The sequence below is a fragment of the Phragmites australis genome, chromosome 21, assembly GCF_958298935.1.
Source record: "Phragmites australis chromosome 21, lpPhrAust1.1, whole genome shotgun sequence".
Classification (NCBI taxonomy): Eukaryota; Viridiplantae; Streptophyta; class Magnoliopsida; order Poales; family Poaceae; genus Phragmites; species Phragmites australis.
Window position 1 is genome coordinate 18,259,648 of NC_084941.1, and position 72,089 is coordinate 18,331,736.

At 45.4% G+C, this 72,089-nt stretch overlaps 3 protein-coding genes across 5 annotated transcripts in view; 1 reads left to right on the top strand and 2 right to left on the bottom strand.

Annotated features, from left to right (window-relative positions):
• Positions 1-7,714: 7,714 nt before the first annotated feature.
• Positions 7,715-10,636, top strand: LOC133902915 (uncharacterized). Its single transcript, XM_062344239.1, has one exon. The coding sequence runs from the start codon at positions 7,787-7,789 to the stop codon at positions 10,385-10,387; it is 2,601 nt and encodes an 866-aa protein (XP_062200223.1). The 5' UTR covers positions 7,715-7,786; the 3' UTR covers positions 10,388-10,636.
• Positions 10,637-41,557: 30,921 nt separating this feature from the next.
• LOC133903748 (uncharacterized) lies at positions 41,558-53,502 on the bottom strand. Of its 2 annotated transcripts, XM_062345207.1 has the most exons (3): positions 52,161-53,502; positions 43,227-43,328; positions 41,558-41,849 (listed from the first exon to the last, which is right to left on the bottom strand). In XM_062345207.1, the coding sequence occupies exons 1-2, from the start codon at positions 53,248-53,250 to the stop codon at positions 43,255-43,257; spliced, it is 1,164 nt and encodes a 387-aa protein (XP_062201191.1). In that variant the 5' UTR covers positions 53,251-53,502; the 3' UTR covers positions 41,558-41,849; positions 43,227-43,254. The 2 variants fall into 2 exon arrangements, with proteins under 2 accessions (XP_062201191.1, XP_062201192.1); XM_062345208.1 differs by lacking the exon at positions 43,227-43,328.
• A 12,046-nt stretch (positions 53,503-65,548) lies between these two features.
• LOC133903478 (uncharacterized) overlaps positions 65,549-72,089 on the bottom strand; it is a 9,897-nt gene continuing 3,356 nt past the window's right edge. The window contains exon 3 of one of the 2 annotated variants that reach the window (XM_062344876.1): positions 65,549-66,136. In XM_062344876.1, the coding sequence (XP_062200860.1) occupies positions 66,009-66,136 (128 nt within the window). In that variant the 3' untranslated portion in view covers positions 65,549-66,008. The remainder of the gene's footprint in view (positions 66,137-72,089) is intronic. The other variant, XR_009907280.1, reaches the window with a different exon arrangement.

Sequence of the window (72,089 nt, forward strand, 5' to 3'; positions counted from 1 at the left end):
ATGGAACGGAATGAGGTATGGATCTAGATGCAGCATGAGTAGAAGAACCCTAGAGGCAGCAGGAGAGGAGGGGGGAGAGAACTCAACTATGCAGCACCGATACGGATACAGGTATTGGTATCGGATCGATACAGATACATGGATACACCATTTTTCCATAAAACCCAATACGTGGATACATTTTACTATTTTTTATAAAAAAACTGTAATAAGTTCCATATACGGATACAATTATTGCTATCCTCGATTGGATAAAGAAATAGAAAGCAACAAAAAAGAATGTTAGCGTTCTTGTCATTATAGTATCACAATGTTTGCTTAACATGAAACATCATGAAAAATAGTACCGTCACTGCCAAGTTGTTCCAATCAAAGTTACCGGGGAAGATTCAACAGATAAGGTTTTAGGGATTCAACACAGGGTTGAAAAAAAATCAGTTGAAGACTTTGAGCATCTCACTGCATGCATCAAACTTTATAGACAAAATAACTCACCAGTATAGAAGTTGTCCATCTGTCAGTCAAATTAAACAAATTATACACCAGATCTTTATGGTGGTTGCAAGCTACATAGTAAATAAATTCAAATGATTGAACAATTGAATATTAGCACCTTAATATATGAATGAGAGCGGATAGGATGCGCCATAGGCTTAGCATCCTAGATATCAGGGAAAAAATCATTGGGTGATCAAAATAAATCATGCTACTACACTTGATTTCAGTTTGCAACAAACTAACCGTAATGCAGTGGCAGAGTGCAGATGGATAAAACCTTAGAGAATTGGTAGAAATACATTTGGAGACATCAGCAATACATTTACTATGAAAGCAAAGATCCGATGAGAACTCTTGCAAAACTGATTTAATCAGCGGAGTAAGATGAAAGAACAAACTTGCAGCAGCTAGCACATGGTCTAGAGGCATAAGAGGACGGAGGCTAGAGGTGAGGTGGAGACGCCGCAGCAGCCGTGGAGGTGGTGGCGTAGGTGGAGGTGCCGTCCGCGGAGGTGGGGATGACAACGGCAACGATGGTCGTGAGTCAAGCATCACATCATCACAACTTGAAGCAATTTTTGTGATGTTGAAGTTTGATCCAATGTTAAAAGCAATTTGTGATGATGTGACTGCACCAGAGAATAGAAAAATAGTATTGATTGAAGGTTAGTGAGCATTACTTGTGTAGGTATTACAGATTCCCTATGGAATAGCAAACCCGAACAAAAAGTACATGTTAACCAGCTCGGAAAAGCTTTGTGTTGGCCCTGTTATAGAACTGGGCCAATTGTCGCAGTAGGACTGTAACACACAATTTCTAGGCTAAAGCTGGGCTGCATCCATCTAGCCGTTCGGTTTGGCACATCCAAGTTGAACCAAACACTCAAACTCGTTGTTGGAACCAAAGGGAAGAAAACCCAGGGATGGGAACCCCTTCGGGGGGCGGGGGGATTTGATGGCACATGAGAACCCATGTACCCCTTGTTTCCATGGGGAGGAACTTCTGTCCAGGATTTATCCTTTGCTGCCATTTGAAAGGCACATGGATAAAAATCCTAGAAAACAAAAAGGCTCAAAACAATCAGAAAAAAATAAAAAAATAAGAAAAATCTTGTAACATGCGAAACTCATTGCAAGATCCATAAACACCACAATCTCATGAAAAATTTGAGATCCATCAATACAGAGATGATGAAAGACTTGACAAAAAAGTAGCATTCATACAGATAGTTCTCTCCATCCTTACATCCACATTGATAATTCAAAAATAAAACGAGACATGATTCAACTTCACTAGTGCTGCATAATCCCATGGAATAAAAAAATTCAGACAATGTGTGTGCACACAACAGCAAGTACCAAGTACATGCATGTTTGATATATCCAATTTATATCCAAACAAACATGCATATAAGTTCACCAGCAGAAATAGAAACAAAGTATAGATCAATTCTCAACATAACACAAGAGACTGCTTGAACAACCATTAGAGAAAAGTAGCTCAAATCTTTATTTGCTCATGTCTCTCAGTTCGATGCATTGCTTCTAGCAAGCCCACTGCAAGTAATACAAAGAAAGTTGTGAGCTTCCATCAAGGTCCACATGAACATCAAAGTCTTTGGTGAAGTAATAATCACAAGCAAGGTACAATAGATGAACAAACCAAAAACAACATTTACATCTATGCTGAATGTTAACCTTGTTACAATATGTTGCAAGCTGAATATGAATGTCCAGAAGGTGACATGGGATTATTTAAGTCTACTCATTCTTTACTTCCTTGAATATTATCACATGAGCAATGCAATTCTCCAGGCCAAACTTCTTGAGGACAGTTACCACATTAGCTAAGTTGGGAGCTACTAAATACTATCTACAGTCAAACAATAGACCGGCCATGGTAATTTTAGACATTACTAGCTATAATCTGAAATAAATAGGTAGAAACTGAAAGGAAGATAACTAATTTTCCTCTTTAGCCAAATTAATCGCACATTATGGTTTTATTCATAAATATTTGTCTGTTCATCTCAGAATGGAAGAGCTCTAATGAAGGCGCCTTCTCCTCATCCGATAGTTCTTCCATAGCATCCACAATATCAATACACTTTTCAACGAAAAAAATCATCTTCACGCCTTTTCTTTTCATTCAGAGCTTCCACTGTTTTTTTTTTTTGACTGGTTCTCTTTTGTAGCCTAAGTAGTCTCCAAGAGCAGTTGCGACTTGACTTTGCTTGTGCTTCTTCCCACTGTCACCTTCTTCGTTGTCCTGAATTGTTATTGGACAATGCAGATTGAGCTTCATTGGATTCAATATGCGCACATAATGTTCCTTGTCCATTCAAACTTGAAGCAATTTGTACCAACATAAATGATATCATTAGGTTCAGAGGATAGGGGGCACGTGTTATAGTATGCTTTGTTTGGAGGTACTTTCAGCTAGAGGATCCAGTCGCTGAGTTGATGTGAAATTTAAATCTCTTGTAGCAATACTTTCTGTTCCAAAGAAAATAATTGAAACTCAAATTAGATGAATTTGGAAGAACCATAAATTGTTTGATATACAAATAAGAAAGTAAGCTGTGCAAGTGGTACGTTACCTTCATATAGTGATGCCAAGTAGTTAAAGAGACGAAATGACTTTTGGCAGAACTTCCTTACTTTCGGGTGATCCTATTGAATGCAACATAACAATATAATTAGTACCAAAATATATTACAAGACTATTATTTTCTAGAGAGAGTAAATGGCTGACATCAGTAATTTTAGACTAGAAATTTGCTTCAGCAATTATTGTGCCTAGAGAATCATCCCAACCCATACCACTCCATTTCTTTGCATCTCTTATTGGTTTGTAGCTTGTTTAAATTCATTCTCTTTTTCTTGTATTTGTTGCTTTGTGAAATGCGTTATAGGAAACCTCTCATTGAACTTGCAAGTGATACTCCTCCAACCCTCTGATACCCAACCATTCTGCCCCTTGAATTTTGGGTTTTTATTGTGCTCATGTAATATATCAACAAGACCTCTCATATGTAGAGTTCCATGCAGCCCTTACCATTTATTTTGGTGTGGCTACATTTCCCATGGCATATTCAAATGGATTAATTACACAACAAGGCAGCAACATATTTTAAGTAAACAATTCTATCACTTGCTCTAAATATCTCTGGCTCCATCGGAACTCAACTCTGAACCAACTCTCATGATTTCCTAAACCCTTTTAGCACCATAAAGAGTATATATAGATCATATTGTTAATTACCATAATGAGTTAAACATTTATCATACAATAAATAATAGAAAATATTGACCTAAATGACACATATGGGAAGTATTGTATAGATTGAAATAAAATCAGAAGGTACAAACTCATCTATCACCCTATCTATCTGATTGAATATGAAAGTAGTAGGCATAGATTGAACAACAAGTGCAAAATCGGTACTAAACATTTACATGGTGAGCTAGCAAGTGGAATGTAACATTATTCAGAAATCAGGACACTTGACCAGAAAAACACAAGTTCATGCTGAGCTTGAGAACAAACATTTCTTTCCTCTCAACTTTCTGTCTATATTTTTTTTCACATTGACCAATCAAAGAGATTAATATCGTATGAGCTTTATAATTAAGCCGGTATAGGTAGGTTAATTAAGTTCAATTAAGGCGTTTCTAGGTATCTAAGACATATGTAATTCTGCCGAAGTAAACTGAATAACTAACAGCGTTAATATGCATTGGACTAAAACACAATAATTAGAAGTATTTTTCTATTGATGAACATGACTGCACATCTACACTAAAGTACGCATCTACAAACTATGATTTTGTCATGACTAATCATTCAGCTGTAAATTTTTATATCCCCTGATGCTTTATTAAAAATAGGATACCCTATTAGAGTAAATTCCTCATTTGCCACTAAGAATTCATTAATTCCCTTGATGTGTCAATGACATGTGGGTCCTGCGTTGAGTGGCATATAAGGGAATTGATGAATTTTCAGTGGCACAAGAGGAATTGTCCCCTATTAGAGTAAACTAGTGCTTGTTTTAGATACTAATCCCAAATGTTCTGCAAGATTCATTGAATATATTCTGAACAAAAGCTAGCTAGATTATATACATGTGTATACATGAACGCATCATACCACCAAATCAATCGATTTTGTTAACAGAACCGCTGACCAAATCTACCAAACTTTGCACGAAATAACCATATGAAACAACCAGATCTATTAAGAACAAATACCAGTGAACCTCCACCACCACACAATTTGAGGTACAAAGAGAATTTTGGTTCCATACCTTCGGTTACAGAGAGAGAAGTAAGAAGCTCCGAGCCCAAAGTCGACCTTCCCCTAGTCGCAGCCTCCAACGATCTTCCCTTCCCCAAATTGCCTTTCTCAAGTGGCCCCAATGACCTTTTCCCTTCCATGATTTGCCTTCCTCAAGTGGCTCCAGCAATCTTCCTTCCCCAAGTAGCCTTCCTTGAGCTCCTCCTCTTTGAGAAGAACAAGATTTACAAAACCCTAACACCTCACCTCGTGAGATGAGACCCAGGAGGGGGAGGAGGGGAGAAGGATGCATAGTACTTGATAGATTCATCTTATTGCATGAGATGTTGATGTCATCGCTGGGGAGAGGAGGGGTTAATTATTTTTTGTTGTCCAGATGGAACTTACCAATGATACCCACCACAATTGTTATGCTAACATGCCACCTGTGTCCCATAAAAACACTCTCATTTTCTACCATGAGCCCTTTTCAGTACCACCTGGCATTTTTATTTTTTACCCTTGCCGATGTGAAATCTCACAGGAAATATCCACTCTATCCACCCCTCTCTCTCATTTCACCCTCACATCTTCTCTCTTGGCCAACTCCGGGGCAAGGTGCTCTGAACTGATCTATACTGATGTGCCGGTCATGAAAAGGAAGTAAAGAGCGAATGGGTGAAGGCTAGGGAAGTGCCTGACCCTGGGAATAAGGATGCTGCAGTTGCGGCAGGAGCGAGGAGTGCAGACGAGGTGACGGGTGTTGTAGATGCGGTGCTTGAGGCGGTGACGGGGGGCAGTGGTTAGTGTGACGTATAGGACAAATGACAGCATGTCAAGGAATTGGTTGGGAACGAGGCTACGACGATGAGGTGGTGACATCGAGTGCCACACGAAGGCCAAAGGACCGGACAACGGGGAAATTACTGGGGCACAAGAGGCGGCGATGACGACGAGTCAAGGAGGCACACTCATGAGCATCGTCACATCAGTGCTTGCAACAGCGGTGAGCTGCGACGTTGCTCATTACGCCGAGGGACAGAGCATGGGATGATGTCAGGGGCACATAAGCTGGGGTGGTTGGCGGCGGTGATTGTGAGTAGGAGGAGGGTGGGGATGGGATTTAAGGGGTGTGAGCGCGTCACCGTGGCTTGGAATTGGAAGAAGAAGCTGGCACATAACAACACATCAGTGAAGTGGCAGAGAGGCTTGATGGCGCCGGCGAAGAAGGCAGATGCGGAGCTCGATTCAGTCAGAAGGCGATGGGATTCACATGGGAATCAATCAGAGAAGACCCTAGCGACCTTTCTCCGCACTTCTCTTGGTTCAGCCTAACGGATCTGTGCTTAGCGTTGCAAGATTTGGTAGTGGTAGTGTGGATCTCAGTGGCACGGTGCTCGTCCAAGAGAGAAGATGTGAGGACGAAATGAGAGAGAGAGAAGGGATAGTGTGGATGTTTCTCGTGAGATTCCACATTGGCAAGGGGGAAAAAAATACTAGGTGGCAGTGGAAAAGGCTTAAAGTGGCAAACGAGAGTATTTTTGTGGGGCCTAGGTGTCATTTTGGTGAAAGAATTCAAGCATACTCTCCCTCTGTTTCTTCTTCCTTATCTGTTGTCTGTACATAATGGGTTGCCAACCGTGCATTGTGTTCCTTGTTGGTGCTCGATGCCTGCTACGCCTTCGGCTCTACTGCAACCCCATACACACTCACTATTGCCAACGCCCAAGGTTGCATGCTCATGAGCCATGGTGGCACCGCGGGCCATCGGCCATGTATTAAGCTCGATGACGCCCATGGCTCCAGATCTAGTCCAATGGAGCCCAAGTTGTTGGTGGCGACTAACGATGAGCCCTTGACATCCTCTCGGGGACCCAGGGAGGCCTCCAAAAGAGGGGTATGCAGCAGCTTCATCGTGGCACCTAAGCTTGCTGGTGTGGCTACACGAAAGGGCAGAAGTGATGGGTGCATGCGCTTCCAATGTCATCACCCTATCAACCTAGTTTATGGCATGCATTATCTCAGATCCATTCTAGCTTGTTCCCATAGATCTATTTTTTTTCTTTTTCTTAGTATGAATCGAATCTTGTTCGCATGGATTTGCTTGTTGTGTGGAAATCGATTTTGCAAAATGCTACTACACTCATCCATGGAATTCCAGGGCCTCAAATCTAGTTGTAGATTTCTTTGTAGCTCCACTGGGGATTTTGCGAGTAGTATTCTTTTAGCCATGGCTGAGGAGTGGGAGCTCACCACTAGGTGGGGGCATGGCATCGGCGACGGAGAAGAAGAGATATGGGAGAAGAACTAGCTAGGAGAAAAAGGGAATGACCTTGGTGCCTCTGATGAAGTAATGAAAATGTCAAAGGAATAAGAAGTTGTCTCTCTCCGGTGGCAAATTATAAAGGATAATGAAAAGAGTCGTATTTGAAGATGTGCCATTCTTGATAGTGGCAAAAGGTTAAATATCCCCGTGAGCAAAAGAGGTTGAGGCGGCATCACGACTCATGATTCAGCAATGGGGAAGAGTTCTTGACCTGCCTAGGGTGCCTTTTTCTCATGGAAAGGAAAGGTATCGGGCCACAAAATCCCATCATGTGAGACACAAAATCTAATGAGAAAATAGCTAACATACACATACGCAAAAGCCCTTTCGTGAAAAAAATTATATGTAGTGGTGCTGCAGATACCTTTGCAATATCATCTAAATAGTCGTGCATCTACCTCTAATATAGATCTCAAAATAATACATCTTATTTAAATAGAAAATTATACTATATACTTATTACTTAGCATATATAATTAGTGTTATTTTTTTTTTCTTTGGGTAGCAGAACCAACTCTGACGGACTCGTTAGTCGTGACCACCCTTGACTTGACTTGACCCTAACCTGCGGAGCCCACCCAAAGCCCTCCAAATCTCCCCGCCTCCCTCCCCTCCCGCCCCCACGCGCCGGCGGCGGCACGGCAGGCAAACCAACGACCACCACGGTTGGCCGCACCCTTGAAATGTATGCCTCCGCCGTCCGCCGCCTCCACTGCCGCGGTGAGCACGATCCCAAGCCCCCCGCATTCCTCCCCCTTCCCCTCCTCCCACGAGACCCAACCCCCCCGCCGCCGCTCCCCTCTTCCCCGCCGCACCCCATCCCGCCGCTCTCCTTCCGCCACCTCTCCCCCTGCCCACGCTGGTGCGCCTGGGTGGCCACCGCACTCCGGGACCTCGCCTTCGCGCCCGTCCTCGCCTCGGCCGCCATCTCCGATGCCGTCGCCGCCTCCACCGCCACCGTCGCCCCCGACCGCCCCGCCCTCTCCGCGCTGCTCTCGCTCTGGGACCCGGCTACGCACGCCTTCCGCCTCCCCGCGGGCCCCGCCACCTTCACCCTCGAGGACGCGCTCGTCCTCGCCGGTCTGCCCCCCTCTGGCGCGCCGCTGGATCGGCCCCTCACCCCCGACGAGGAGGACCTCCGCATCCGCCTCGTCATCGAGAAGGAGAAGATCATGGAACTCCACCCCTGCGCCCGCGCCGCGCGCCGCGTGTCGGCGGAGGTGTGGCTCGAGTGGTTCGACGGCAGCGGCATCCGCCCCGGCGAGGACGACGAGCTGCGGCGGCTTGGGTTCTTCGCCTACTGGCTGGCGTTCTTTGTTACGCCATGGCTGCGAGCGAGGAGCGTCGAGCTGCCGGAGCGCGTGTTCGCACTTGCCGCGAGGCTTAGTCTTGGCGAGCGCATTGCCCTTGGCCCAGCCATGGTGGCAAATCTTTATGCGGATATGGACAAGATTGTTACCTTTGCAGTGGCTGATAGAGTAAGTGGCCGCATAGACGTGCGGGCGCCGCTCTGGCTGCTGCAGGTGTGGATGTGGGAGCGCTACAAGCGGCTGCGCCCGCCGCAGCTGAAGGCGCCACAGTTCCCCATATCAAGTGTCCGGGTATTGCATTGGAGCCAAAGGAAGAGGACGAGCACACCTGAGGAGGCTCTACAGGTTTTGCTGGATGAAGCATGCTTCGATTGGAGGCCCTACCTGTACAACTCCCTGAACTGGATGGAACCCAAGTGGTTCAACGTGGATTCCATTTTGGTGAGCTGTAGAGGTGAAGATAAGCCGGAGTGGTTGGTTGACTACATTGCAATTATCAGACAAACAGTGTTGACTGGGTGGTACGGTGATAACATGGATAATTCTGTATTGTACAATCCGCACCTTGTTGCGAGGCAGTTTGGTTATGATCAGGCTGTTCCTGTGTCTATCATCCATGAGTTTGAATCCGAGGGTATCGAGTTCTGGATACCTAGTATTGGTAGACATGGGATGGCTAGTGATGATTATGTTGCATGGTGCAGTGGGCGGTTTCACAGGCATCAGGACACCGATCGATATGGTTGCTTGGTGATACCAAACCTTGAAATTAGGGCTACTTCGCTGCAATTGAATGCAAATAAGAAAAGTTCAGTAGAGGCAGCACTTGCTCAGTTTAGAGAAGTCACCGCGCAGGAGGACATCAGTTATATTGGTGAAGAGCAGCTAGCACAAGTGGGTAATGGAATACAGGAGAACAAAGCAAAGGTGATTGTCCTGGGCCTTGGTGCTTGTGATAAGGACTACAATGCTGCTGCGGTGAAATGGAATAAAGAGAAGAAAAAAAGACGAGATAAATTTGCTGAAGATGGAGGTAGTAGGAAGACCAAAAGCAATGTCAGTAATAAGATCAAGAAGAGTTCATTGCAGTTAGAAGCACAGAAATACTCTGTATTCCAAGAAGATCTTAATTCTGACTCTATGAAATGTGATGAATTGGCAGAACGTTGCAGTGATGATGAATGTATCGTTCTTGAACAGCATGATAAGAAATGTGAAACAATAAATCTGGATGATGATGAGGAACAGAGTGCCCTTGATCTTGAATATCATCATAGGCAACTCGTCGTGGAGCTCGAAGAGTTCGTGCGCTCTGGCCTCCTCTCTCAATGGGAGGAAAGCTCCGATGAAGATGAAGGAAGTGGAAGAAAGCAAGAGACCCTTAAGAACAGCAACATTGACCCTTATGCTGAAGCAGCCATGAGGGAGTACCCTCTGTTCTTTGATTTCATTCCCCAGAAACCACACTACAGAGGGTTAGTGAACAACGATGAAGCTCTAGGAGATCTAGCCTACAGTGGACTATGGTTTCTGTTAGTAGGTTTGGCTAAGGAGGTGCTCAAGACAACATGTGATACGGATGCTTCTGACATTGCATATTTGATGAGAAAAGCTCAGCATTTGGAGCAGCTGGGTTTCAATGTGAAGCATCTTATTGCCCGCTTGAAGGAGCCACAGATCCGACATAAGAGGCTTCAAGATTCTAGGGCAAGGCTTGAGGATGCCCAGAAGAAAGAACAGGAAGCTAAGGGCGTTCAATCACTGTCAAGTCATCTGAGTAAACTGAAAAACAACATACGAACGATGGAGAGGCATTTGGATGAAAACAAACAAGCTTTTGTTTCATCTGTGCCTAATAAATTAAATGAAGGAATAGATCTAGTTAGTTTGGAGAAGGAAGTAGAAGCTGCTGAAAAATATTGTCAGGCGATGAAGGATGAAGTAGCTGCAATGAGAATGAACACAGATATTTGACAGTGGGGTTATAGATTACTTCGGAGTTCACTGTCTTAAATTACTCAAATGCTCTCTTCCTGATATAGAACTTGCTTGCTAACTATTTTGTATGAACCAAGCAGGCTTACCAATAGAATGTAGATCTCCTACTTTCCAGAGAAGGGTGCCATGACTAATTTTTTTAATCGTCCTTCAAATGCATATATTCAGTTAGGTTTTGTTATCATCTTGTCGTTTATAACTAAGTTGGGTGATGGGCAGGTAATATTAGTAAAAGGCCCAAAGGGGTTGAACATTGATATAGAATACATGTTTTCTTGCACTCACAAAATATCATCCTATCTGACTAAATGAGGATTCCTATTAGTAAAATTTAATCAAGAATCTAAAATGTAAACTCTTAATGTCATGTAACCAAAACTCTTCGCAGTAGGTGTTCTTCTGTTGTTCAGCGGATTCAGTGGACTGAAGATATAATGTGTAAGGTACATGTTACAGGTCCTGAAGCAAATTGTGCTGCTTATCTGCCTCAAGATATATACAGTTTGGATGATGCTAAATTATCTTATTAAAAGATGAACAATAGTGTGATGTGATTTATCTCTTCCTGGAGATTTTCCTTCAGTCTGTGCGTTATGCTCTCTCAAATTTAGTTTAATGCTGTCCTGTCCAGTAGCTTTCCATTTGGTTCAATTTCCCCCTCCTAGTGCCACCTTATATACATTTGGGTCTGACTCTTGCAAGTTTAGGTGTCAGAGTTGGCGGCTTGATAATATTTAAGCTCTTTTACCCATGTTTTAATCATATGAAGCAACTTTTTGACCTGTTTATCTTCTAGTTGGAAATCTTATGCAAGCATGCTGTTCTTTGTCTTGTGATCGTGTCCATTCATATGCTTGTGAGAGTAGCTGCATTTTCCTATTCACCTTTCAAGTTCCAATCCATAACCTGGTTTGTATATAGCAAACAAATAAAGCAGATTTAGCTAGTTTTGTCTTTTACCTGACAACCGCAAGTTCCATCCACTGTAAACTCGATAAGCATAGCATGTGGCTGCAGAGTTTTACTGAAGTGAAGATGTACTAAAAAGAAAAACCAAGCATACTGCACATATGTACACAGTGCAACCATGTTTTGTGGGTCAGTATTACATTGAATATATCACTTATTCCATATAATTCTATTAATATCCCTAGATGTGCAAAGTTACTACTTGAAAGAGTTCTCTGTGTCGACTAAAAACCGGTATCTCACATCCCGATTGGTAAGCCTCTCAAGAGCCTCATTGATATCATCTCTATCTCTGGGTAGATTTTGTTTGCAGCACAGACGTTTATCCTTTCCTGGGTGTCTTTTGTACCGCCGGTTACGATACCAGATAGGCTCCGTGCACTTGCAAAGATTCAGGTAATCAGGTTATGTGTTCCAATTACTCTAGGTCTATTCTGAAGCTTGAAAACAATTGAGTCGAAGGATTCGTAAGAACGATGTACTTAAGAATATATATATGTCATTAAGGGGACTAACGATTACGAACAAGGTCACGGATCTTAACCCAAGCCCCGATCGATGTCCTTAAAGAGGTTACTAGGTGAAAATTTGGTTATTTTTGGAAATGCGAGTTGAAAACAATTTGAAATAAAACAAGTCCTTATCCTATTTTTGTAACCTTTTCTATTCAGTTAAAAATAGTCTCATATTATTAAGTCACGATTAATTGATTTTCTAGAATAAAAATATTTTGTAATAAAAGAATAGGTAAAAGTGAATTGTTGCCCAATGATGGATTAAATTCTGGCCCAGAAGCCCAAGTACGGCCCATACAAGCAGCATAGCCCTGGCCCAACCCTGGCTTGGCTCAGCCCAACCCGACTGCCACTTGAACCCCCCCCCCCTCCCCCGGGCCCCCGGGTTGGATCAAACCCGACCGAGGCTGCCCACGTGGTCGCATCCAACCGCTTGCCCCTTCTCTCCCCTTCTCCCTCCTCTGCTCGTCCCCGCGCCTCGGCACCTCCACGCAGCTCCTCTTGGTCTTGTTCGCCGCCCTGGCCATCCTCTCTGTCTCCAGCGTGTCGGATCTGCACCGATGGGTTCCCTGTCGTCTCCTCTTCATTCCCCCCATGGTCACGACTCATCTTCGCCCTTGGCACATCCGATCGAGTGAGCTAGGGTTTGGAGCCCTAGGTCAGCTCACCGTTGGCCATGGCAATCCCGCCGCGTCAGCTGAATCTGGGGGACTCCAGAGAAGCTCCTGTACCTCTGGAGATCCTCCTCTACGCCGACTTCTTCCTCCTCCCTTGGATCGGCTGGGTGGTGGTGCTTGGTGTTAGGGTATCATAACTGCCGCCGTCGACGGCCTCCTTCCTCGGCTCTGGTGACACGGCGACGCTCCTAGGAAGCTCTTCCACGTACCTGGCCTCGGCTTCGTCCTCTTCTTCGTCCTCCTCAGCTTGGTGGGGTGGCTCAGATTTGGCCGTGTCACTGCCGCCACAATGGTGATGGTGCTGCTCCTCCTCGGTGTCGCCGTCGCCATGGAGCTTGGCTCCCCTGGTTCGGTCCTAGCTAACCCGGCAGCCTCTTTTGCTAATTCCCATGGCTAATCACGTAATTGATGCCTAAATGATGCATGTGATGCTCTGTGATGCTTGATGATGCTAGATGAGGCCTTTATTATGCCCTAAAACGATACATCTAGCTAGTTCATATTTAACCATGATGAAATCATATAGCTGAGAGCAATTTGATGCCTAAAACCTTGTTATGAAGATCATGCTTCTAATCTGAGCAAGAACCTCACCTAGATGCTAATCTCAGTGTTAAAACATAATGCACCTAGTTCTTGGTCCTAATGGTGATGTTATGCTTATGCTGGATCTAGCTATATGCTCTTGTTTATAGTTGTTTTTAAGCATATGACAAATCTGAAATGGGCATGCATTCCTATTGATTACCCAACTCCTAACCATGCTAGTTGAGCAATTTGCTAGAATTGAACCTACACATGCTAGTTCATTTATTTTTAATTATTGTTAGTTGAGCAATAATGCACAAATTTAGGAACTGAGCAGCTCAGTTGGTTGAGGGTGTGAATGTATGCCTAGACCATCCAAGTTCGAGTCCTCTTGGACACGAATTTGAGTGTCTATTTTTTTTTAAAAAAATAGTTGTGTGCATCCTAGACGTCTTGACGTCTGGTTGGTGCAGAGGCTAGAAGTTGTACTTCCATTATCTAAAAAATATGAAACTACACAGCAGTTTCTTAAATAGAAAGAGAAACTTATACACAACATCCTTAATATGATCCAGTGTAATTAAACAGGCTGATGAAATTACAGTGGAACAAAATTAAGGCTATTTTGATCTCCAATCGTTATATGGATCGTTATTAATATAAAAAGAAGCTTGTTTGAACATCCAATTAAAATATTACTGCCATACCTTTCGTGGACTAAAATGAGAGTGGAATATCCCCACTTTGTGACAGTGCCATCTGCATCAATGCTGTTGAAAGTGTAAACTAGTTTGGGGCAGTGGTTCTCTAGAGAGCTATTGCAGTGCCCATAATCTCTGCATGAGTGGACATACATGCCGACGCCTACATTGTAACATCTGTATATTTCGTGGTTGTGGTTGGAAATATGCGTATTTCGTGACAAAACGCTGGTTGGAAAAGCAGTCTCTGCATGAGCTATTTCAACGCTGGTGGTTGGAAATATGCATATTATTCTACTACCTGATTTTACTAGGAGGCGTATGTTGTTAACGAATAAAACAAATGAGAATGCTATGTAAACTAACCCTACTAGCAGACAGATAAAGGTAAACAATAAACATCATGTAAACCATAGATGAATGCAACAAATTCATTGTATATGTAAACCACCAACAGGTTCATGATGTTATGGTGGTGGCTAGGGAAGTCGTCATATGTTCATGTTCATTGGTAATTGTTAAATGATCACTTGTCTTTAAGATGTTACTTGTTGTCTTGCAATTACTTAGGCATTTGATGGATTAGAATGAGATGTGGATAAGTGTTTTCTTGCTGCACCTAATGGTTGTTATGTCTTGTTTTATTTTGATTAATAGTAGGTGTTAATGTCATTCCTTTGATTAAAATTCCTTATGAAAAATGTTGTAACATTGTGATCTCCCTTGAATTATACATGCATTCTCATTCGCCGGGTATATATATATCCATATGTACGAGTCTTACGAGTACCTTGTACTCACATTGCTATCTCTAAGTTTTTGCAGGTGATGAAGCCATGTTTGGTTACTTTTGTCCCACCAATGGTAGTGCGGGAGATAAGGAGTGATTATCATACTTCAATAATACAGGTTGGTTTCCTTGTGGGTAAATGGTGCCACAAGCTTATGCTTTGCATCACAAACTATTCCATTGTGTTTAAGTTACTTTTGCACTAGAAATGAACCATGTTATGCGTTATGATCATATAGCATTTGTTTCATTAAGTTGGGAGCTCATAGACTTGTTCTATGGCTGAGCTCTCATGTTTAATTCTTAATTAGAGCACTCTATCTTTTGAACTTGTAATATGATCCAAGTCTTGTAATTTAAGTACGGATTATGCACTCTTATGCCCCTATGTTATGATGTGAAATGGTTTAATGGCATGTGCGTGATAATGCTTGATCTTGGGAATTATCGTGCTGTAATATACCGGGGATTGTTGGAATCGCCTCCGTTTTATTTGATTGATGCATGTGAGCTGCCATTTTTTTTTGAGGTTTAACATAACACACCTCTTGGTGAGCGTATGTTAGCTCTCAACCTAAGTGGACAGCTGGCCACTCAATGGAATCGAGTGTGATTTGGGCCGGTCTCAAGGCAAGTATTTATGTATATTGCATTCTATTTTAGATGTTTGTTTGGTGTACGAAATTGAATATGGCTATTATGTATGTATTAGATGGGCTCTAGCTATGTTCTTGTATCAGTAGCACCTAATTGTTTGCACTACCCATTACTATAGAAATCGCCATCAATGTTGGTTTAGAACTGTTATCAGTGCTGTTTTTTAAACTGACACTGCGTAATCGGCAATGATAGTTTGAGAGTATCAATGCCGGTTATGGAACTATCAATGAAAGCATACTATTACTGCTGGTTTGGGTCACAAATCAACACTGATATGACCACTATCACTGCTACACTGATATGATCACTATCATTGCTACACTGATATCACTACTAGTTTGAGTTATAAACCAGCATTGATATTGCTACTATTATTGCCTGTTTGAGCCACGGATCAGTAGTGAAGTTGCCATTATCACTGTCTGTTCGTGGCTAAAACCGGTAGTGATATCTGCACTATCATTACCTGTTTGAGCCACGAAATGATAGTGATATTTTCACATAAAAAATAGCATATATGGTTCACATAAATAAGTAATCATCACATGTCACATATGGTTGACACGTATGATCATTCACATATGGTTTCATCATTTATATATTTATAAATTTAAAATTAGGTATTAATATGTAAATTTACATATCTTACCATCATTTAGGAGAACTATGTATTCGTCATTGCAAAAGTAGGTACTTGTAGGTTGAGCCCTCTATAAAATATTTTTTTGGCTAATCCTATGTTTGGTTGAGAAAATTTCACCGAGACAGAGGGAGAGGAGGGTGGCTCCAATAGTCCTAGGATGAGCACCTTAGAAAATCTAATATACCTTTCACCCGTCGTCCTGGTGAAATCTTCCTTGCTATGATCTCATTAAATTTGGTGGCTAATTCTAGCAGAGGAAATTTCACCAAGGTAGAGGGAGAAGGAAGTGGCATCTAACCTAATGCACATTTCTCTTCCTCTGTCCAGGTGTAATCCTTAACGGTGGTTGTTAAATAACTTTAAAATATAATTAGTGAAACCCTACATCAAATAAAAGTCATGTAAGATACGAAATCATCATTGGCAAACTACATGTAGCCATCAATATCGTCACTTTTCAAGAAAACTAGTCCACTAAAATATAACTTTATGTTTGGAACTAGTTTTTTGTATGATTATATTGTGCTAAGGAATGGCAATAAAAAATATTCATTTGTGCCTCAGTTGTGTATTCAAAATTTGAGTGTGATCTTTTTAGATAATAGAAGTGCAACTACTGATCTCTATTGGTTGAGAGTGTGAATGTGTATGCCTAGACCACCTAAGTTCGAGTTCTCTTGGATGTTTACATCTTGTTGTTGCAGAGGTCAGAAGTTGTACTTTTATTATCTATTTTTTTAATGTCATGTTATGGGTATCAGGGTTTAGATAATTTTGCTGACCTAAATGCTGATATCACAAAACATCACATTCAAACATAATTTGATATGAAATTATCATCGGCAAATTGCATCTATAGCCTATCATCACTTTCGAAAAAAAAAATAGTCCACTAAAATATAGAGCTATATTAGGATTTTTTTTTAAACACTACTCAACCACTCCTAACTAGAAAAAGGCACATATCGGTGACCATTTGCAGCAACACATATCTAAGTTCTTTGACTAGTGGGGATGACTAGGTAATTGTTGGGGATTACCTTAGGGTGATGGTGATGAGGAGGGAGCTGAGGTCTTGGTGTGGAGGAGGTTGGTATCAAGGTGGATGAAGCTCGGCATCCGCTCTGAAATGTGGAGGAGGTCATGCACTACAAAAAAGGCTAATCACTGCCTGTTTCAAACTGCCATCACTACTGATTTTGCTTCCGGCAGTGAACACTCGGTAGTGATAGTCGAACGCTATCACTACCGGGTTCACAACTAGCAGTGAAACCGTTTCTCAAGGAACAAAAAAAAAAGAATCTGAGTCGGTCTCAGCATCGAGTTAGAGCCGCTCGAACAACATTGAGCCTGACCTGCTCGAACCGAAGCCACTCGAGCCTACCGCCCACGAGGAAGGACACATCGCTGCCACCTCATTTGAGGAAGAAGGATGCGCCGCAGCCGCCGCTCCTGAGCAGTGCGTTCCATGGATCCCGCCACCAGATCTGAAGATGGGCGGGGTTTTGCGCCTTCCTCACCGAAGACATCGATGCGACGTGGACGAGCTCATGTGGGGGAGGGGCCGCCGCCGTTGACAAGCTCGCTGAGGTGGTGTTCGCTCAGTGATGTGCGTTTATCGAGCATGACCTATCATGAGTCGTGGAGCACCTAGCCACCGTCAAGGTTGATCCGATGGCGAAGCAGCCGAGCTCGGGCTTGAGGAGACCAGCTGTGCGTGGACGAGCTCGGGTCGCTGTAGATCTGCCTCTTCCCGATCCGCTATCGTGGATGAGCTCGGGGGGGGGGGGGCAGGAGCTCCCCGCTGCTGTGGCTAAGCTTGGGGAGCAGGAACTCGACGTTGCTGCCATTGCCTCTGGCAACACCGCCGACCCCGTCTCTGCCTCATCTCCTCCCTCTTCACCAGGGGATGAGGGAGAGAGAGAGGAAGAGGAGGACGGTGGTGGCTAGCCATTAAAGCGCCCCCACGCCTTGGATCTCGTGATCCAGTTTCAAAGAGAGAGAGAGAGAGGAGGGGATCGAAAGAGATAAAGTGGAGAGAGAGAGAGGAGTCAAACGCGCGTGGATCTAGGACTTAGAAAATATCAGCGGGCTTGTTGTGCGACATGTGGTGGAGCGATCATCAGTACCAGTTCGTGGCTAGAACTAACACTGATACCGCCTATCAGTGCTGGTTTGTGTCACAATCCAGCACTGATGTATCAGTGCCGGTTTGTAACACGAACTGGCACTGATAATCGGTACTAGCGCCGGTTCTTAGCGGCTCCATCATGGTTCGGATGTGGGAGATTTAACAACTTGCAGTGATACATTTGCATTTTTGGTTCTTAAACAACCGACAGTGATGAGCCACCATCTATGGCCGGTTCTTTAGTAGTGATGCGGTGAAGGAGGCAGGGGAGGGCGTGGCACATGGAAGGAGGCGAGGCATTGGTGTGAAGGAGGATGGCGTCGGGATGGATGAGGATGTGGTGTTGGCTCTGAGATGTGGAGGAGGTCGTGTGGTGGAGGCCGAGGTGTCGGTGTGGTGGCTCTAGAGCGGTTAAGTGTTGAAGAATAGTGGATAAGGATAGTTATATAGGGCAATGTATCATTACTGGATCAAGTAACCAACTAATAATAATAGATGTAATCTGACAGTGTATATAGTTTGAATGCGCGGGGCATGGAAAACAAGATGTCGGTAATAGTCTATCACTGCCAGTTCACAACTAGCACTGACATTGATTGTATGAATGTGGTGGACACTGGAACTGAGGCATTAGTGATAGGTCATCACTGCCGGTTGGTAACTACAACTGGCAGTGATACTATCAAAATAAATCGAAAAAAATGTCCTTGAATTGGAAGGCTAGGAAAGTGACTCGTATGTTCCAAACCACTACAAGCCCAACACAATCATTCGGTTCGACAAGTCAGAGCTGAGGTTTATAAGGTGTGCATGTTATTACTCGATATGCAATATGGTACTAAAGGATAGTAAAAGTATAGTAGGTTACGACATGCAGTGATGCAAAAGGGGAGGTGAAATAGAGTGAATATTAGTCCACAATGAAACTGTTCATTTGGCCCAAATGAGGCTAGGCAACACAAGAGTGATGAGTCTATTCAATTGCGATAAGTTCATAGCAACTACTAGTTCTCTAGGCAAGCCACACAATGTTAATAAATACAAATTAAACAATAATACATAAAAGTTCATGATACCAATTTAAAAAACCCTCCTGATGTTTAAGCTGGTTGTCAGATCATGTGCCTGCTCCACCAGGCAGAAGTGGCTCACTCTAGTGAAGACGATATTGTTGTTATCAACATTGTACTTATGACCATGCAGAAATAGAACATTTCCGTGTAACGGGTAGAAAATATACCAATAGTTGTTATGGGGATCAAAGGCAATCCAGGACAACACATCATTGTTCGGTCCTAGAGCGTACTGGAGAACAACAGCAACGATCATCCACAGGCTTCGGATTTGGATGAACCTAATGTCCCCAAATGAAAAGCAAACATTCATGGGGGCTTGTAATGAGACCTAGGTGACGAGCGACAAGCTGGCTGACCTTAACCCTCCAAGGATTAAAATGAGCCATCACAATGACAAAAGAAGAATATCTACAAAAACATAAGACGAAAAGAACACATAACTAAGTAAAGAAGAACGAAACACTAAATGATGATGAAAGGAAAAATGACTACACCGGATGGTTCGATGTTTATATGGCTGAACACACCGGAGCATTGTGTCCAGAGGCATTTGACCTCACCGGATGGTCCGGTGCTCAGAGGAGGATACACACCAAAGCATTTCTACTAGAGAAGGTAGCAGCCGTTGAAGATCGAAGATCAACAAGCCGGAAGGTCCGGTGATGAAGAGAAGTGCACCGGATAATACACAGGACAATGAACAGTGCAAAGACGGAGAAGAAGCAGAAGGCTCCACCGGATAGTCCGGTGATTGATTTGAACACATCGGAGGCAAGCATCGGAGCATTGTTGATAAAGGGGAGAATGAAGTGACCTCACCGGAAGGTCCGGTGCTTTGAAGATTATCTCACCAGAGTAATATTTCCAGAGAGGGTTGCATTGGTTGTGCTGGCTGAGGATAACTCACCGGATGGTTCGGTGATGAAGTGATATGCACCGGAGAATATACCGAAGCAATTTACACAGAGAAGATGTTGTCTCGAATGGCTAAGGTATACTCACCGTCCGGTGATGATGTTGCATTATACATCAGAGTGTCCGGTATTCACAGAAGACTAGAGTGGGGTTCCAACGGCTAGTTTGTGAGAGTGTACTCACCGAATGGTCCGATGTTAGTACTATTGTTATCACTGGATCATCCGGTGTTAACAACTTTTCTGAGTCGTTGGGTTAACGGCTAGTCCGCGAGGTTGAGGCTATAAATACCCCTCCACTCAGTCATTTGTGGTTGCTGGAGTCCTGAGAAGTTCATGTACACCTGAGAAAACACCCAAACCACCAAAGTACTTAAAGTGATCATCCAAGACGATTAAGCATAAGATTAATGAGTGATTAGTGCTTATAGAGAGTGTGTTGCTAGGTGATTGCTACCTAGAGAGTGGATCAAGGAGTGATCCAAGCTTGTACCTCTTAGTCCGTCGGCACCTTGGAGTCTTGCTGACTCGCCGACATACTTGTTGACCCTCCGACTTAGTGTGGAGCGGCGGCAAGGCGATTGTGCGGGGACACGGGGACCCTTGTCGTGGTGGCTCAAGCTCCGAAGTGATCATGACGGCAAGGAACCGGAAGAGAGGTTAATGGTGAGATATTGCCTTGATAGCTGATCTGGGTGGAAGCCTTATCTTTGTGACTTGGTGGCTCAAAGGTCGTGACGGGGTGCCGATCGGGAGCATATCCTTTTTGGAGCTCCAATATGGACTAGTGGTGGCATTTATGCCCTTGATATCATAGGATAAAATCTTTGTACCGAGTTTGCTCTCTCTACCTTATTTACGTTTCCACATTTACATTCTTGCAATTTACATTTCTAGATAGATTGCAAGCTGTTTTGATCGGTAGAGTAGATACACTAGATAAACATAGATCACATTTAGATAGTGATATAGGTTTATCTTGTGTAGTTTTTTGAGCCAAATAGATTCTAAGTGTTCTAATTCACTCTCCTCCTCTTAGGACGTCATCGACCCCCTTCAAAGCTGAAATTTTTTCACGTTGGCAAGTCATTCTCCTTGTTGCTAGAGACATAAAATTCACATACAAATGTATACAAGTTGGTCTTGAATTCTCTTATCTCTAAATCATCAACTTAGAGAGTTTCTTTATCAGGTAACTATCTTTTTTGGTTCAAAGTGTTCTTCCTTCAAATTGCAATCTTTTTTTGGCTATGACTCGTGGAATAAATTTTAATAGAACCTAGTGTTCGTATAAATCCATGAGAGCCATGCTTTCTTTGATGATCTTTTGGTGTAATATGTCTTTCCTAAGTTTTTGTTTCCGCTCTTAGTTTTGAGGTACGCTAGGTGACTAAGATAGGAGAATAACATCAAAGAAATTTGTGAGACGGCTATTCACCCTTCTCTAATCGCTATTCTCAGTCCTACAATTTTGTATGAGGGTGCAACCCATGATTGATTTCTTGTCTTCTTAGAGGGTGGGTGCAAATTGCTCGTGTATCCATTTCAAGAATCGCAAAATTGAATCCTGACTAACTAGTCATACTGACTCTCAGATCATTGTCAGTGTCAACAATACATCCCCTGAAAGAAACTTCGATCCAAATAACCTCTCGAAAGCACAACTGTGTGAAATAGATGACATAAAATAGCACCACAATGTAGCATTAAGGAATGTGCTTGAACAAGGAAATACCAAATAGTAATGTGCTTGAAGTACCAAATAGTGATGTGCTGCATGACATAGCACTGTACAATGAAGTATCAAAAGAAATCAGCCAGCTTATAACAAACAAAACATACAAATGGTCGGCACAATGCACCACCATATGAATAAAGTCAACCGGCCCAAAGAAAACGTAAGACCGGGTTCTCATTAATAATTTGGTTCATAGGTGTCAGTCTTGTGGTCTGTTTGGGACAGAGGAATGGAAAACGGTGGAATTGAGAAAAACCACAGGAAAAATATAGGAATGCAGTGTCAAAATATAGAAATGGAAAAATACAGGAAATGGATGAGAATGAGCTTTAGGAACGCAGGAATCCATAATATAGACATTAGAAAACAAGGGAGCGATTAAAATAACATAAGAGCTTGTTGACGGTTTAATTAAGAGACCTGCACACCGTCAAGATCCTATCCTACGATAGTTCCCATCGATCTACTGACGTCTTTCTCCACACGCACACCGTTCCTCTCTCATGAAACTGTGAAAAATTTATCGTAAAAAAAATGATAAACCTAATAATCCTGTTTATCGGCGGGGGCCGGTAAATTTACTTATCAGTTAAAATTTTTGATAGTTTTTGAAATTGACACATTTTAATTCCCGAATCCTACACACGAGCAATAAAATATCGATCTGCAGGCTGCAGCTCGCCAAACCATCCCTCCAACCCTAATTTATTTATGTGTTATTTTTTATTCAAATGATTTAGATACAATCTATATGATTTTCTAAAAAAATTGAGCCCTTTTTTTGAATTTTATCCGAAAATTTTTATCTACCACCGATAGATTTATGATAAATCCGATAACCGTATTTATCCCTAAATTTCGATAATTTTTATTACCGATAAATTTTTCTTGCTCTCATCCCGATCGAGTTGATGGTGCAGCCGGGGTCGCGGGTTGACGAGCGCGGCCGGAGCAAGCGACGAGCGCTCGACGACATCCGCGGCGCGCACCCGGAGGTGTTCTCCTTCTCGGACCATGCTCCCTGGCCTTTGCTCGAATGTGCTGCAAGCTGGATTTGCTCAAAAGATTTGTGGGGAGCTTGCTGTTCTTTCTTTCTCCGTAATTGTTGTTAGAATAGAATAGGTGTTTGTCTCCATCTCTTGTCACTTTTTCTTTCCTCTTTCTGTTTTAAAGTTGAAATCTTGATTTGGGAATGGATTCTGCAACAAAATTGTAAGTGGAATACTTGTTCGTCCGCAAAACTGCAGCACTGCAATGTTGAGGAACAACGCCGGGTAAGCATGATTAGCACGTGAGCTTTGGAGCGAGCGTCGTGGGAAAGTTTTCCCTGATCTCGGAGCTCATTTTTCCTGTCCTCCCAAAGTACAGGCTTTCCTCCGAAGTTTTTGTCCTGTTCCTTTGTTAAAAACGATGAGAGAGACAATCCAAAAGAATGTGATTCCTACACTTTTCCTCCGTTTTTCCTTCAATCCAAACGTGCCCCTCATCACCAATATGTGGATTTCTGTGATGTCTCAAACCTTTTTCAACGTAGTTAACAGTGAAAAAGAGTAATCGTGCAAAGGGATGACGGTTTAGTGAGGAGACAAAGTAATTTGCAATTTCGAGGAGGTAATTATGTGAGATAACCATGCAAGTTCGAGGAGGTAATTATGTGAGATAACCGTGATTCGAGGACGTAATTATTCCACTAGTTTCCTACACAAAGCAAAAGCCTGTGCACATGTGTGTAGTCCCATCTCATTCATCCAGATAATAAAGGTGATACTCTTCTTACTGTAAATGTAGGTCGTTTTAGTCTCCTCAACTATTCTCTAAATATAAGTTATTCTTAAATTTCTATGTACTTTTTTCTCTTTTGTTTTATTCATGTCCTTATTTAATAAATGCTATCACTCTCACAGATGAATGAGTTATTTTTCCAATGCAGAATAAATAAGGGGCAACAAGGTCATTTGATCTACTTTCTTAATTCTTGTGCATAAATATAAAACAACCTACATTTATAATTGAAAGAAGTATATAATTATTTACTATTGATCTCAATGGTATAAAGAAAATGTGCACATGTGCAGTATAACTAGATGCCACCCTCAGTGGCGGATATAAAAGAGAGGGGCTTTTCTTCCTCTTTTTTCCCCTCTTACATAGGACGAATGCAGGCAGCTGCACGGCAGTCACAACTAATCATGTAACTGCAGTACAGCATTACATAGAGTGTATTTGACATGACACACATTTTTGCCTGCTCTCCTACCTAGGCAGAAAGAAGAGAGCATGACAACGAGACATGGCATGCTACTTGAAAGAGTTCGCGATGTCGATAACAAAGCGATATTTCACATCTCAGTTAGTGAGCCTCTCGAGAGCCTCGTTGATATAATCCATCTTGATGATCTCAATCTTTGGATAGATTTTGTTCACTCCACAGAAGTAAACCATTTCTGTGATGCCCTTTGTTATAGACTACCAGATATGGCACGGGCGAAGCTAGACCTCAGTCTACCTTGATGCACCACTCAACATACCCTGAATGAATGTGCCATGCATACACTTGCAGGAGTAAAAGGCATCACAGACTTGAGGTAGGGGTGCACAAAGGGTGAGGTATAGATCTATAGCTAGTAAAAAAAAAAAATTGGACCCTCGTGCACCTGAAATATTGGTTCAGTCTAAATCTAATTGACTTGTGTTAGCTAACTATTTTCACTACCGTTACTCATCTCCATCTTCTACGTTTCCTACGGATACATGTATACCAGGTCCTGTGGATCACCGTGGTTGTAGGATAGTTTGTTAGCACTAGAAACTCTCCACGCTCATGTAATCGCATCTATTTAAGCCCTGTAAGCAATGCAATACAGCAGCGAGTTAATCTTTCTTACATGGTATCACAGAGCACCAGGTTCTAATCCTATTTTCTCGCCCACCCTTCCCGTCTCCCTTCCTCATCGCCATGGCCGACTCCACGGCTGCCGCCGTAACCACCAGTGCCACCTCCTCCAACACCACCTTCACCTCTCTTTCTCCGACGATCTCCAGTGTCAACATCAAAGCCTTGATCCCCTACACCCTCTCCATGGAGTCCAATAATTATTGTAAGTGGAGAAATCTCCTTCTTCTTGTCCTTGGACGTTTCAACCTTCGCATCCACGTCGAGGATGGCGCACCCCGTCATAATGACCCCGACTGGGTCACTGAAAACCTGCAAGTCCTCATGTGGATCTATGCCACCATCGACGAGAGCCTCACCGACATGGTGATGAGCGACGACTCCACCGCCTACGGAGTCTGGGAGCGGCTGTGCTCCATCTTCTGCGCCAACAAGCCCTCCCGTGCCGTGCACCTCGAGTCTGAATTCCATGGCCTCATTCAAGGAGATCTCTCCATCACCGCGTACTGCCACAAACTGAAGACGCTCGCGGACGCCTTGGCTGATTGCGACCAGCCTGTTGGCGATCGCACGCTGGTCCACTAGCTCATTCGCGGTCTCAACCCGAAGTTCCATGTCCTCAAAACGATCATGCCTATTCTTCCCACCTTTCCCTCATTCATGCAGGCGCGTGATTATCTCCTCGTAGAGGAGCGCTCCAAGGCACATGAGCAACCTGCAACCACTGAGACGGCGCTTGTCACCACAGGCGCCTCCGGTGACGACGCCATTCTAACGCGCAACGACAACAGCAACCACAGTTCCTTCACCACCACTAACATCGTGGGCCGTGGTCGTGGCTATCGTGGCCGTGGCCGTGGGCGCGGTGGCCGCCACAACGGAGGGCGCGGGCGCCAGCACCAACAGCAGCAGCCTTCTCCATGGATGGCCTCCTCTCCTCAGTGGCCTGCGCCGTGGTTTGGTCCATGGCGCGCCCCCTGGACTGGTGCTTCCGGCCCCGGCATGCTTGGCCCCCGCCCACCTGCCGGCCCGGCTCAGGCGTACCCGGCTATGCACCAGACTGCGTTTGCACCACTGCAGTCTTCCTCGTGCGACATCAACGGCCTGATTCAAGCTCTCCACGCTATGTCGCTCCAATCGCAACCCACTAATGGCGACTGGTACATGTACACTGGAGCCTCTTCTCACATGTCCAGTGACGCAGGTACACTACCCTTTTATTGTCCTTCATCTTTGCATGATTCTTCACACGTCGTTGTTGGCAATGGGTCCTCCATTCCTATTCTTGGCACGGCTTCTCTTCCTCTTTCCACACCTACACGTCAGTTTTATCTCCATGATATTCTTCATACTCCTTCTCTCATCAAGAATTTAATTTCCGTCCGCAAATTCACTCGTGATAATGCCTGCTCCATTGAATTTGATCCCACTGGTTTCTCCGTGAAGGATCTTCGTAGCAAGAAACAAATAATGAGGTCCAGTAGCACTGGTGACCTCTATCCCTTCAACGGCTCCAGCAAGATCACGTCGCCCATGGCTCTTTAGGCGTCCTCCTCTCTTGATGTGTGGCACAGGCGGCTTGGACACCTTGGACGCCAGTCTTTAGATCATTTACTTCGTACCTTTTCCATTCCATATAATAACACTCAAAGCATGTCTTCTATATGTGATGCTTGCCAGAAGGGTCACCATGTGCGTTTACCCTTCCCTACCTCTCACTCCATTACTTATTTTCCTTTCCAAATAATTCATTGTGATCTCTGGACTTCACCCGTTGTCAGTTTTACCGGCTTCAAATATTACCTCATTATTATTGATGATTTTACCCACTATACATGGACTTTTCCTTTGCGCCACAAAGATGAAGCTTATACTGTCCTTCCTGATTTCTATAACATGGTGCTCACTCAATTTCACATCTCTATACAAACAATTCAATGAGATAATGGGCGCGAATTTGATAATGCCTCCCTTCGTCGCTTTCTCTCTTCTCACAGCATTCTCTTCCGGTTATCTGGTCCCCACACATCGCCTCAAAATGGCAAAGCAGAAAGAGCTATCCGAACCACGAATGACGTCCTTCGAACACTCCTCTTCCAAGCACATTTGCCTTCCTCGTTTTGGGTAGAGGCGCTTCGCACAGCCACTTACTTACTCAATCGCAGACCTAGCAAACCACTTCATCTCGTAACTCCTTACCAGTCCTTGTTCGGCCAGCCTCCAGCATATGCGCATCTACGTATCTTCGGTTGCTTGTGTTACCCCAACCTCGCCGCTACTGCCACTCATAAGTTGTCTCCGCGCTCTACTCCGTGTCTTTTCCTAGGTTACCCCCCTGAACACAAAGGTTACAGGTGTATGGACCTCGCCACGCGCAAGATCATCACATCTCGCCACATAATTTTTGATGAAACTCAGTTTCCTTATGCCTCCCAGGAGAAATCCTCGGCATCAGCCACAAATCGGGCGGCCACAGCAGATCCGATCGCATCTTCCTGGGATCTGGTGCTCACCCATCGGCGTCGCATCAATTCCCCGGTTGCTCCGACATCAGTTTCAGGGGGGCTGTCCCCTCCGCAGCTAGCGTCTCGCACTCCCTCGTCTCCTCCTAACGCGCCTCCACAGCCAACATCCCAAGCTCCTGCTTTGCCCAACCAGCCTGACTCTTACGCATCGCCATGTTCTCCCATCCACCTAGCGCCTGTGCGTCATCACATGATCACCCGAGCCAAAGCAGGAATCATCCAACCAAAGCAACATTTCAATCTCTCTACCAACACCACCATGATTTCTCCCATCCCTACCAACTATCGCTCTGCCCTTAAGGACCCCAATTGGTACAATGCCATGCTCGAAGAATTTAATGCATTGATGATGAACAATACTTGGTGTTTGGTGTCTAAGCCTGCAGGTGTCAATGTCGTCTCCGGAAAGTGGATTTTTCGACATAAATTCAATTCGGACGGTTCCCTTGCTAGATACAAGGCTCAGTGGGTCGTACGTGGCTTCACTCAACAAGAAGGAGTTGATTTCGGTGAAACTTTTAGTCCGGTCATCAAACCATCAACAATTCGAGTGGTGCTCAGTATTGCAACTTCCGCACATTGGCCAATTCATCAAATGGATGTCAAAAATGCATTCCTTTATGGTGATCTCTCGGAGACTATGTACTCCCAACAACCCGCCAGTTTTGTTGATGCCACTCGGCCTGACCTTGTTTGCAAGTTGAACAAATCATTGTATGGCTTAAAGCAAGCACCTCGCACTTAGTTTCTCCGGTTCCAAGGATTCTTGCTCAGTCTTGGCTTTCACGCATCGCGCTCTGATTCTTCTTTGTTTATTCTCGACACGGGTTAGCATACTGCATATCTCCTTCTTTATGTAGACGATATCATCCTCACCGCCAACACCGCATCTTTTCTCCAAAGCATTATGACCAAACTCCAAGGTGAGTTCTCCATGACTGATCTTGGTCCACTCCAACACTTTCTTGGCATATCTGTGTCGCGCAACACCTCTGGCCTATTTCTCTCCCAATCATAGTATGCTCTTGATATTCTTGATCGATCCAACATGCTAAACTGCAATCCATGCCTTACTCCAGTGGACACCAAGTCCAAAGTTTCAGCTCATGATGGTGCCTTGCTTTCGAATCCCACCGAATATCGCAGCCTTGCCGGAGCCTTGCAATATCTTACACTCACTCGCCCTGACATCAGTTATGCTGTCCAGCAATTGTGTTTGTTTATGCATGCCCCGCGAGAGACACATCTTCAGCTACTCAAACGTGTGCTTCGGTATGTCCGCGGCACTATCAACTATGGCCTACAATTACGTTGCACTTCCAACCGTGATATTGTGGCTTACAGTGATGCTGATTGGGCCGGATGCCTGGATACCAGGCGATCTACTTCTGGTTATTGTGTTTTTCTTGGAGATAACTTGGTTTCATGGTCATCCAAAAGGCAACCAACGGTGTCCAGATCCAATGCTGAGGCCGAGTATAGGGGCATTGCATATGCCGTGGCGGATACTTGCTGGCTTCGTCAACTTCTTCAGGAATTACATCATCAGCCGAGCAAAACAAGTATTGTCTATTGCGACAATGTAAGTGCCATGTACTTGTCCAACAATCCAGTGCAGCATCAAAGGACCAAACACATTGAAATTGATCTACATTTCGTTCGTGACAAAGTTTGCCTTGGCGAGGTTAAAGTGCTACATGTGCCGTCGGCATTTCAGTTTGCGGATATTTTTACCAAGGGCCTGCCTAGTCCATTTTTTGCTGATTTTCGTGCCAGTCTGCACATTGTTCCGCGTCCAGACTGAGGGGGGCTGTTAGCTAACTATTTTCACTACCGTTACTTGTCTCCATCTTCTGCGTTTCCTACGGATACATGTATACCAGGTCCTGTGGATCACCGTGGTTGTAGGATAGTTTGTTAGCACTAGAAACTCTCCACGCTCATGTAATCGCATCTATTTAAGCCCTGTAAGCAATGCAATATAGCAGCGAGTTAATCTTTCTTGCAACTTGTGTTGTGTGCTTTGATTCTACGAGGTGCAGGGGGGAGTAGTGGTGAAAGGGGATGGAAGGCTTGAAGGTGGAGCGGTGAGGTCAGCCTGTGGTGGCCAGCGGCATGGTGGTGTGGTGGCGTGCGCAAGGAGGAGGGGCTTCGGCTACAGAGCAGGGGCGGAGAGAGAGATGAGAAAAACCTTTTCTTTCTTGATTGATATATCTATAGGGGTACAAATCATTTTTATATAGAGGCAAGTTACTTGGCACCTAAGTAAACCTAAAGGATGGGATCTTATGGATTGATACCCTCCTGCCTAAAACGATCCAAACTTCCCTAATTATTTTACTTCTTATCCTAAAGATAAATTGTTGGTAGGTCCGGCTTGGAGGAGGCAACAGCGTGCAATGACCAGGTAGGGTCTTGCCGGCTGCATGCCCTAGGTCGGCATGGTAGCAACAGCCACCTCCTTGGCTACTATTGTGGCCACTAGGTTGGGTCGGCCCATCTGCATATTCCCTACAATTGGATTTCATTTTCTAATTAAATAATTAGAAAAATCCTCATTTTTAATGAATCTTGTTTTATTTCTTTCTCTTATCTTGCTAGCTCTATACCAATGACTGAAATAGGCATTTCTTCTTTCTTATCTTAATAGTTACATCTCCTCACCCTTTCGACTCTAGCTTGTCCTCAAGCTGGAACCTGCATGCTACAGCTCCTCAATGTGCCTCCTCTTGAGGCTCCGTGGCAAGGTTCCGACACCATATCAAAGTGCGATGCTCACTGAGGATGATGTTGGTGATGAGGTTGCGTCGAGTGTGGTTGAGCTAGAGCTGGAACTAATAGGAAATGTCTCCGATGTAGCTTTGCATGGCGAAGAGGCATCTAGTTGGCCCTGTCACATGCAAGTTCAGCTATGGTGTGCCTGGCACAGGGATGAAGTGGTGCCAGATCCTGATCTCCATGGTGAAGGTTGCTTCCTCCTGCGGTGTGTCATAAAAGCATGAACGAAAAAACAGGCCTGGCTTGCTGCACACATTCAAGGTGAAAAGAAAAGAGTTACGTGTTGTTGGCCTGCTTTCCCTCAAGTCGTAGCAAAGTTCGTAGACCTCCCTAGGGTGGTCGCTATCCCCTGGTTCTAATTGTTGGGAAACAGGTAGGCTACGTTAGTCTAAAACAAAAAATTTCTACCACATTCATCCAGAAAACTATGCTAGTAGGAGATCATAGATCGTTACCATTCGTCACGCAGTGCAGCGGAAAAAGAGTTGGAGTAGACCGATCTAACGTCGTGTGCGTCAAACTCCTTGAACAGCTTCTAGATCAGATTCGTGACCAGCCCCACGCAGGTGGTCACACTCCTCAACCAACTCCGAGCAGGTGGTCATGCTTCTCGACCAGTTCCGAGAAGGTGGTCATGCTCCTCGACCAGTTCCTCGACCATCTGCCGATCAGGTCTATCGCGACCTCGATCAGTTCTGAGTGGTCGTGTCATGCTATCCAACGAGATCCGAGTGGTCGCGTTGTGCTCCGCGACCAGACGAGCAGGTATGTCAACCAGTGCGTCACAGCCAGCGACCAACCTCGAACACGTCGTGATCAACCGTCGAGAATATCAGCGCCGTAATAGCAGTAGCACCTCTACGGTATTCACACGTACTGGGCCAAAACGCCGAGCGCCAATGTGCTAGGACCTCGCGCGTAGCTAGGGTTTTGGGAGATCGTGTGGAAGGCTGCAGTTTGGGTTTTGGAGTGGCTCAACCTTGCACGCCCCACCCCACGCCACTCCTTATATAGAGCTCGTTAATGGGCTCCCACGTTGGAAGCTCTTTAGAACTCTAACACCTTATAGATCACAATCCAATCAAACTCATATACGAATCCAATTCACATATTTTGTTCCAACCCATTAAGTGTGTGACCCGTTAGGTTCATGTACCAACGGCTACGACTCAGAAACCCTTTCCAAATAGAAGTCAATAGCGGTCCCTAGCAGGATATGTTGACTTCCGAGTATACACAAAGATCATATCGGCTGAACCTTGATATACACATGCACCGATCCCTTTGCCTCACGATACCAGTCAAGATTAAGGTGAGATACGTGTCACCCTTGTGATAGCTTGACCATTCACTCGATCAAGTAGTGGATTCATTATGATTAACTCTTTAATCATATTAGCATGACCATGTACTTTCTCAATCCAACTACTTCGAGGGGCCCAGAGATATCTCTCTCGTTATTAAGGAGGGGCAAATTCTATTTTGATCACTCACACCTCACGACATGTTTCATGAAAAACCCAAAAACTATCTAGTTACGGAATAGCGTTTGGCAGCTCCAAAGTATGTCACTACATATTTTGGGAATCAATGAAGATCTCAGGTCTAAGGATCCTATAGGTACACCATCTGAGATAACAACTGATGGCACATCATAAATAACAATCCCAGTACTATCTCAATGTGAATCTATCTAACATCATGTTCTCTAACATAAATGTCCACATTATTGATTCGGTATCTCTATACCGATGATCCATGAAACGTGATCATCAATCAATACATGTATTGGTCTTATGAATCATCCCAATGATATGTGATCAGAGATCAAATTAGAATAACATCATGACATAAATAAAGAGCTCCACGAACAAGTCACATACTTGCTAATTAATCTAAATGATAGTCATTCTTGGAATAATACATTATTTAGAAGTATATGAACATAGACGTGCGATATAATTATCTTTATGATTGCCTCTAGGGCATATCACCTTTATTAATGGAGGGGAGCGTTGGGTGGGGCAGACTTAGAAGGAGACTCCACCCACCGTCAAGAACTTGTAGCCAGTATAGTTAGTGAAGATGATGTTGCAGGAGTCCATCGTCAAATGTGGCAGCTCTTGTAGAAGGATGACATAAGCTGGAAGGATGCCTGGTCGTCCTCCCTCTGAATAGCATGTCTCATACATGGTGTTGATGAAGTGTGTGAGAATAAGAGATGATATCAAAAAGTAGATGTGATGGTTGAAGAAGATGATGTTGTATGTGATAACTGTCCAAATCACACTTGGTTTAAACAATTGTGCTGGCCATCCAAAAAGTTAAGAGCTAGCACATGCCCGTCATTCAATGTGTCGTGTGATAACACACATCTAAAATACGTCATTCGCAGCCACATTCCGATTAAAACGAGAGCAATCCCGGCAGTCTCGATATATGCTCAACAAGCCCAAGATCATAGCATATATTGTTTACAACAAGCATAGCATATCAGGACATAATAGAGTGCAAGTATTTAACTTATATTGCATGTCTTAATAATATTACAAGTCCATAGAACTAAGTGCCACAATCTGAAATTTAAAGAAGAGAGCTACACATACAAGTGCAAACTAAAAACTGCCTAATGAACATGCTAGAGAAGTATATTACAACATAAGTTCTTCATCTAGCACTTGAATGGAATGGGAATCAAAATACCCATTGGTTAGCACCCATGCCCTTGAATGAACGGTGATGCTTGATCATGCTCCGATTCTCCTTGACACCAGTCACTCGATTGCAAGGGTGGGCCACAAACCATTCAAGTTTGAATTGGAATGGCTACATCATGAGGGATTTGTGGAATGAGTCACATACATGTGGAAGTGATGGAATACTGGTCGGATTCCCATGCAGAGATGGACAAACAAACTCAGAGCACTGAGATCTTAGAGGATAGGTGATAAACACGGACAAGACGTACAAAAAAAAAGAAATAACTATTGAAAATCATTGATAACCTTGACAAAACATCTGAGATGCGAGGGTTGACTAATTTTGAAATCAACCTAAAAAAAACTAGGCTAACAAAGAGTTGGTTAAACTCTTGGTGAAAAGGAGTAAAAATGGTACTAAAGAGCTAAAGTCAACCGTCCTCTATGGCGACAATAATACGTGATACTTTTTCACCTGATTGTGAATGGCAAACATAGGAAAAAACATATCTTTTGCCTTTAACAGGACAAAGGCACAATCGAAGAGGAGCCACAAATTAAAAACTATATAACAAAGTACTACAAAGATCTTTTCGGTCTGCTTGAGATCAACCATTTCCCATTGATAGAAGCGCAACGAGAAGACATAGCTTAGATGACAAGTGTCGAAAATGATATCCTAACGACATCTTTCTCAAAAAAAGAAGTGCAGGATGCGGTGTACCAAGTGGAACACAACAAAGCCCCTAACCCTGATGGATTCTCGATAGAGTTTTATCAGGCATTTTGGATGTCATCAAGGATGATCTGATGATGTTATTCCACGATCTGCATTCTGGAACTTCACTGCTTCATAGCCTCAACTTCGATGTAATCTGCTTCATAGCCTCAACTTCGATGTAATTACGCTACTACCTAAGATCAAAGAAGTCTGTTGCATTCTGCAATTTAAGCCAATACGCCTGCTAAATGTAAGCTTCAAGATCTTCATAAAAGTAGCCACAAACCGTATAAATAGTGTAGTAGATTAGGTAATCCGACACACTCAGATAGCGTTTATGCGAGGTAGAAACATACTTGAAGGGGTCGTCATCCTGCCTGAGACCATCCACGAACTTCACCGTAAAAAGTTGAGTGGGGCCTTACTCAACAATTGACTTTGAAAGGCTTATGACAAAGTTAAGTGGTCTTTCCTTCTGCAGACTCTCCGGATGAAAGCCTTCTTGCCTAAATAATGTTCGTGGGTGGAGACCTTCATCTCTGGGGAAAGTGTAGCAGTCAAAGTCAATGATAACACTGGACCCTACTTCCAAACGAAAAAGGGTTTTCGACAAGGGGACCCGCTCTCTCCAATTATATTCAATATTGTCACTGATATGTTAGAAATACTCATTGGAAGAACAAAAGGAGAAGGGCAAATTGGAGGTTTAAAGCCACAACTCAAAGAGGATAGTTTATCTATACTGCAATATGCCAATGACACTATACTTTTTATGGACCATGATCTGGAAAAGGCCAAGAATATGAAGACTCTGCTTCATGCTATGAGTGAACTCTCCATGTGATACCTAGGAATTTTGATCCACTATCGAAAAGTCAAGAACTCATATTGGAAAGGGGTCAAGGAACGGTTTGAAAAAAGATTGAGTAGTTGGTTGCGGAAGCATCTGTCTGCAGGTGGCAGGCTTATTCTCCTCAATTCAGTTCTCAGTAGCCTTCCCACGTACATGATGTCCTTTTCCCTTATTTTGTGAGGGGTACTAAAGAGACTTTACTACTTTTGCTCCAGATTTTACTCTCAATGCGACAGTCAGAAGAAAAGATATTGCCTAACAAAATAGATTGTCATGTACCAACCCAAAGATTAGGGTGGCTTAGCGATCCAAGACTTCGATGTTGAAAATATGGCCCTACTCTATAAATGGCTCTATAAACTAGAAGCCAAAAAGAGGATTTGGCAAGATCTATGATGGAACAAATACCTCGGTTCCAAACCTCTACCACAAGTAAATTGGAAACTAGAAGATTCCTATTTTTGGGCTGGTCTGATGAAGGTAAAACAACACCTTTTTGTTTTGGTACCTTGATCATAAAAGATGGATCACAAATCCAGTTCTGGGTGGACCAATGGTTAGGAAGCTCATGACTGAAAGACCAATACCCCTGCCTATATAACATCACGTGAAACAAGCAAGACGTAGTTGCCAAGGTTTTACAATTCTTCCCACTAGATATTTCATTTTAGAGGAACCTAATAGGACAAAAATTGATAGCGTGGAATGAGCTACTACAACACCTTATCAATATTAACCTATCACAAGAGCGAGACGAGTTCAGATGGAACCTGAACCAATCTGGAAAATTATGCGTGAATTCTCTATATCACTCTCTACTACACAGTAACACCTCAATTATGAATAGACAACTGTGGAAAATAAGGATACCCCTAAAAATCCAAATATTCCTTTGGTACTTACGCAAAGACAATCTATCTAAAAGACAATAGCAAGGTAGCCATAAGCGTTGCTTTTGTCAAAAAAAAATGAGATAATTAAGCACTTCTTTTTTTACTGTCGTTTCCCCCAATTTGCATGGTTTATCGTCCAGGTGGCTTTGAACCTTTACCCACCGCACAGTGCATCAAACATATTTGGAAATTAACTCTGTGGTCTTAATAAACAGTGGAAAACCATAATAATGGTGGTGGGGGGCCACCTTTTGTTGGTCCCTATGCAAAAATAATATTGTCTTTAACAAAAAGAAAAAAAATCTCCCTTGAAGGTTATATACACTTGCATGTATTGGTTCCATACGTGCTCTATTCTACAGCGACAGGAGCAACGAGAGATGGTGGTAGCTACATGCACATACTTGGAGTGATTGGTCAAGGAGCTTTTTACTCGATTTGGATTGCAGTTTAGATTGTGGATTGATGCTCCTCCACCATAGACCTACGCTAGAGTGATTTTTCCTATCTTTTATGTACCATCTTTTTGTTTTGTTGGTTGTGTGTATCTTAGTTATGCAGAGAGTGATAGTGTACTCTTATATGATTGTATCGTCTTGATGTGACGTTGAGAGTCAATAAACCTTCTTTTATAAAAAATGTAATTGAGCACATTAATTGATAGTGTTTCTTCCAAGCTAAGAGGTAGGAAAGAAGCCAACAAGCTTTATGCTCCCAAATGTGCCTATCAACCTACTCATTGACGTGTAATACGGTTCAACTGGTGTTGCTAATTTCCTAATGTTAGAATCTCACGATGAAGTCATCAGTACAAGATCAGCAGCATAGAAAATTGTCTGCATAAATCTTTAGCAGGGCAATAATAGTAACTATAGTCATATTTCTGTAACAAGATAACAGCTTTAATTCAGTTATGATAGTAATATACTGTAAACTTTATATGGCCATGAGTTCACCAACTTGAGAAAGAAATGAAAAAAAAAATCTTGCTTGCTTAAATTGCTTTTCAACCCATAAGCACATGGACAGTATTTCAACTACCACATATATAAGGAACAATCTACGATTTACCACTGAATAAGTGTCTATTCTACGATATCCATATATAAACATACTTGTCTAGGGAAAATAAGATGTTCTGAAACTGCTTTCGAAAAGATTCGTGGGTTGCATTGACTCGAGTTAGATCATGAAGAAACCGATAGCCGTGAACAGGAAAATCAAAATGTTATCCTCATCAAACCCTAGTATCTCTGGCCGCCATCTCTCCACCGATGATCTTGGTGAAAGGAGCTTGTCCAGGTCAACGGTTTCCATAGCACCCCATTGGACTAGCACCATCAGAATTGTCCTTCCTTGCCCACAATTGGATGCTCAATTTTGACATGACAGCAAGGCCAAGTTCAGTATCTTCTGTCCGCAAGATCGCAGAGCCTGGGGCGTCCGGCTTCTGGATTAGAGGTAGACTCTGCCTCTTCAAATCAAACTCAAGGATGTCGCCACCCAAACAAAGCAACCAGTAAAGTGCATTCCCAACAATAAGGCTGGGGTCGGGGGCATTGAACGAACCGAAGATGTTACGGGGCTGTTTGGTTGGCGCCCACGCGCCCCATGCCAAACTGCTGGCGCGCCAATTATTTGGCGGAGAAATCGTCCGCCGCTGTTTCACCCTCATCGTGGGTGCAGAAAACTGTACTAGGGCGTGGGTTTGCCGCTGGGTCGGTCTGAGGCACGATACTGTAGGTATGGTATGTGGTCTCGGGCCAAAGATCGTGTCCGGGTCGAGCGCGCGGCACGGCGTGCTGGCACGGTACGATAGTACGGGTATGGCTCAGCCAGGTACGATCCGATCTGGTACATATGTATCGACTATTTTCTATTTTATATATTTTTTAATTTTGTAACTATTTTTATCTATTTTTATATTTTTTATCATATTTTTATCTATTTTCTATATATTTTTTAAATTTTATAGTTATTTTTTATTTTATCGGGTCGGCTCTGCCGACGGACCACCCGTGTGATGTTGGACCGTTCGTGCCTGTCGTGCCTATCGGACCGATCATGCCGTCGGACCGTAATCGTGCACGGATCGATCTGACATGACACGGTGACTGACGGACTGTGCCATGGGCTGAGAGGAGGCATACAGGCCGATACAGCACGACCCGTTACAGTAGTCGGATCGTTCAAACCATGCCGTAGGCTAAGGGGAGGTATACGGGCAGTCACGGCACGATCAGTTACAGTAGCCGAACCGTTCAAGCCATACCGAGCCAGTCTCATACTGAGTCAACCCGAGTGGTCCATTTAACCATCTCCGGTTGGCGCCCATCCAAACACGTCGAGCGCAGTCAACGACCAAAAAACTGGTCGGGCAGATGGGCATCCAACTAACAGCCCCGTAGTCGCTGTTGTGAAGGCACGTGAACGCAAGCGTGTAGTCAACGTTGGTGCGTAGCAAGACCAATTTCTAGGGGACGTGGCCGTCATCTTCCTCACCAGTAGTGCACACTGCACAGCACCACGCCGTTGCGGACGACTTCCCCACCGTTGTTCTTGAACTCCGGCAGAAGTGGCGAGAGGCGATGATGCGTGATTGGGTGTTAAAAGTTGGAGGGATTCATGAGCATTTCTCGGGCCAGGTTAGGTTGGAGAATAAATGATAACAATATGTGAGCCTGGCCAGACCCAAGTTCACTTCAGAGTAGCTGCATGCAGTGAGTAAGCCTGAAATGACTATTGAGCCGGTCGGGTTGCGCTTTTACCACCTTATTAGGTCTTGAGTATATATATGGTTGCTGATATTATTCGAGAAAGGCATATAGTTCTGATATTTCCAGATATGAAATAAATTTCAAGCTAGATTCTTTAAAGAAGTTCTGTAGGCATGAAACAATGACTAAAACCTGTATGAGATTCTGGAGATCGTTTATGTATAGCCTAACATTTAGCAACAAATGCCAAAAAGACATGCACAACACGGAAACACATTCGCATATGAAGACGCAAAAATCACCCACAAAGGTGAAGAAGTTCGCCTGGCAGAGGCGTGATCGAAAGGTTTGCCCTCTTCCAAGATCTCCCACAAAGTCACGTAGTTGTCCACTATTGTCTCATCTTATGTATGTGTTATTCTAGAAATGTGATGAATAATGTATATGTAACATACATATCCTCAAAACTTCCTTTTGCTAGTATGCCCACTATTAGACGCTAAGGGTAGTTAAATAGTTTCACCTCTTCCTTGACTACTTGTATTATACCCCTTAGCACCTATTCCTAGGTGCTAAAGTGATTTAAAATATTTAATTTTGTTACTAAAATGAATTTTAGCATCAGTAGCAAATTTTAACGTTGATGTCATGCATTCTAGCCTTAGCACTCGTACCTACATCCTTTAGCACTGATGATAACTCATTTATCTCTCCTTTAATTTCTCCTTAGTACCGATGGATGTACATACTCTTATAGGATAACTAGTAGGAACGATTCCCTAGTTTCATGTCTTTGATGAGATGGTCAAACTCGTTTTGTGCAAACTAACAGTGCTAAGCTGATCTTGAAGGCACTGATGAGGAGACGGTCATGTATCATGCTTGCCAGATGCTAATTGTCGTGGGTGATGAATGCCTGGTCTTTTTTTCATGTCTCCAAAAGGAGCACACAATGGGAGTGAACAAAAGGACAAATGAAAGAGGCGATTAAAATTGTGCATGAAGGCAACCTGAAATCCTCTCATGTGCATTGCATTAAGGTCGAGCAAGCAGGAGCAGCAGGCATGTTGATGCCACGCTATGCATATTCTTGGCATTCTATCCTATGGGGACTTGAGCAACCTAAAACTGAAACCATCACTCATTAGTCAATTCCAACATTTCTCCAATGCACGGGGATCAGATCCTAGGAAAGAAGAAAAAGGTGAATCTCATTCTTTTCACCGAATAGAGCAACACTAAACGAAGATGGTGCAGACCTGGCTGTAGAGTGACTGTGACGCCTATGCAGTGTCATGGGCCGTATGGGTGGCACCATGGGCCAGCGAGTCCATTAGACCACGCTATGGCCCCAAAGAAAGCCCATGGTCAGCAATATATTAAAGAGAGCAGCAAGTCAACGGCATCCATCGAACGGAACGGAACTGAACTCGCCTTCCTCCCCGAGTAAGTCTCGTCTCTGCCCCCTGCTCTTGCTGCCCTCTCAAAATCCTTGCTCCTCCCAGTCTAAACTCTCTCCAATCTCCTCAATTGCTACTTGCATCTCGTATCTCGTACCTGGGACACAACAGTGACCCACCGATACAATAACCGCGGTTGCCACTGCCAGCAAAAAGAAAAAGAATGAATCTGTTATAACCTTCCTCTTATTTTGAGCATGGAAGAAAACTAAGATCGTCAGCTGTCTCTGTTCTAACACATCAACCATACATCAAAGAAACTTGCAGATATTCAGATAATATTCAGGCATATATGGCTTAGCCCATACAGATTCAGCGAACAATGGAAGACACTTGCAGCTTTGCAAGCTACATAAAACATGGCCGCACCACTGCCGGCAGAAGAATTAGTATCTGAATTTCTGAGATCAGATAGCTCCACTGCTTGCATCACTGCAAATAACTCCAATACACCACTGAGTTGAGCAAACTACATTTTTACACTGCTGAGCAGTGCAAGATAGCACATTCCACATTGAGCACAACAGTGCACTACAGGCCACCGTACACAAGAAAGAAACCTAAACTCTGCTACTTTTCTTCACCTTAACAACTGGCCAAGCAAATTTGGATACCTGTAAAGGAAACCAAATCATCAAACAAATCGATTTTCACAATGGGCCAGAGCAAAGATAACGTGTTATTGGTTTTCAGCTATTTCAAACAGTAAAATTACTTTCATAGTTCTGGAACTTATGACAGAATCTCCATATATTAGACAGAACTAACATGGAAAGAAGGAAAACATAAAACAATGATTAACAACCTCCATGGTTTTTTACTTGAATAGCTCCAATTTTCTATTGTTGATCCTCTCGCAAGGTTTGGACAAATGGCAACAACTTAGTAGCTCCATCAGAATTGAAGGCAGAGCCACTTATCGAGCAATATGCAATGTACTTGTATATTCAGACACTGACACAGACAAACTCTATTGAGCATGAGGGGCACCGCACAGGGGCAGGAACATCTGGCTTCTACTTTGTAAGCATAATGTTGGGTTTTGGCAATTTGAAGAATGATTAATAGCATGTCGAAAACCAGACAATAATAATACTCACGCACAGATGCACCATGTATACATGATTGGGAATTTGGTGTCTTACATGCTAACCATTTGATTTTCTCAAATTGGAAGTTCTATTATCATGTATCAAATATTAGACTGTTAATAGAAACTGAAGTAGGGTAACATAGGATATGGAAGTTCTCTTTTTGATATTCACCATTCACTGTATTTTCTAACATTAAGAAAAAAGAACAGCACACTTAAAACATGGACCGCTTTTTAAGTGTGACATGCCAGGTCTCTGTCTGACCAATTATTTATCAGAGATGTAATGGGATGCTGAAGAGGGTATTTAGGTTTGCTTTTGGGAAGATTCCTGGCTCCAAGATCTGTCGATGTTTCTCAAATATCCTGAATTGTACCAGATAGCTCTTACATCTGACAAAACTGTTCACCAGATTTTTCAAGGACAAATAACTTTCTTATTTAGGAGAATGCTCAACGACCAGCCGCTGGAACAGCTAACTCTGGTTCAGCAAAACTATGCACTGCCTCTTTGTCAAGTGACAGAGAGACCTCCTTACATGAAAATGGAATGAAACAATCATGAAAAACAGAAGCTCCTCCCAAGATACATTTCTTTTTGTTGGTTCAAAAGCAGGAATTCTATCTTGATATGTTATTACTTGAGTCGAAGAGGCTGAGCTGGCAATCAGAAATGCTGGTTAGCATGTGTTTTGCTGGCTTCATAAAACCTAAATTGTTAGAATTTACTCCATGGGTGAACAAGAATTTGCTGGGAGATGAGCACAAGGGCTTGGACCACCTGTAATGCTGTCAGTTTTGACTCTCATCATCCGTCTGGACATCTTCTGTTGTCCATAAAATGTGTATTTTCCTTAATTATTGAGCAGGATTGCAGGATAATTTAGGAGCACCACGTGTATGCACATATGCTCAGTTAAGAAGTTAATGATCATTTTAATTAGGTTCTCATTTCAGTAGGAATGTACCAAAAGGTTGTTTTGTTGCTGCACAGATGCCATTATATCACATAAGAAACACTCTATGCAGTCTGTTTGTCACTGAAAAAAAATTGATATGAATTACTATTTACTAAATAGGTGATGAATCCCTAAGATATTAGAGCATATGTGTTTACAATTAAGATGACAACATGCAAAAGTATGTACTCATTAAAAAGGCCATACCCAGTTCTTAAAGCTGCCACATATTGTGGGGTCTGGGGAAGGGAATTTCTAAGCAGCCTTACCTTCTTTTTTTTTTTTTTTTGCAAAGAGGCTTATTTGAACACAGAACCTCCAGGACACAAGTGGAGAGACTCTACCACTGCGCCAGGCCCACCCTTCTTAAAATATGTACTCATTGCAGAAGATATATTTGCACCACCAATAAACCATCAATACACGTTACAAGATATAACAGGACAATCATCTCATGCATTGTTCCAAAATTCAACCCCGTCAACTCCACCAGCGATTTCCCTGCCTACAAGCCAAAGAAGCCCAATCAACTAATGAAAATTATAAGGAAAAGCTGATCGATAAGAGATGGAAAATCTGCCATAACTAGATCGACCTAATTTATATATTCACCTAACTTGAGAAAATTACAAGTTTTCATAACACAGTTAGTAATCGATAACTGAAGCTGCATCTACTGCCAGGTAAAGGAAATTACACAGAACAATAATAATCAGTCTCCTAGTGATAAAGGGTATGTTCATATTACATAACTGAAAAGAGAAACTGAGGCTATCTAAAATTATTCTGGAGGAAATTTCTTTCAGGTATGCCAAATCGACAAAATCAAAATATGCTCAAATTGAGAAAAATATGTAACAGTAACTTGACAAAACTGCTTCGATATCAATAATTTGTCCATTGTAAAAGAAGATAAAGCAAAGCACTGCATAGTTCTAATCCAGTAAAAATAAACACGACAAAAGACTCTTCCAGAGAACATTAATCGAATAGCACTCCATTTGTTCTCAAATAGTCAACGCATTTGACCAACTCAAGCATAGCAAGAAATTACACTTTTGGATAATAACCTGAAAAAAATGCCTTTGAAAATAGCTGTTGGGGAGAAATACCCCAGCCCGTAGACATCGCTAAAAGGTCACCATCAGGAGCTCCGTTGGAACCCTTGGCTTTCAAATCCACAAAAGAAAGCCCAGGTTCCAGAGGCCGTGGGCCCCTCCAGCTGCTATCCCCAAGGCGGGAGAAGAAGCCGTCCTCAAGGGGAGGGTGGGGGCCGTCTCTAAAGACCCTCAGCACTCCCGGAGCCACAGTCTCCCGAAGCCCAATCACCCGGAGCCACAATCTCCCGAAGCCCATCTGTCAGAGCCACAGCCTCCCGGAGCCCTGGTCCCCTGGAGCCCCGTCTCACGGAGCCCCGCGTCCCGGAGCCACAACCCTCCTGGAGCCCCAGTCTCCCGGAGCTCTCGACACCCCCGAAGCCATAGCCTCCTGGAGTCCCACCTCCCGAAGCCCCGTCTCCCGGAGGCGTGTCTCTAAAGACCCTCAGCACTCCCGGAGCCCTATACGTTGTGAGGAACCGTCTAAACGGTATTCAAATTAATCATCAGGCGGATCATTTTTCATAATCACAACCTCGACGATTAATCAGAATGTCGTCCTGGTAGTCCCAGCACGTGTTTTGTACCTAAGATCGGAACACATGCCTTTCCAACATATACATCACAACAAAACTTAAGAAAGAGCGAGTAATTAATATTATATTACAAGTCTTTAAACATGCAGCTGTTTCCACAATTTATAGCAAAAAGGAAACAACCACTACGCAACGGAAGAAAACTATGCAACAAAAGGATATGAAGCCATATGCCCTTAGGCTCCATACCAAAACACTGAGTTCGGAGTAGAGTGTGCTACTCCTGCCCGCCACCCTGATCGGCAGGCACAAAGTAGCCGAACACCGCCTCTTCCTCGCCGACCTGCGAACCTGCATCAACTTAAGGGCAGCACCGTGAGTACGAAGGTACTCGCAAGTTTTACACAATATGGGTATACATATTTCCGACTCCAAGGATCATGCATTTAAGCTGGTAACAAGACTTAAATATGGTTAAGTTAATTAAGCGGTAAGCATCATAGATATAGGTGTGAGCAACTAACTTAACCAACTTATATGAAACTACCCTGCCATAACCAACAACTGAGCATATGTAAATGTAACAACAAGTATATCAATATGAACAAGTGCCAACTTGAACCACCAATCACCAACCACCATACCCAGACCATAACATGCCCAACCATCAACCTCATGTCATCATCCACAAACCACAACGAGAACTCTTCGACTAGGTGCAGATGAAACAATAGCATGCTCATGACCGAGAGCGCGACAGTTCAAACTATTTATACACCCTGCAGGGGATACTCCTGAACCCACACGACACGAGGACCATTTGGCTTGTACCACCGGCTAAAGTGCACACAAGGGGGTACTCGTGACAACCTTTCCTAACCAGCCCCAACCGTGTGGGGCATGCATCGCTCGGCGCGGCAATACTAGAACTACTCCTGGAGCAAACTAGTACCGCTTACAAGCCCGCTCGCTCACACCGTCGATGTTCACGCTCACAAAGCAACAGCTGCGAAGGTATTCGGCTTGCCTTACCATTAGATTGGCATGTGGTGAGTAAGGGAAGTGCTAAAGCCAACAACCCCAGCAAGTGACCTTAAACGATACAAGCGGTCTATGGTGCTCGGGTTTCCTCTCCCAACCTCCCCCCTGGACTTTCCACCGAGGCAGACAACACTCCTAACACCGCCCACATCTTGTCTCATACTCATACCATCACCAACAACATGTAATTGTAAACAGTAGTAGCTCCTATTCTCGCGAACAACGGAGAACGCCGTCATTCGACTTCTACCGAAATAACTAAACATTGCTAACCATAGCGAAGACCTTTAGACATCGACATCACCTCTAGGCTTCAAGGAACACACGTGAACTCGTGATCAAGGTAGAAGAATGCAACGACATAGGTTCTACCCAAGGGTACCCGACACATGCATACATACATAAGCATATATAACACTTTAGACTTTCAAGTGAACACGGTGCAATATGATATATGCTTGCCTTGCTGCCCTGGATCAGAAAGATACGACGTGACGGGATCGCATTCGGCCTCCGGAATCGACGGATCGGCGGTCAATATAAGACATACACGTGTGCAATGCATAAGTATACGAACAAATGTAAATGCATGAAAAAATGCGAGTTCTAGCAGTGGTAGAGCGCCAAGGTTCAACTACATGTGCAAAAGATCACTAAAGTGTTAGGGTTCCGAAGTTTGAAACCCCAAACAAGCAACCCTAACTCACCCTAGCTTTTGTGTACTAGCGGTCAGACCGGCCCCTTGTGGCGGTCAGACCGCCCCCACTCAGTGGGTTTCAGCCCTTGGCGGTCAGACTGACCCCCTTGTGGCGGTTGGACCGCCACAACTCAGTGGCAAACTGACCCTAGCAGTCAGACTAGCCTGGTGGCGGTCAGACCACCGGCACGACGACAGAACCTCTTTTAAAAACTCTAGACTTTTGAGGGGCCGCCGACGGAGATTTCGGCGAAAACTTCGAAAACGGTTTGGACTAAAATAACTCTAGGACGTATGTGAACGTTTCACGTGGACGTTTGGACGACATCCGTGGCCCAAACATGTAGAACCCATAAAGTAGATCTATAACTGGAAAAGTGGGTTCCGTGGCGAAAAACTAGATACCGATCGATTCGACCGACGAAAATACGGAAAGAGGGTATCGGGATATTCACCTCGTCGTTGGCGAACTTTCTAGCGGATCACTTCTCCGCCGGAAAGCTCCAAACTCTGGATCCGGCTTCCGGAAGGTGGGCGTGCCTAGGGGGAAGAAAACGGTGAATACCGGCTCGAACCTTTCGAAACGGCGAAAACTAAATGGATGGATGAGTAGCTCTCGAGCGTGTGGTCGCGTGGGTACAACACACGTACCTCAGCTTCGCTTGTAGTGGCGGAACCAAGGGGGGAAAGGGAGAGCTTGAGAGAGAGAGTGAGAGTGAGAGGGAGAGAGAGCACGTGTAGTAGCGGGAACCAAGGGGGAAAAGGGAGAGCTTGAGAAAGAGAGTGAGAGGGAGAGAGAGCACGTGGGGAGTGATGGAGGAGAGAGAGAGGGGCTGCTGCCCCTTTTGAGAGAGAGAGTGAGGGATATTTCCCTCATGTGGGCCCCACCAGTTAGAGAAAAAAATCCGATTTTGCTTCTAATTCAATTCTTTCTCCAATTTTCTTTCCTCCCACCTCATTAATCCAAAGTGAGGTGCGCTAAAGTTCCAAAAACTCGGGAAATTTTTATGTCACGATTTAATTGCTTAGGGGCATCTGATCACATAACTGCAGCTCAAATTCCAATCAGGCGATCGAAAGCGATCCAAATTCGAATATGACTCAAATGACACATTTTTAATATTAAACACGTAATTACGGATTTCGGGACGTGACATACACGCCAGAGCCCCATCTCCCAGAGCCTAGACAGGCTCCTCAGATCCCGGAGGGAGGGTCATCTAATCTTGGAGAAAGATCAACCAGAGGGAGCCCAACAGCTATCCTCCGACGACAAGAAAGTGACCCGCATTTAATGCTACGCAAAGTGGAGGATATTCTGACATCTTTAGCGCAAGTGGAGAGCATCCTGACATCTTAGTAGTGTGGCACCACCATAGGTGACCAGTTGTACACCATGCCCCAGCCGCTCGCACCACTGTGTCACCATAGTAGAAAATATCTTCTGATTAGGAGTAAGTACATTCCGCCTGGACCTAGGCGACATAGCGATATTTGCACCGCCATCTCTGTAAGGACATACTTGTACATTTCACACCCTGCCAGTGCTATGAATACAAACCCCTGGCCCTCAGGCCAGAGGGACCCATCCTTCTTTACCATCACATATCTGGTGTTCCTCCCTCTCCACTTCTTCTTCGAGCTTGAGCACACTCATGTGAGTGTACTCTCGCCGTACTTGTTCATACAAAACATATTCTTCCACCAACAGCGCGCCGTCCGTGGGGACGTGAATGTAGAAGTACAAGGTGAGGTAGGACACTACCGAAGACCACTAAAGCGCTGGCGCAAGTAGCTGCTTCTATCGCCACACCCATGCAAGAATACGCATGGTAGCTATGACCGGGCACTCTATGTGCCCCTCCTGCTTTGCAGCTGATCAGAACGGCAGCCCTTCGGCCAACGTCAACCCGATAGGCTAGGTTGGCATGGAAGCCCAAACTGATGCAAAAGCTTTCCAATAGTGGCGCGGTGAGGACCTCGCCGCACCCCAGGAGGTTGCGGCCGAGGCCGTTGCAAAACAAGCTGCCCTGCGGTGGTTCTGGGCGCTGGAGCCCAAGGGCACCCATGCTTGGGTCCAGCCCCAGATCCCTCCGATGACGACGTCCCCGGCACCTCCGTCGAGCCGGTGTCCTCCGAGAGCTGGGTCACCCAGCAGCCTTCTCATCCCCCGTGAGTGGAAGGAAGTTCAGGGGGACCACAGGCTCCGGTGCGGGCAGATCTCGCAGGCACCGGGGGCACCAACCACAGGCTCCGACACTACCGGAGGAATACCATTGAATCTTGCACGGGGTCGGACGTGGTCACAATACCGGTCACTACCGGACCCTCGTAACCTTCTGGGACGAATACCTCGGGAGGAGGACGAGACGCCTGGCAGGAGGAAAGGCTGGCAACAGGCGACCCAGGGGTCGTGAGGCTGTAGTGGGCCGCCAGGCCAGAGGGCAGATCTTACACAACCCCACTCGGCCCGCAGGGCCACCTCTGGCTTTGCCACCAACAGTGCAATTCCCCAGTGACAAGGACTGAAACGCACAAGCAAACCCGACTGACCTCGCCGGATGGTTGTGGCGTTTGGGAGGTTGGCTGTCCCGAAGGAGTGTTGGGCTCCGGTAATAGGGCTTCAAATATTCTGGACTCCCGGGTAGCCCAGACCTTTCGACAGACAACCCTGGACAGGAAACCAACTCTTCCATCGCCTTTAGGCTGGGAAGGTTCCATCGCCTTGCGGCGGAGGCTCCATTTTGGCAAAGGTACGCTTGTTTATAGTCACCTAGCAATAGCTTATCCAGCTAGGTTATATAACAAAATTGGCATACCTTGAGAACAGCTAACCTAGCCTATTAGAAAGCCGCTGCTACCGATAACTAATAGGCAGCAGCAAGACACTATAAGACCGAGGTCGCACCTATGCCCAGCAGCAGGAAGCTTTTACTCAAATCTTTATCACTATTCAATAGTAAAGTATGAAACTTAGCTTAAACAGTTTTTTCCTCACCTGAAAACACCATCCAGTATGCGGCAGGCAAAAACATCTCCAGCTGGTCGACGGTGTAAGCCTCGATGCCAGAGGTGCAAAAACTTAAGTCTAAGGTTACATCTCGGTTCAGCAATGGGTAGTAAGTCATGCCTTAGTTCAGTACGTGCTAAAGAATAGCCGTTCAACCTAGTTACGATTTATGCTACCAATTGATTAGTTGCCAATAACAGTAGGGTACCAGACCCAGCTTAGGTCTCCCCTCTACTCAAACAGTAGACGGTAGAATTTTATGCCGGGGTGACACAGCCTCTCCAGCATTGCTACATGCTTGAAGAGGAGCAAATCCCTTCTGGCATTGCAACATGCCGGAGTGGTGTGGACCCCCTCCAGCATATCTTTATGACGGGATGACAGCCTCTTCAGTGAACACCGCGAGACTCCGGATGGCCCCGCCTACAAAGCCCTGCCACAGCTAAGGGTCAAGGGGGTCGCAGACAGCCTCCCTTAGCCCAGTGGTCGGCTTTACCTCCAACAAATCGCCGCGAGACTCCGGATGGCCTCGCCTCCGAAGCCTCGCCACGGCTAAAAAGGCCAAGAGTGTCGCAGACAGCCTCCCTCGGCCCAGTGGTCGGCTTCACCTCCGGAAAACCATCGCGGGACTCTGGATGGCCTAGCCTTCGAAGCCTCTCCACGCTTAAGGGCCAAGGGTGTCGCAGACAGCCTCCCTCAGCCCAGTGGTCGGCTCCACCTTCGGCAAACCGTCGCGGCCTTACCCCCAAAGCCTTGCCATGGCTAAAAGGCCAAAGGGGTCGCAGACTGCCTCACTCGGCCCATTGGTCGGCTTCACTTCCGGCAAACCGTCGCGGGACTCCGGATAGCCTTGCCTCCGGAGCCTCACCACGGCCAAAGACCAAGGGGGTCACGGACCGCCTCCCTCAACCCACTCCTCGACTTCACCACCGGGCTCCAGATGGATTGCTTTGAGTCAGAAATCTAGAACAAATTTGGAACAGAGTCTGTACCAGCCTTGGATAGAAAAGAGTGCTTGTTGCTTCGGTTGCCAAAACACTGCGGCGAGCGAAGAGGTCAGGGAAGGCACCGCTTGGGGAATCAAAGGCACATAAAACATGTCGGACCACCTATTCGGAGGATCGCCCACATTCCAATCCATGAAAAACATTAAGCAATTCCAGAGATTTATCTTCATTACTGATAACTTGCACATCCAAAAGATATTTACAAAGGAGGAATTGACAAAAGAAAAATAGACCCAAAGGATGTTACCAAGGAGGCATTGACAAGCAAACAACAAATCCTTGCAAACCAAGGGGAGAAAAGAGTACAAGGTGACGATCAAGGATGCTACCAGCCCTAACAGCAGCGCATATCCTGACGGATGCGCTTCATCTCCGACCTACCACTACGGAAACTAATACAATAGCCAATCCCTGAACCGCCGGAGGACGAGGAAGAGGACGGAGTAGGCTCCGCCGCGATTCTATTTCCCTCCTCCTCAACCTTTTCCTTCTCCGCCTTGGCCGCCTCCTTCGCCTCCGTCATCTCCTCCGAATCAATATCCCTCTCCAGAGAATCCCAGTAGACCTCTTCGTCATCATAGATAACGATTGTCTTGACTGGAGCAACCGCTTGAACCAGTGACCGAGACGGAGCAATGGGCAGTGGCCCCCTCTACAAGGAGGGTGGCACAATGGTCACCGGCTCCAACCCCGCAAGCAACAACGCCAACCTCACCAGCATGACCGCGGGGTCGCTTGCACCCAGAGGTGCCGCTACAGGCGGGGCTGGCGCGGGCACTAGAGGCGACCTCGCCGTCGAGAACATCGACATCTCTGACGATGAGGGGGAAGACGCCATACTCTAGAAAACCAAGGAGAAACAATCCCTTACTCAAGCCACGAAAGATCAGCTGGATGAACCCCTGTTTTTTTAGCCAAACCGAATGGTTGAGCACCCCTAAGGAAGAAAGTGGAGTCACAACAGGTGTCGTTTCACGGCAATTCCAATTACTCCCCTGAGGGGCCCGTGGCCACACCCCGGCTAATCCCCGGCCACGTGGCGCCATCCTGCGGTGGCACTCAGGCTTTTGCGCACACATCTCGTCACATTTATGACACGAATGCCTTTCGGCGCATGCAAGAATTGTGGGCGCAGGGCCCCAAGCAAGATTGCGTATGACCCTACTAGGCGCACCACCATTAACTAAAGGGCTTGTGACCGCACCCTGGCTAACCCATGTCCACATGGCGACACCCTATGTTGGCACTCTGGGTTCCCACACACATGTCTCATCGCGTTCATGAGCCGAGCCCCTTTCAGCAAGAGTCATGAGCACAAGGCCCCAAGTGAGACTGCGCATGACCCAGTCAAACACACTGCCGTTTCCACACGCCACTGGTACTTACGTCGAGGACAAAGAAAAAATCTTGTCTCCACGCACGACCCCCGCTACAATGGCCAAAGTGGCAAGAAGACTTACCATCATAAAAGCTGAAGGGCTCATTCCGGCCTCCACACGGACTCTTAAACATGGTGCCTCTACCAGCATCACAACGGTCTTCGGCTTCGGCGCCACCTACACCACCGAGCCCCGCGGTCCCCATCAGGCTTCGACATCGTCGCTCACGGTTATCACCGAAAGACTCCTATATGGATAAAGGCTACGACATGAGATATTCAGACTATGGGGCTGGGCTAGAGTTAATTCCTTCTACATCCGCTCACCCCTCCTTACCTCAGGCCAGTGAATGAGGTACAGTTGGGAGGAAATACCCCAGCCCGTAGGCATCACTAAAAGGTTGCCACCAGGAGCTCCATTGGAACCCTTGGGTTTCAAATCCACATAAAAAAGCCCGGCTTCCGGAGGCCGTGGGCCCCTCCAGCTGCTATCCCCAAGGTGGGAGAAGAAGTCATCCTTAAGGGGAGGGTGGGGGCCGTCTCTAAAGACCCTCAGCACTCCCAGAGCCACAGTCTCCCAGAGCCCAAGTCTCCCGAAGCCCCGTCTCCCTAAGCCACAGCCTCCTGTAGCCCTGTCTCACGGAGCCATAGCCTCCCGGAGCCACAGTCTTCCGAAGTTCCAATCTCCCGAAGCCCTCGACGCCTCCGGAGCCCCAGTCTCACGGAGCCATAGCCTCCCAGAACCCCAGTCTCCCAGAGCCATAGCACTCCCGGAGCCCTCGACGCCCCTGGAGCCCCGTCTCCTGGAGCCCCAGTTCCCGGAGCCTGGGTAGGCTCCCCGGAACCCGGAGGGAGGGGACGTCTGATCTTGGAGAAAGATCAACCAGAGAGGGCCCACCATCTGTCCTTCTCCGATAAGGAAGTGACCTGCATTTAATGCAACACAAATGGAGACCCTAACATCTCCAGTGCAAGTAGAGGCCATCCTGACATCTTGGTAGTGCGGCATCGCAATAGGCGACCGGTTGTGCACCATGCCCCAGCCGCTCGCACCACTATATCACCACAATAGAAAATATCTTCTGATTAGTAGTAAGTACATTCCGCCTAGACCCAGGCGACATAACTATATTTGCATCGCCATCTCTGTAAGGACATACTTGTACATTTCACATCTCTGTAAGATCCACTTCTTATCCAAACTTGAGCACACTCCTGTGAATGTACTCTCGCCGCACTTGTTCGTGCAAGACATATTCTTGCACCAACAATAGCACAAGTGCAAATAATGAGGCAATAGAGTGGGAGAGATAGAGCAAATATAAATGAGGTAATTTGCAAAAGTTTGCCTTGGAAGGTGAAAGAGTGCTAACTGTTCATGGAAAATACTCTTAGCCAAAAGTGCCATGTACAACTCCCGACCTCTGCACTCTTTATTCCATAAACAAAGATTTCTTTTTTAGATAATGGATGTACAACTCCCGATCTCTGCACCAATAAGACGTCCAAGATGCACACAACCATTTTTAAAAAAATAGGCACTCAAATTTGCGCTGAAGAAGACTCGAACTTGTGTAGTCTAGATGTACATCCACACTCACAACTAACTGAGCCAGGCTCAGTTCCTACCATAAACAAAGATAGATGAAAATATGCAGTTCACCATTATGGATTTATTATTAACAGAGACCGACATAGATAAATACTGTGTTTCAAAATCATGCGTTGGATGAAAGAACATAACAAGCTTTAAGGTTCCAAGTGTGCCAATCTGATTTACATAGTTCACATGTCAAATGTTTCTAGTTTACTTTGTAGCAAGTCAATCTATTGTAAATTTCTAACTGTTACGCAGGTCATACTGAAAAGATCAGCACCAGTAACATGGCATTTACTATTTCTGTGGTATCTTTCGCACAATCATTAGTAGTATAAAAAATGTCACAAAGTATGCTTAGTCTATCTTTGGGCACATCAACGATATTGTAGCAACAAAGTACCAAGAATAATTGGATTTTAATACTCTTACAAATTAAAAACAAGCTCTTACCCGCTGTAAAGAAACTTGCATAGGGATAACAAGGAAAACCCCTAGTGCTTTCAGAAACTTTTCTGAACTTCAATGATTCTAGTTCGATCATAAAGACACCAGCATCCCACAATAGAAAAATGGCATTAGCATCCTCAGCAAACCCCAGTATCGTTGTCCCAACTCTTCCCACCAACGGTTCCGGCGAAAAGAGCTTGTCGAGTTCAATGGTTTTCTGCAGAACCCATGTCACAGCACCGTCAGAATTGGCCTTCCATAACTGGATGCACAGTCCTGACAAAACGGCTAGGCCAAGTCCATTATCCTCCGTCCGCAAGATCTGAAAGGCGCACTTGGAGGTCAAGCCAGCCGGCTTGTTGATCAAAGCGAGACTCCGTGTTTCCAAATCAAGCCCAAGAATGTCGCCTTCACCAATCCACCAGCAAAGCGTATTCCCAACCAGGATGCTGGGCCGAGTCGTAGGAATCCAAGGTGCTGGTGCTGCGATCACATTGCCCCACTTATCAGGCTCCGATCCGTAGATGCGCGCAAACGTAGGTCCAAGGTCATAGTTGTTGCATAGCAAGACTAATTTAAATGGGATCAATTGCCCATCGTCGTTGCCGGTAGGGCGCAGCACCGCGGCATTGAGGACGAATCCGGTCCCCGGTGGAAAGGGCACGCAGCGTCGGTTTCCCGTAATGGGGTTCCAGACGACGGCCACTTGCCGCGTTCGGTTCAGATGGAGGGCGAGGCCGTGCCGGCAGCCGAGGAAGCAGCAGCGGTCGTTGGAGTGAGCCGGCAGGGTCAGGCGTGCGGCAGGGATGCGGTCGGGTTTGTCCAGCGTGGGAGTGAAGGAGAACCCGCCGCTGACCGAGAAGAAGCCGAGCAGGGGAGGCGTGCGGTGACGGGCGCGGAAGCGGCGGAGGAAGCCGGGGTCGGAGACGAGGCGGCGCCAGCGCTTGCAGACTGCGGAGGCGCGGATGAGGGAGGACGGCAGGGGAAAGAGGCGGAGGAGGATCTCCCAGAGGAGGTCGTCGTCGTCCGGTGGGGCCACCGATGACGGCGAGGAGGGGCGGCGGTGGCGGCAGCTCATCAAGTCCTCGCTCATCTAGACTGGGAGTCGAACCGGAGTGCCTCGAGTTCTTGGGGAAGCCCCGCTGCCTGCCTCGTCGTGCACATCGGCGGCTGCGCTACTCACGCCTTTCCCGCTGCACGGGTCGTGGCCATGGAGACGCCCCATGTCGCCATGGCGCTCGTAGCTGACGAAGCGGGGGGAGTCGTGCGGCGCGAGGTTGAGGCAGCGATGGGCCGGTGGCGCGGGCGGGCGGGCGGCGGCGGCGGCGGCGGCGGCCACGGTTTAGCAGACTGCGCGAGAGGAAAGGCAAACTTGCAGTATATGTTTTTTTTTTTTTGCGATAGGAGGTGAGATTTATAAGCACCTTGTGCACGGCTTATAAGCACGGACAGGGTACTTGTGGGGAAAATCTAAAATTAGAAATATATATGACCGTATTTATCGAAATAGATAATATGTAGTTGTATTTACGAATTTAGTATCTGTATTTAGCACACAGTGTATCGAAAATTTATTTTTGGTACACGGTGTATTGAAAAAGGTATTTTCGGTATACCGTGTGCCAAATACGACGCGGTTGCCTGTATTCGGCACACCGTGTGCCGAAAATCACCTGATGTGTCGAATACGGGTAACAGTGCCGTATTCAACGCACGGTGTGCCGAAAAATCCTTTTTCGGACGCCGTCCTGTCTGCTTTTGACCGTCACGTCACGTCACATCACGTCGCTTTATGCTTTCGACTTTATTCCTTTCCGCTTTATTCGACCGGCCGACTCTTCGCGTTTGTGCTTTTCGCTTTATTCCTTCGGCCGACGGGTTTTCATGCTCCGCTGCCTATAAAATGGCTCGAGCAGGAGGGCGGTAGCAGCTGAGCAGAAGCGCAGCAGCAACACAGCGAGTAGGAGTAGTGCAAAGAGAGGAGGAGTAGCAGTGTTCGGCGTTTAGCAGCGAGAAGCAGCAGCAGCCAGGCCAAGCAGCAGCGCGAAGAGAGGACTATCTTCCGTAATAGTAAGTACATAGATTATATTAATATTTAGATTAGTAAATGTAATTAGAGTAATAGAGTGTTTATTCCGTTCGAATACGTTGGTTAGATGGTATTAAGTTGATAATTTAGAGTACGTAAAGTATTTGCATCATTTGTGATGTCATAATAGTAATTATGATCTTGTAACAAAATCTACCACAGTGTAACCGCAAGTATGATTCCACGATAGGCATGATAACCGGAGTTACGATCCTGCCACAGGCATTGTAACCGGAGTTACGAACCCACCACAAAAGCAATTATGATCCCGCCATAGGCATGATAACAGGAGTTACGATCCCGCCATAGGCATGAATTTATGAAACAGGAGAGAAAAAATGGAGCTTTGAAGCAAATTAACAGAACTAATTTGATTAATTATCTTTATCACTTAGGTTAATGTATGGGGCATAATTAGCTGTTTATCGTATATATATCTAAGTAGTTATTTGCCCCTTTACGTTTGTTTAGCAGAGACGCTATGACTATTCATATTTATTACGGAGAACGTCCCGCTGTTTTGCATGGGAGGCTCGTATCAATTCAGAACTGCCAGCACATAGAGAGTACGGTTGAGCTACCTATTGATCTAGATAGCTTAAAATCACATGTTATGAGCCTTTTACATGTGAATCAGTAGTCCTATAATGTTGCCCTAGAGGGTGTACGACCACGACTTGTGCCAAACAGTTCGGTCATTGTTCATACGTTGTTTGATTTGAGAAGGAACAACGCATGGGCTTTGTACTCATGCAAGGCATTGGAGAAGAACTTTGAAATGGAGGTGTACGTAAACATAGTATTACGACTGGCGCAAGGTGAAACGGTGACTAGCATGGAAAGATCAGACCATCATGTGATGCAAGATGAGGAGGGAGGGCATGTCGGGGAGGGCAGTTCCGGTATAGAGGGACCTGAAGTGGACCCTACTGAGGTAGATGCAGGATGCATGGATGATGAAGCCGGTGGTAGCGGGGATGAAGAAGGTGCTGACAACGATGACCCAGTGTTGACGATCTAGTACTTTCATGGTGCTGGGCTGCTAGATTGTACCATCATTGAGTATAACACCCTATCTAACTGGGGATACCAGAATAGCGACATCCAGGTGGGACAACAGTTTCGAAACAGGGAGGAGGTCATCCACTTTATCAGCAACTATGCTGTAATCACAAGAAGGGACCACAAGTGCGCCCGATCTAACCCTACGGAGTATGAGGTCAGGTGTATCAAGCACCCGAATTGTCCTTACTTCATACGAGCACATAAGCCAAAATACGAGAACTATTTTTTTCTGAGTAGACACACCCTACATACATGCAGCGAAGAGACTGTTAGGAATGTGAGCCACGCCGTTGATGCGAGGTTCATAGCCTAACTCCTCATCACCCTTGTTGGCATGAACATATGTTTGTCGCCAAAATCCATTATGGAGGAGATGCAGACTAAGACGGGTATGCTAATCAATTATCACACCGCGTGACGAGCGAAGAAGAAGGTGTTGAAGATGTTGTTTGTAGTTTCAAAGAGTCTTACAACTATGCCCCGAGGCTCCTGCAGAAGATTGCCATGACGAATCTAGGGACTCAGTGGGCCATGGCGAATGAGCCGATTAGGCTGGAGGATGGGTCAACAGCACTGACTGATACCTCATGAGGTTTTTCTGGTCCTTTGCCCAATGCATCGAAGCTTTCAGACATTGCAAGCTGGTTGTATGTGTGGATGCCACATTTCTTAGCGGCAAGTACCATGGTAACCTTATGACAGCGATAGCGGCGGATGCAAACAATCAGATCATCCCTCTTGCGTTTGCAATGGTTGAGAGTGAGAACAATAATAGTTGGCTGTGGTTTCACCTTGGTGAGGACACGTGTTGTTGGCAATAGGGAACGAGTTTGCATCATCTCACACCGCAACAAGAGCCTCTTGTATACGTTGGACGTGCTGCATGACAGCACAAACTACTTTATTGCATGGCCTGATGTGGAGAGTAGGTGGTGCATACGACACTTGGGTGTGAACCTGTACTTAAGGTACCACAACAAGGGTCTTGTAAAGAGGTTCAAAGGGTTGTGTCTTCAGAACCAGCAGGCGAAGTTCAACGATCAATGTATTTTCTAAGCAACTCGATTACTCTAGCCTTGTAATCGGCTTTTATATTTTTATTTACAAATATCGACCTCGGTATAGTACCATCACCTATATCAGCTTCTTCTAACGGATCAGCCAATAAAAAGCCTTGACCTAACTTATCTAACTCATCTAAGTCCTCAATGGCTTCACAAATATCGTTCTTATCTAAACGATATTGTTCCATGCGCTTTTGTAGCCATTCTAAATTCCTATCTCTACTCATTGATACACTGCATCATTTAACTGGTTCGCACAAACCGGATTTACGACCACGGGTACAAGACCATCTTTAGAGACACTAAGAAAGTCATAGTCCAAAAGATCAAGTCCTGACAAGCACTTGGCATTGCCATATCTCCAATTGGCTGAAGCATCAACCAAAGTAACATAAGCTGAAGTATCCGCATGCACCACTTCTACATCGTCATCTACCCATTGAATAAAAAACTGATGCAAAGTAAAGGGAACGCAACCGTTTGAATGAATCCAATCCCATTCAAGAATAACGCTATAATTACCTTGCACCTCAATGATGAAGAAGGCAATGGGTATTGTCTTGCTTCTAATGGTAAGCTCCCTAAAGATAATACTTTTGGCCTCATTAGAATCACTCTCAAATCCATTGAACATCAAGTTAGTCTTCATTAATTCAATATCATTTCTGCCAAGCTTCTTGAAAATTCAGTATGACATCAAATTAACCTCAACTTCACCATCAACAAGCATTCTTGAAATCGGCTTCCCATTTATATGGCCCTTTACATATAACAGTTTCAAGTGACAATCTGTCTCCTTTGGCTTCTCCAAGAAAGCCTCTCTCGGTTCCAAGTCCAATTAAGCCACTGCACCTCCATCTATAGCATGAAACTCCGAAGGTAACATGAAAACCATATTGATATCCATACCTTTGTTTGGTGAAGCATCACTAGCATGCACTAGTGAATCACCATAATCGAGCAGTTCTTCATCTTCCTTGTCATCTTGTATAGGCGTGGTTGTCAGTGTAGAAGTTGGCGTAAGAGTTGATATTGGTACGGCTGTAATACTTTGTTTTGGCCTCCTATTTGCTTCACGGGTTGCATCGGTTTAAGCTCATTAAAAGTAGCATCCCGTAATCTTTTAGCTTGTTGCTCCATCAATTCTTGCTTGCGTAACCACTGCAATCTTCTCTTCTTTGTATGAGACAAGCCTGAGGGACACTATTTCAACTGTAGGTACTTAGACCATGGCTTACTGCTGCTCCCCTCATGAGCATTTGCCTTTGGAGCAACTTGGACGGCAGTAGGTACATGTTTAGATTTGACTAGATTATTGCTAATGACAATCGGTCCTTCGCTAAGCTCTTCGGCAATCACTTTCACTGAACCAATTTCAATAATATCAACAGTTGTGGTCCCCACTTCATCGTCATTAGGATCTGAAATTTGAGTAGAAATCTCACCCTCATTGGCTTGGCATACCTTCTTCACATCTTTGGTATGTTGTACATTACTAGACCGATTTATGCCCTTCAATCGGTCATGGACAAGACATGATATGCTATCAAAACTGGCCTCTGTGGTGCTGTCCATCCTGGATGAAAAGGAGGAGATTGCATGGGAGGAGGAGGCATCCACATACCGTCATAACCCCATGTGGGCAAGGAGGAAATGGCATAGGAGGGAGTGTCCATAGCAGTGGCACTGACTGCCCAAGCAGTGGATAAATGGTAGTAGTACAATCTTTTTATTGTCAATGATGATCACGCGCTCCCTGCCTTGAAGGTGATCTTGGTCGCTTAAACCCACTTGGTCAGCTCTTATGTGCTCGGATGGCCTTGTATTTCTCATATTTAGACAAAAGCTTATCGAAGGTGGGCTTGGTCTTCTCAACCTTGTCATGTCTCCTTGCTTCATTAACCTTCCACTTGGCAACTTCCGCGCCTTTTGGTTTTATCATCCTTGGCTTAGCATTATGACCATACCCTTCGGTAGCTGATGTATGCATCACAATCTTGATTGATTCTTTACCTTCGGGAGTTTTCTCAAGTAACACTTCTCGTAGCAAGCTTTTGTTTTTCTCCAAAGGCTTAGGTCTTTCTTCATCAACGATTACATTTTTCCCTTTAGTTGATTCAACTTGATTTCGCCGAATTAGGATGCTCTTGTCTTGGAAATTGACACATTAACCGGGAATGGTTGTTTATCTATCTGCATCTCTGCAAACTTTAATCGTCCTTCATTGATGGCAGATTGAATCTGTCGACGAAAAACATTGTAATTGTTAGTTGTATGAGAATAAGAATTATTCCATTTGCAATAAGCTCGCCTCTTCAACTCATCTGGTAGTGGAACTACATGACCATGAGACAACTTAATATGTTTTTCTTGTAGCAAGTGATAAAAAATTCAATCATACTTTGCTACATCAAAAGTAAATCTAATATCTTTTTACCGATTCTTTGGAGGCATCGGCTTAAGAGCAAAGAAAATGAATGGTTTGGATTTAGAGAACCAGGCCCATTCAGCCACACACACAACAACATCATCATCGTCCGAATTTTCGGACTCATACTCGAGCACGCGAACATTAGAACAATCAACTTTCACTTTGTCATTTGACCTCTAAAAATTTCTAGATTCTTTAACCTGGCTCTCTTGATCCAGAGCTCTCTGCAAGACTTGACTAACATCTTGAAAATCATAAGTTTCTAGCTTTTCTTTAATATGAGACAATAAGCCTGAATAAGCTAATTCGGCCAAGTCTTTCTCAGAAAGCGTCAAGTTGAAACATCGGTTCTTTGTATCCCTAAATCTTCTATTATAATCATCAACGGGTTCATTGTATTTTTTCTTAACCAATGTTAAATGCGAAAGTCTCAAATCAGTATTAGCACTATAAAAATACTCATGAAACCTTTCTTCTAATTAAGACCACACATGCACAGAATTAGGAGCAAGGGATGTAAACCATGTAAAAGTAGTTCCAGATAATGACAAAGGAAATAATCTATTTTTTAGAACATCATTGGAACTGGCTCCAATTGCGCAAGAAACTGACCCACATGCTCCCTAGTGGTCCTATTATCTTTCCCGTGAATTTCACAAAATCAGGAACTTTGAAACCGCGGGGGTATGGGATTGTGTCATAGTTCTCGGGATATGGATTTTGGTATGCACAAGCTTTTCTTCTAACCTCCACCCCGAATTGTTCTCTTAGCACGGTAGCTACTTGTTCTCGCATGATTTCAGCATAATCAGCCTTAGGCCAAGCAAGGTTAGCTATTGGCTCAAGCTGTGATGTGTGCAAATTCGGCACATAGGAAATAACAGGGGGTGGTGTAGCAAAACATTCTGCAGGTGTCAACCCAGAAGGGATGCCTGACCCTTGTGGTGGTATAGGCGGAGCACTATATGCCACGGTTTGGTAATAAGGTGTCTGCACATTGGGATAACTTTCGGCTTTATAAGCTTGAGCCGAAGTTGAAGCATGGTGCTTAACATATGGTGTTTGATACGGGTTTTGTTTCATATCAGTTTTAATCGCATGAGAAGGGATATGATTAGGTGCAACACTACCCATATAATTTCGGCCATCATGAGGGTTATTCAAGTAAGTATAAGAAGCACTAGGTAATGCATCAACAATAGCAGAAGGAATTGAAGCATTAACATTACTAGCAACAGATTGTTTCAAACCTTGTTCCTCATGTATTTGCAAAACTAAAGGCCAAATCTTATTAACCAATGTGTCCTCAACCATCTTTTGAACACTATAGCCATAGTCGCACCGATAGATTGATCCATCATATTAGCAACATCTTCATGCGAGAGAGAGGATTGAGGACTTACATTGGTTAATACCTTAGGGTGCTGGTCGGCAAGCGGTGAAGAATCTTCCTTCTTGAACACACCTTGCCGAGTCTTTATGTAGTGCTCATAGCAGTTGTTTCCGATGTTGCTCCAAGTCAGCCTCGATCGTCAGACGCGCTTCTTCTGGTAACTCGTTGTAGGATGTCATGATGATGTTATCTTTGTCAATATCTGAAACAAACATATCTAGGGTTTTAGGATTCAGCTAAAAGGTAGCCGAAAGCTTCTTCCCCTGCAGAGTCGCCAAAAATTGTGTTGATGCAAAAAGATTGTCGAATATCTAACTATTGGGGGTCATTGTTAAGGACCCCCGACGACCTCTTGGCTTAACCAGCCCGGCCTCCCGAATGCTCGGTCTCCCGAAGCCTCGGCCTCCTGAAGCCACGGCCTTCCAAAGTCCTGCCTCTCAAAGGCTCAGCCCCCCAAAGGCTTGGTCTCCCGAAGCCTCGACCTCCCGAAGCCCTGGCCATCTGGAGTCCTGCCTCCCGAAGGCTCAGCCTCCAAAAGGCTCGGTCTCCCAAAGCCTCGGCCTCCCGCTGCTCGGGCCGACTTCCCGGAGGCTACTGGGTGAGTCATCAGGCCTCAAGAAAGATCTGCCAGAGAGGGAGCACCGATCATACTTTGCCTGCAAGGAGGTGACCAGCATGAAATACCTAGGCTAGTGGACGCCGCTTTGACACCCCTGACAGTGCGGCACCAGGCTGCAATTGGCGACCGGCTCGCCGCGCTCCAGGGAGCAGGCACCACGATAGTTACCACGGTGGATATTTATCTCCCCGATAGGGTAGAAAGTAGTTATCCGGGATAAGGCCTAGTAATTCGGTTAGATCACAGATATTTGTACATTATGATAACTTGTACGCCAAGCTATGTACGGTCCTATAAATAGGGGGCCATGGTCATCTGGGCAGAGGAGACGGGCAAGACAGCAAAAAAGACACAGGGTGAAAATACACCAAGTCACGCTGTGATACTCCTCCCAGAGCGATCTATTTTTTCTACCATCAATATATTCGTGGTGTTCCTTCCTCTTAAACTTCGCCTCCAAGCTTGAGTCTCCTCCTTAGAAGAAACTTTCGTCGTACTTGCTGGGGCAAGACAAACTCTTGCTCCAACACTAACTATAGGGTATATGCGCATAAGGAGTATATTACACACAAACAGGGTATGTGTAACACATATTAGGAAGCTTCAGATATCACGGAACCAAATCAGCGGTACCTGATATACTTAGAATCAAGGAAGTACATATCAGAAAGGTTTAGATTGGTTACCCAACCCGATACGATCAGTATTCAAAACAGATTTATCTACTTGGATGTCAAGGAAGATAACTCCATATCGACTACGGCTGGATAGGAGTCAGTACCTCACCCCTATATAAGGCGGAAAGGCTGGGGGAGACGAGAAAAAACAACACGGAAGACAACAACACGAAACACGCGAGAGAACTCGAGGCAAGAATTAAGACCCTAGCAGAGAAGATATTTGGTGACTGTAGCCTTAGGCTAAAACTGTAGCTTTATGTTAGATTAAATCTGATCTACTCTCTGTAATAGTTTTAGCCATAGTGCTTGTACTCAAGATCATCAATATACGACAGCAACACCCCCACAAGACGTAGGGTATTATTCCAATCGGAGGCTCGAACCTGTATACATCGATTGTCTCGTCTCATGATTAATCCCTGCACTCGAAGGTACCCAGTCAATTTATGGACATATTGTCAGGAACTAATCTTTGACAAAGTTGGCGCGCCAAACACTGAGCACCTCGTGTGCAATATCCGATAAACAACACCTAGGATATCTCGATCATGGCATTATGTCGTCAGACATTTGTCATCACCCACACTCGGGAGGGATCCCGTCGAAGCACGGATGACCAGCGGCTTGCCCTTGGTCGTCGAGATCAAGAACAGGTAGCAATGTAGACTGGAAAAGGAAACGAGACTATATGAACTTGGCAAAAGAGATAAAATGAAAGGTAATATAAATTGTGTTTGATCGATTGTTGATGATTTCAATCGGCCATAACCCTCTCATATTTAAAGGGTAGCAGGTCTTAGCTGTACAAGATCAAGACTCCTAATTCAAACCAAATAAGACTCACAGATATGACTCGGCTATGCTTTCTGATCTTCAAACTTTCTATAACTAATATATCTTTCCTATTCAACCATGTAAATTCTCATATATCTACCTAAGTATCCTTTATTGCACTTCAACCTTCTTGGATTAGACTACATGCTTCACCCGAACATCTGCTCGCGTACAACCTTCTTGGTCTGACTACCTGCTTTGAGACTAATTGCTCGATGTATCCATATTCTTGAATCCGACCAGCTCTTCCACATGTTCAAAGACCAACTGCTGAAATTCATTGTGTTCGAAGATCACTGTGGTCAGTGGCCGCCTGGTCGGTAGTCAACTAGTCATGGTCACCTGGTCAATTATCGTCTGGTCGATGGTCGCCTGGTCGTGGTCACTTGTCGTGATCACTGGACATGGTCACCTGGTCAATGGTCAGAGACCACCTTCTCGGTTTGGTCACTCCCATGCATTCGATCAGATCTAACAATATCCCATCAAGTCGATCATCACTACAATGACAACTCTAGATGTCAAATCTTGTAATCAACATTTGCTGGGGGGCTGAAGGCTCCTGAGCCCCCCTCCCCTCCTTAAAAAACAATTTTTTAATGAGGGAGAGGATGAAGAAAAGTGGGAGGAAGAGAAAGAGGAGGAAGAGGAAGAAGAAGAGGGAGAGGTAGATGAGCATATGTACTTGGCTTCTTTGGATCCGCTACTGGCAGCGCCGGATGCGCTGCAACCGAGCTTGCAGAGGCACGTCCAGCTACTACTTCTGATGGTTTCTGATGTGGCCATTGGCGCGCTATATTTGGTCTCTCGCTCGGTGTGGGCTTAGGGTTGCTTGCGAGTTCGCGATGTGATGCCAGTTGTGTCCAAGGTTCACGATTCGTTTGACATTGAAACCAGAGGTCAACGATTTTTCAAAATTCACGAATATCAAAAAATACGGTCAAAATTCAACGAGAATTCGACCGAATTCAACCGGTCAAACTGGTTTGATTGAGGCAAAATCCGGTTGAATCGACCATGGTAATCGGTCGAATTCAACCGAAAATCGACTGAATTCTACGAAAAACTGGTCGCATTTCCCGCATGTCGTTTGTGGTAAAAAAAACTGCTCAATTTCCTACAAAAACCGTTCGATTTCCACCAAAAACCGTTCGGTTTTATCGAATTTCGGTAAAGTTCAAGAAAAAATAAAAAAAATCTCAATCTTGTAAAATCAAAAACTAATTCATCTGAGCTTCAGATTAAGTGAAACAAATTTTGTTGGTTTTCTTTTAACATGATCTACATCACAAAAGTATTTATACTCACGAAAAACTTGTATATTTTCTGTGAGAATTTTTTTTTGCTAAACCTAGTTAAATGCATAGTTAATTATTTGCTAATCCAAAAATCATGAAACCAATCTTTTTAGTCTTCTTACATGATCCTCTATCTTCTAAAAATACATGAAATCATGAAATAGTTATTGTAACATGCATAATTGAGTAAATGTGTTGCAACTAGATTAATTCATAACTAATCCATCACACCCCCAAAATTAGTGAAACCACTTTTATTAGTTTACTTAAACAATGCTTTGTGCAGGAAAAATAATGGTAGATATGTCGAAGTTAATTACAGTGATTTTTCTTAATATGTTCACTTTATGCTTGTAAACTTTGTAAAAATTATGGAGAAATTAATAAAACTCTAAATGAAGTGAAACTAATTTTATAGATTCTATTAAGGTCCATCCCTTAATGTAAACCCTACTAAATGAGTTGCACACTTTTTCTTTTTTTTTTATCCAAACTTCTTCTCTTGAAATATGATGCAAAGGACATTATTTTTGAAAAAAAAAAATTCACAGAATGTCTTAAAATTGTCTTTAGTATTTTTAGAATTTTTTATGATTTTTGAATTAAAATTTGAAAACCAGTTGAGTTCAGAATTCGGTGCGGACTAAATTGATCGGTTTTTGACATATTCGACTGGTTTTCGATGAATTTTCGAACCCTGTTGTGTCCGATCAAGGAGCACAAAATTTGCTTGTTTTGATATTACTTTTTGCGTGCAGTGGCGGTGGAAGCACAAGTTTACAATTTCACTACATTGGATTCGAGCCTCATCTCTATCTTAATTTTGAAAAAAAAAAAGGTCCGACTATTGCTTGCCGACTGAAAACAGCAACGTTTTCACTCCATCGACTGCACCCTTTGAATTCACATCAACCGGACAGCTTCAGGTACCATTGTTTGATATGCTCGGGTTTAAATTTTAGAAACATGGTGCAATCATGCTTGAAAGGCTTTCCGACTAATTTTAGTTATCCATGGGTATTGTTGCTGAATTAAAGGAGAAAAATTACATTTCAAATTGCTCTTCAATTGTTCAATTTTTGTGGATGAGGCAAACTGGACTAGGTTTTACAAGAATCTCATAAGGTGGGCATTAGACTATCTCCAACTATATTCCCTTCATTTTATTCCTTTCCCGATTCTCCTCCCTATTTTCATTCTCTTTATTTTGTCTTATCTCCAGCAGCTTCCCTCGAATGAATTTGAAATGAGAAAAAATCCCGTCCTGAAAGGAATGATCTTAGAATCTATTCGTAACAGGAACCGTGAAGGAAAACCGTTAGAACGCTGAAAGGAACGAAAATCCCTTCATAATAAAAAAAATTTAGTCACCAACGAAAATCTCTTAGAGATGGTCTTACTAGGCCAGTGGTAGAGGGGGAGTACAATTGTGCAAAATGGAAAATTCTGGGCCGGTTTACTAGGCCGGTCTAACATGTATAGGTTGAAATATTAGCCCCGCCATATGTTTTTTTTTTCGTTTTCCTATACTACAAGCGACTGAAAATTAAGTGTATTGTATGGAAGCAGTTTGTGCGGAATAAAAACTGGATGTCAGTGAAATATACATGTAAATTTATGTCATTCTGTTATGTTGGAAGACCTGACGGAGCTACAACACTCACTATACAAGAATTCTAGATATCTATACTAACATCTACAAACTTTTACTCAACAAAAAACTAATCTGAACTCTTATGTAGGAATTTTAGATGTCTGTGAAAAAAAAATCCTAATCCTAGCTCCGCCCCCGAAGGCATGCATATTCGCCGCCTGGATAAGCGCTTACCTGAGGCTGTAGCACGTACCGAAGGAGTTTCCTAAAAAGGGTAAAACAAGAAAGGAGACACCAAATGTAAGCAAGAACAGGACTAACTGAAGCAAGCAGACAAATTCAGCTTATAGATGCCAGATGATTGGGTCGGTGAACACAACAGCCTAGCACAATAAGCACAGGAACATATCGGCACGTACAGAAGATTTTAAAATCTGATTGTTTCTTCCTTCATAGATTTCTCTCTGATTGGTACTTTTTGTCACAGAGTTCCCTACCTTTGTTCTTCTCGTAGTAATAGATGCTGCGTGGCAAATTACAGTGTCAAAACTATCTACCTGAATGAAGATCAGAATATGCACTACAAAACACGATTGAATATCCGAACATACTAAACCCACATAAGGGCAAACCCGGCAAACCACTACAGAAATAAGAGAGGGTAAGGCCGGTGTGTGCAGAAATAGCAAGGCATTGCCACTATACAATAACACAAGCTCGCAAACAGTCAGGTCCCTCGGTTCTCTTGTTGATCTGTGGACAAATAATATTCCCGACGTTAAAATCATGCATCGATTCCGGGACCTGGGTATGCCGGAAGACTCATTATCCTTTTGTCAAGCACAGGGGCACCCACTGTAAAATGGTACAAGCTTTGGAACTCCAAATCTTTCAAGCCGAGTACCTCATGAACTGCACAGACATTATAGCCAATTAGAAGCCACCACTGAAATAAATTATAAGCTAAAATATTAATAGACACAAAAACTATCACCCCAGCAGCAAACTGACTAGAAATATGGAGAAGATCATTCAAGATGTCGCCACGGATTACAATGAAGATAAACCAAACATCACAGAGTGATTCTCTTCCACCATGACAAAAGGAACAATCTAAACTTGGGCACTAAAATCGAGCAATATGCTGCAGAGGTGTCTTATTGCCCAGCCATGTTTTTTATGAATATATCCACAAATTATTTTGTAAGGAACACTACTCAGTACAAAACGTTACACGAAAGAATTAAGTAGTTAGTAGAAATGAGAACTACATCTTTCAAAAAGGTTGAAACAATGTTGTTGTGGCTTGGCGTGAGGATTGCTTCGGAGGTCGTAGGGGTGCTCGATGGGAGGATGAGGCTTATAACCTCGTCTCCCTAGGGTGGTGCAGAGCACCAAGAGGTAAATAGGAGATCAACTTCTTGCTTCCCTTTATTCATCAATGTGCCTCTCCTTATATAGAGAAGCCATGACTAACGAACTGCCTAACAACTTAACAAATGCAATCTTGAATCCTAACAACTCAATCTTATTTAACTTGAATAGAAGATAATGGCAAGCATTTACCTATTCGGCCTAAGCTGTGGCGCGCTGTTTGTTGCGTCGGCCGTAAGCTATGCCCCACATAACATCTCACACCCCCCCCCCCCGGCCCCCTGAACAAGCAGCTCGTCCCCAAGCTGGAAGGAAGGGTAGCACTGCTGGAACTGAGCATAGTCTTCCGAGGAAGCAGCTGAGGAACATAAAATCGCCGCTAGAAGGTGACAAAGCCGTCGACAAGCGCCCACAGATCGTCCAATGACCCCGCCATGACTTGATCGCGCAGCGCCACCAGTGCTGGATCACTGGCAGCAGCGATGTGATACTTGTTGAGGATGTCGAAGGTCAGCGGCAGAGGTGGCATGGAGTGTTGGAGTCCACTTCGTGCAGAGAGAATGCGTTGGCGACGACGTTGGGGCAGCCTGGCTTGTATTCCATTGCGAAAGCAAACCCCAGCAACTTGCTAACCAAATGATGCTGTGGAATCGTGGAGAGGCGACGATCAAGAAGGAACTTGAGGCTATAATGATCCATCTTGACGATGAATGGCTGCCCCCACAGATAAGGTCGCAAATGGCAGACTGCTTGAATGAGACAGATTGGCTTGTGTGCATAGCCCGCCAGGTACCGGTGGAGAGGCACGATGGGCTGGCTAAAGCACACAATCAGACTTCCACCCTGATGAACCTAGATGTGTCGCATTCGATGGTAAAGGGCTACACGAAATCCGGTAGGGTGAGTACAGGATCATCGTGAGCACATTCTTCAGCGCTTGGAATGCCGCATCTGCCTCCAGCGGCCAAGTGAAATCCTCCTTCATCAGCAGCTGAGTTAACGGTGCGGCGAGTGACCCAAATCCCTAGATGAACTTCTAGTAGTAATCGGCGAGTCCCAGGAAGCCACACAGAACCTGAGCTAAGGTGTCGACCAAACGATGGAGGCATTCAACTTGGCACCGTCCATGGCCACTCCTCACCGAACGAGCACTTGGAGCGCTTAAGAGTTGGTGTTCGCACTTGATGGGATGGATGGCACACAGATGTGACACAGGTGAGTCGATAATGACGACCTGAAAATCGATGTCGTCGAAGAAGACAAGAACGAATTGGCGTAGGCCTTCCTAGGACGTCCATTCATCAAGGCTTGAAATGTCACCACCGCGTTGGTGAGGACAAACAACATCACCAGGAACTCGTAGAGGTCATCGTGGGTGCAAAATGCCATCTTCTCCATGTCGTGGGTGCGCACTTGGTGGTAGCTGGACCGCAGATCCAGCTTGGTGAAGGTGGAGCCGTGGAGCTCGTCTAGGAGTTTGTCAACGACAGGAGTGGGAAATTTGTCCTTGACCATGTGTTCGTTGAGAGCACGGTAATCCACACTGAACCGCCACGAGCCGTTCGCCTTCTTTACCAGCAAAACATTGGGAGAACACCGACGTGCTACACCTGTCGGAGGATGAACTCCACAAGTAGGGATCCGGAGGGACCTCTTTTTGAGATTCGGCCGAGGGATGATTCTGAATCTACCTCGTACGTGAAATAAATGAGAGTAAATGATTTGCAGGTGGGACGGATAATCGGATGCTAGAGGAAATAAGTGCTCTGAGGATTTTAGACAGGTTCGAGCCGCACAGAGCGTAATACCCTACTCATGTGTGAATACTATAAATGCTCTGAAAATGCCTCTCGTGTTACAAGAGTTTTTGTCTAAGTCTAGAGCTTCGCGCTTCTTGTTCTTCGTCGGCTTGTCTCGGTCCTGAAGAACTTGATTTGCCGTGAGTTCGATCTATCGATCCCTTTTCTCCGGGGAGCCCGCCCTCCTTTTATGCCCGTCGGGGCCGTTAGCGTGCCCAGAAAGGATGGTGCGAGTTCCAAAGCGCTATAAATGGAAAGCAACCATCATGGGCTGCAGTTTGATGTGACGAGGGGTTGAAAATGCGCCCCCATCCGGTCTTGTCATCATCATCCCACTTTTTAGCGCGTGCTGCGGGGAGGGCCCACCGGGCAGCCACCGAGCAACCCGACGTGCCCGCCCGATCAGAGCGAGCTTAACACAGCAGAGCGGCAGGCGATATGCCTCGAGCCCTGCGATGTTATCCCGAGGCGCGCCGGATGACGCGCGATGGGACCCGCCGCATTAAATGTCCCCACGCCTCCCTGCCAGGGAGTGGTAGGGGCTGACAGCGGGCGTGGGGGGAGTGGTTGGAAGTGACAGGCCATGCGCCCTATTAAATGCAGCATCGAACCTCTTACCAATTGACACCTCACCGCTGAGCCCTTGTGGGGACCACCGGCGAAGGACTTCTCAGGTCCTTGGGGAACTGAGTGCTCGGGGACTACTGTTCATAGCCCCGAGCACTCTCTCCCATATATGCCCTTTCTGGGTCCTCGGGGAACTCGGGTACTCGGGGACCACTGTTCATGGCCCCGAGCGCCCTCTCCCGAAACTGTGTCTGCTCGGGTCATTGGGGAACTCGAGTACTCGGAGACCACTGTTCATGACCCCGAACACCCTCTCCCGAAACTTGTACTTCTCGGGTCCTCAGAGAACTCGGGTACTCGGGAACCACTGTTCATGGCCCCGAACCCCCTCTTCCAGAACTTGGACTTCTCAGACCTCGAGGAAAAGTCCCCGAGGGAAGGCGCCACGTGGCACTCTACTGTCCTGGCCTCGGGACTCAGGGACCCCCGGTTCTCGTGTCACCGACAGCAGCCTCCGGGCCCATCGGCAGGCAATGACCCAGGGATGCGGATGGGGCCCTTTTTTCTTCGAGGCCGATCCCAGCATCGATGCCACGTGACTTGTTCTCAGGTGCTGGACTTTTGCAGTCTTGGCAGTCTTCCTGGCCCAGGCTTTTGGTACGGCCCAGGCGGGGAACCGAAAGGATGCGTGTCCTTCCGACTTCCGAGGAGTGTGATAACGAGGCGGGAGGCGCGTGTGGCAACCACGCGAATCTAGGATAGTGCGCCTGGCAACCACACGAATCGAGGGAGATTCGCCTGGCAACCGCGCCGATCGAGGGAATGCGCTTCGCAGAATGCGCCGCAGAAAGTGCCGTTTGAAATCCCCAGGATATAAAAAGGGAGGGGGAGCGAACCGTTGCCCCTTACGCCATTCTTGCGATCACCACCTCCGTCTTCTTCTCCTTCCTTGCGCCCAGGAGCTCTCGCCCCCTTTGGCCCGCAGCACACCCTCTTTCTCAACCCTTCCAGCACACTCCCCACCCCCAAAAGATGCCGAGGGTAGGAAGCAGCCGCCGGGACACGTCGAGCTCCGACAGTGTTCTGCTGAAGTCTCGCATTGTGAACGAGGAGGGGGCGGAGAAAGTCCGCAAGCTAATGGTGCCCGCCGGCCAGCAGGAGGCGTCGGTGGTGACGCCGGCAAACTTTCCGCCCTCCACGCGCCGGCTGGAGCGGATCGTCATCTTCGTATCCTTCGTCGCCGCCGGGCTGGTGCCGCCCTTCTCGACCTTCTTTCTCCAAGTGCTGGATACATTCGGCGTCCAGCTGGCCCACCTGAGTCCGAACTCGGTGGTGAATTCTGGCCATCTTCGCGCCTTCTGCGAGATGTTCGTGGGAGTGCCGCCGTCGGTGGCCCTGTCCCGCACTTCTTCGTCCTTCGAGCGGTCGGGAAGAAGAAGGGGTCCTTCGAGGTGGATGTCGCCGGCTGCTGCAATTTCCGCCTGCGGGATGGGCTCGGCGAACTCTACATTCCGCAAGTGCTGCACAGCAAATGGGAGGAGTGGCGTCGGGACTGGGTCTACGTCGACGTCAGCCCCCATGACCGCCTCACACTGCCCGAGACGCCGGCGGAACCCCACAGGCCGATCTGGGAGGCGGCCCCCGTAGAAGATGAGCGCCTTCGCCCAGTGCTGAACCACATCGACGACCTGCGCCGAGCGGAGCTGACTTCGCTGATGGTGGTCGCCGACTACCTGCGCCGCCGTCTAGCCCCCTTGCGGGAGCAGGCCCGCTTCGCCTAGATGTACACAGGCTCGGGCGACATCACGAGGACCCACATCAGCGCAGACGGGGACCTGGACGAGGGGTGCTGGCGACCTTGCTGAAGGTGGTGACCGGCGTCGACAACCTCGCCCGGGTGGTCCTACCCCGAGAGGAGCTGGCGCTCTGCGCGGTCCCGGGCCGGGCGGCACTGCAAGCGTCTATGCCGGAGTTCAGCGCCCAGAGCCTGGTGGATCGTCCAGGGCGCCGAAACCCCAGGACTATACAAATCCCTGGGGTGGATGAAAAGGCAGGCGGCAGGCAGCAGGACGGCGGCAGGGACGCCGCAGGCAGCAGGCAGCAGGTCGGCGGAGACAAGGGGAAGTGTCCCCGGGCATACGTGCCACAACCATCTTCGTCGTCGTCGCCGTCACCTCCGCGATAACGGCCGGCGGCGGGCGGCGCGACGGAGGGTGGCCGGGGCAGCCAATCTTCGGGAGCGGAGCCGGGACAGAGGCCAGGTCTAAGGCGCGGGAGCCCGAGAGTCAGGGCCCGGCCGACGGCGCAATAGCTGGCACCCGGACCGACCAACCGCCGAAGGCAGGCTCCAAAGCGGCCGCCGGGGCCGGCCCACAACGGCCCGAGGGCCAGAGCCCTCCACCGAAGAGGAGCAAGGCGGAGCCTGGACCGAAGCCGCAGGGCCCCGGCTTCAAGATCCCCGAATCCCAGTGGCGGTACTGCGGGCCGAAGACCACGTAAGCTCCCTTTCTGTCTCAAGCATACATGCCCGGATGTTGGCTTGTCATAGACCTTTTTTTTTCCAGGCCGCCCAAGAAACTCGCAGGAGGCCAAAGGTGTGCACTAACACTCCGGTTCGTGCTTATGCATTGCCGTGTAACGGTAGAGTTTAGGAACAGGTGGATGTGATGATCCCCGGAGCGCTGTGCTGGTAGGGACATCTGGGAGGATTGCTTCGGAGGTTGTAGGGGTGCTCGACGGGAGGAAGAGGCTTATAACCTTGTCTCCCCAGAGTTATGGTGGACGGGGTGGTGCAAAGCACCGAGAGGTAAATAGGAGATCAACTTCTTGCTTGCTTTTATTCATCGATGTGCCTATCCTTAATAGAGAAGGCATGACTAACAAACTACCTAACAACTTAACAAATGCAATCTTGAATCCTAACAACTCAATCTTATCTAACTTAACTTGAATAGAAAGCTAATGGCAATAACTTATCTATTCGGTCTAAGCCGTGGTGCGCTGTTTGTTGAGCCGGCAGTCGTAGGCTATGCCCCACATAACAAATGTAAGGAATTCAATAGCTGGACAACAGATTTGTTAGGAAAAGATGCTCTGAGCTTAGCACATTAGTCACATACCTTGTG

Bases quoted from the DNA above. Each gene is read 5' to 3' on its own strand.
- LOC133902915 (XM_062344239.1), top strand. From the start codon at position 7,787: ATGTATGCCTCCGCCGTCCGCCGCCTCCACTGCCGCGGTGAGCACGAT.
- LOC133903748 (XM_062345207.1), bottom strand. From the start codon at position 53,250: ATGAGCGAGGACTTGATGAGCTGCCGCCACCGCCGCCCCTCCTCGCCG. The intron at 43,329-52,160 runs GTAAGAGCTTGT...AAGTTGATGCAG, and splicing joins TGCAAGTTTCTTTACAGCGG to GTTCGCAGGTCGGCGAGGAA.